General features: G+C 46.2%; 3 protein-coding genes across 4 annotated transcripts in view; 2 read left to right on the top strand and 1 right to left on the bottom strand.

Annotated features, from left to right (window-relative positions):
• Nucleotides 1-9,784, top strand: part of iyd (iodotyrosine deiodinase) — a 14,377-nt gene extending 4,593 nt beyond the window's left edge. Inside the window, exons 4-5 of the mRNA XM_036976430.1 lie at nt 280-436; nt 9,456-9,784. Coding sequence (XP_036832325.1) covers nt 280-436; nt 9,456-9,638 — 340 coding nt within the window. The 3' untranslated portion in view covers nt 9,639-9,784. The remainder of the gene's footprint in view (nt 1-279; nt 437-9,455) is intronic.
• A 2,621-nt stretch (nt 9,785-12,405) lies between these two features.
• sec63 (SEC63 homolog, protein translocation regulator) lies at nt 12,406-54,608 on the top strand. 2 transcript variants are annotated; one of them, XM_036976428.1, is made up of 20 exons: nt 12,406-12,714; nt 23,145-23,244; nt 23,872-23,986; nt 25,591-25,703; nt 28,144-28,205; nt 31,487-31,545; nt 31,702-31,752; nt 36,573-36,681; nt 36,918-37,012; nt 40,931-41,063; nt 43,574-43,666; nt 44,006-44,151; nt 44,838-44,985; nt 45,913-45,995; nt 47,237-47,314; nt 47,439-47,594; nt 48,283-48,444; nt 49,190-49,390; nt 49,707-49,811; nt 53,967-54,608. In XM_036976428.1, the coding sequence occupies exons 1-20, from the start codon at nt 12,591-12,593 to the stop codon at nt 54,102-54,104; spliced, it is 2,271 nt and encodes a 756-aa protein (XP_036832323.1). In that variant the 5' UTR covers nt 12,406-12,590; the 3' UTR covers nt 54,105-54,608. The 2 variants fall into 2 exon arrangements, with proteins under 2 accessions (XP_036832323.1, XP_036832322.1); XM_036976427.1 differs by having other exon boundaries at nt 12,407-12,714; nt 47,436-47,594.
• Nucleotides 49,865-51,394, bottom strand: LOC118964488 (uncharacterized PE-PGRS family protein PE_PGRS54-like). Its single transcript, XM_036976429.1, has 2 exons — nt 51,264-51,394; nt 49,865-51,144 (listed from the first exon to the last, which is right to left on the bottom strand). The coding sequence occupies exons 1-2, from the start codon at nt 51,274-51,276 to the stop codon at nt 49,880-49,882; spliced, it is 1,278 nt and encodes a 425-aa protein (XP_036832324.1). The 5' UTR covers nt 51,277-51,394; the 3' UTR covers nt 49,865-49,879.
• Nucleotides 54,609-72,089: the final 17,481 nt, after the last annotated feature.

Raw genomic sequence — 72,089 nt, 5'->3', positions numbered from 1 at the left:
CTCTCCTCCCTCTCTCCCCCTCCCCCCCTCCCCCATCTCTCCTCCCTCTCTCCCTCTCCCCCCCATCTCTCCTCCCTCTCTCCCTCTCCCCCCCATCTCTCCTACCTCTCTCCCATCTCTCCTCCCTCTCTCCCCCTCTCCCCCATCTCTCTCCCCCCTCCCCCCTTCCCCATCTCTCCTCCCTCTCTCCATCTCTCTCCCCCCTCCCCTCTCCCCCATCTCTCCTCCCTCTCTCCCTCCCCCCCTTCTCTCTCTCCCTCTCTCCTCCCTCTCTCCCAGGACTAACTGGGTGAAGCAGTATCTTGATGTGGCTCCCTACCTCGTGTTGATATTTAAACAGACGTACGGCATCGTCGCTGGAGGACAGAAGAGGACTCATTACTACAATGAGATCAGTGTGTCCATCTCCTGTGGCCTGCTATTGGCCGCGCTGCAGGTCAGAGCATTCACACGTCATTTACATTTGAGTTGTTTAGCAGACGCTCTTATCCAGAGCAACTTACAGCTAGTGCATTCATCTTAATAAAATAGCTAGGTGAGACAACCACACGAGCACTCATTCACCAAGTCACAACCCCCGTGGACCACTGGGGCGTACTCAGGGACGTGGACCACTGGGGCGTACTCAGGGACGTGGACCACTGGGGCGTACTCAGGGACGTGGACCGCTGGGGCGTACTCAGGGACGTGGACCGCTGGGGCGTACTCAGGGACGTGGACCGCTGGGGCGTACTCAGGGACGTGGACCACTGGGGCGTACTCAGGGACGTGGACCGCTGGGGTGTACTCAGGGACGTGGACCACTGGGACGTACTCAGGGACGTGGACCACTGGGGCGTACTCAGGGACGTGGACCGCTGGGGCGTACTCAGGGACGTGGACCGCTGGGGCGTACTCAGGGACGTGGACCGCTGGGGCGTACTCAGGGACGTGGACCACTGGGGCGTACTCAGGGACGTGGACCACTGGGGCGTACTCAGGGACGTGGACCGCTGGGGCGTACTCAGGGACGTGGACCGCTGGGGCGTACTCAGGGACGTGGACCGCTGGGGCGTACTCAGGGACGTGGATCGCTTGGGCGTACTCAGGGACGTGGACCACTGGGGCGTACTCAGGGACGTGGACCGCTGGGGCGTACTCAGGGACGTGGACCGCTTGGGCGTACTCAGGGACGTGGACCGCTGGGGTGTACTCAGGGACGTGGACCGCTGGGGCGTACTCAGGGACGTGGACCGCTGGGGCGTACTCAGGGACGTGGACCGCTGGGGCGTACTCAGGGACGTGGACCGCTGGGGCGTACTCAGGGACGTGGACCGCTGGGGCGTACTGATATGATTCTCTATTCTATCTGAAGATGGCGCCGACAGACACTGCAGCTCTGCCTCTAGCTCCTAAGCAACTTTGCAGTATTTTTTTGTTTTGTGTTATTTGAATGTTTTTTTGTGTTATAAAATACATCCGGAAAGAACTTCTGGATATCAGTGAGTGGTAACTCACCAGTATTACGACCAGAAATACGACTTTCCCGAATTGGATCCCTTGTTCGTACCCCCAAGGCAACTGAACTCATCCCAGTGGCTGCTCCAAGACGCCGTCAGTGGGGAAGAGGTATTCGGAGTGGACTTCTAGTCCGACTCAGGAGGCGTGCACACCATCCATCACCTCCGACTATAATTCCCGCTAATGTTCATTCCCTGGACAATAAAGTAGATGAGCTCAGGGCGAGGATATCCTTCCAGAGAGACATCAGGCACTGTAACATACTCTGTTTCACAGAATCATGACTCTCTCTGGATATACTGTCCCCGTCCATACAGCCAGCTGGGTTCTCAGTACATCGGGCAGACAGGAATAAAGAACTCTCTGGATATACTGTCCCCGTCCATACAGCCAGCTGGGTTCTCAGTACATCGGGCAGACAGGAATAAAGAACTTTCTGGATATACTGTCCCCGTCCATACAGCCAGCTGGGTTCTCAGTACATCAGGCAGACAGGAATAAAGAACTCTCTGGATATACTGTCCCCGTCCATACAGCCAGCTGGGTTCTCAGTACATCGGGCAGACAGGAATAAAGAACTCTCTGGATATACTGTCCCCATCCATACAGCCAGCTGGGTTCTCAGTACATCGGGCAGACAGGAATAAAGAACTCTCTGGATATACTGTCCCCGTCCATACAGCCAGCTGGGTTCTCAGTACATTGGGCAGACAGGAATAAAGAACTCTCCGGGAAGAAGAAAGGTGGAGGTGTATGTTTCATGATTAACTACTCATGGTGTGATTGTAATAACGTACAGGAACTCAAGTTATTTTGTTCACCTGACCTAGAATACCTCACAATCATATTACCGCCCCAGATAATTCTCTTCGGTTATAGTCACAACCGTGTATATTCCCCCTCAAGCCGATACCACGACGGCCTTCAAGGAACTACACTTGGCTTTGTGCTAACAGGAAACTACATATCCCGAGGCCACATTTATTGTAGCTGGGGATTTTAACAAAAACATTTTGGGAGGAAAACATTACCGAAGTTCTATCAACACATTGCCTGTTGTACTTGTGCTTCAAAAACTCTCGACCATTGTCCCTCTCCCTTTCGGGATGGCTACAAGGACCTCCCCTGCCCTCCCATCGGCAAATCAGATCACACCTCCCTTCTGCTCTACCCTTCCTATAGGCAGAAACTCAAACAGGAAGTACCCATGCTAAGATCTATTTAATGCTGGTCTGACAAATCGTAATCCATGCTTCAAGATAGTTTGATCACGCGGACTGTGATTTGTTCCCGGGTAGCCTCTGAGAATAACATTGACGTTTACACGGTGACTGAGTTCATCAGGAAGTGTATAGGGGATGTTTTTCCCACTATGACTATTAAAACCTACCCAAACCAAAAACCGTGAAAGCGCAAACCACGACAAGGTCACTGGAAATATGGTTGAGTACAAACTGTCCAGCTATGCCCTCCGTAAGTCAATCAAACAGGCAAAACATCAGTACAAAGTGGAGTCGGAATTCAACTGCTCAGACACGAGATGTATGTGGACAATGACAAATTACAAAGGGAAAACCAGCCACTGACGACTTGCTCCCAGACAAGCTAAACACCTTCTTCACCCGCTTTGAGGATAACACAGTGCTACCGACGCAGCCCTCGGCCAAGGACTGTGGTCCTCCGTGGTCGACGTGAGTAAGACATTTAAGCGTGTTAACCCACACAAGGCTGCCGGCTCAGACGGCATCCCTAGCCGCGTCCTCAGAGCATGTGCAGACCAGCTGGGTGGAGTGTTTACGGACATATTCAATTCAATCTCTCCCTATACCCGTCTGCTGTCCCCACTTGCTTCAAGATGTCCACCATTGTTCCTGTACCCAAGAAAGCAAAGGTAACTGACTATAGCCCCGTAGCACTCACTTCTGTCATCATGAAGTGCTTTGAGAGACTAGTCATGGATCATATCACCTCCACCTTACCTGTCACCCTTAACCCACTTCAATTTGCTTACTGCCTCAATAGATACACAGACGATGCAATCACCATCACACTACACAGTGCCCTATCCCATCTGGAGGAATACCTATGTAAGAATGCTGTTCATTGACTATAGACTATAGTTAGACTATAGCTCAGTGTTCAACAGCATAGTAACATCCAAGCCCATCATTAAGCTCGAGGCCCTGGGTCTGAACCCCGCCCTGTGCAACTGGGTTCTGGACTTCCTGACGGGCCGCCCCCAGGTGGTGAAGGTAGGAAACAACACCTCCACTACGCTGATTCTCAACACTGGAGCCCCACAAGGGTGGGTGCTCAGCCCCCTCCTGTACTCCCTGTTCACCCATGACTGAGTGGCCATGCACACCTCCAACTCAATCACCAAGCTTTCAGACAACACAACAGTAGTAGGCATGATTACCAACAATGACGAGACAGCCTACAAGGAGGAGCCCTGACCGAGTGGTGCCAGGAAAATAACCCCTCCCTCAACGTCAACAAAACGAAGGAGCTGATCGTGGACTTCAGGAGACAGAAGAGGAAGTATGCCCCCTATCCACATCAACTGTGCTGCAGGGGAGAAGGTGAAAAGCTTCAAGTTCCTGGGCGTACACATCGCTGACGATCTGAAACGGTCCACCCACATAGACAGTGTGGTGATGAAGGTGCAACAACAATCAGGAGGCTGAAGAAATACAGCTTGGCCCCTCAGAAACTTCTACAGATGCACCATCCTGTCGGGCTGTATCACCGCCTGGTACAGCAACTGCACCGCCTGCAACCTTAGTGCTTTCTAGAGGGTGGTGCGGTCTGCCCGAACGCATCACCGGGAGAAAACTATCTGCCCTCCAGGACACCTGCAGCACCCGATGTCACAGGAAGGCCAAAAAGATCATCACAGACAACAACCACCTGAGTCACTGCCTGTTCACACCGCTACCATCCAGAAGGCGAGGTCAGTACAGGTGCATCAAAGCTGGGACCGAGAGACTGATTAACACCTTCTATCTCAAGGCCATCAGACTGATAAATAGCCATCCCTAGCCGGCCTCCCCCCAGTACCCTGCCCTGAACTTAGTCACTGTCAATAGCCGGCTACCACCCGGTTACTCGACCCTGCACTTTAGAGGCTGCTGCCCTAATGTACCTACTGTCGACATGGAATCACTGGTCACTTTAATAATAGACCACTGGTCACTTTAATAATGTTAAACTGTTTTACTCATTTCATATGTACTGTATATAATGTATTCTAGTCAAGTCCATCCTATTCAACTATTGCTGTACATCTACTATTCTATCCTATGTATTCTATAGATATACTATATATTCCATCCACATCCGGTCTATAATGTCTATACATCCCATCATATATACAGGGCATTCAGAAAGTATTCAGACCCCCTCTTGACTTTTTCTACATTTTGTTACGTTACAGTCTTATTCTAAAAATGGATTCAATTGCCCCCCCCCCCCCCCATCAATCTACACACAATACCCCATAATGACATCACAATACCCCATAATGACTAAGCAAAAACAAGTTTAAAAAAATGTTTGCTAATTTATGCAAAATGTTTTTTAAATATCGCATTTACATAAATATTCAGACCCTTTACTCAGTACTTTGTTGAAGCACCTTTGGCAGCGATTACAACCTTGAGTCTTCTTGGGTATGATGCTACAAGCTTGGCACACCTGTATTTGGGGAGTTTATCCCATTCTTCTCTGCAGATCCTCTCAAGCTCTGTCAGTTTGAATGGGGAGTGTTGCTGCACAGCTATTTTCAGGTCTACAGCGATGTTCAATTGGGTTCAAATCTGGGCTCTGGCTGGCCTACTCAAGGACATTCGGAGACTTGTCCTGAAGCCACTCCTGTGTTGTCTTGGTTGTGTGCTTAGGGTCGTTGTCCTGTTGGAAGGTGAACCTTCGCCCCAGTCTGAGGTTCTGAGCGCTCTGGAGCAGGTTTTCACCAAGGATCTCTCTGTACTTTGCTCTGTTAATCTTTGCCTCGATCCTGACTAGTCTCCGAGTCCCTGCAGCTGAAAAACATCCCCACAGCATAATGCCAACACCATGCTTCACCGTAGGGATGGTTCCAGGTTTCCGCCAGATGTGACACTTGGAATTCAAGCCAAAGAGTTCAATCTTGGTTTCATCAGACCAGAGAATCTTGTTTCTTGTGGTCTGAGTCCTTTAGGTGCCTTTTGACAAACTCCAAATGGACTGTCATGTGCCTTTTACTGAGGAGTGGCTTCAGTCTGGCCACTCTACCATAAAGGCCAGATTGGTAGAGTGCTGCATAGATGGTTGTCCTTCTGGAAGGTTCTACCATCTCCACAGAGGAACTCTTTGTCAGTGCGACCATCGGGTTCTTGCTCAACTCCCTGACCAAGGCCCTTCTCCCCTGATTGCTCAATTTGGCCGGACTGCCAGCTCTAGGAAGAGTCATGGTGGTTCCAAACTTCTTCCATTTAAGAATGATGGAGGTCACTGTTCTTGTGGACCTTCAATGCTCGACACAATTCTGTCTCGAAGCTCTACGGACAATTCCTTCAACCTCATGGCTTGTTTTTTGCTCTGACATGCACTGTCAACTGTCGGACCTTCCATAGACAGGTGTGTGCCTTCCCAAAACATGTCCAATCAATTGAATTTACCACAGGTGGACTCCAATCAAGTTGTAGAAACATCTCAAGGATGATCAATGTAAACAGGATGCACCTGAGCTCAATTTCAAGTCTCATAGTAAAGGGTCTGAATACTTATGTAAATAAGGTACTTCTGTTTTTTATTTTTAATACATTTGCAACTATTTCTAAAAGCCTGTTTTCGTTTGTCATTATGGGGTATTGTGATGTCATTATGGGTATTGTGATGTCATTATGGGGTATTGTGATGTCATTATGGGGTATTGTGATGTCATTATGGGGTATTGTGATGTCATTATGGGGTATTGTGATGTCATTATGGGGTATTATGTGTAGATTGCTGAGATTTTTCTTTCTTTCTTTAATCCATTTTAGAGTAAGGCTGTAACGTAACAAAATGTGGAAAAAGTCAAGAGGTCTGAAAACTTTCTGAAGGCACTGTATGTATGTATATATATATATATATATATAATTATTATTTTATATACTCTGGACTACGACAGTCACTACGACAGTCATTGCTCGTCCTAATATTTATATATTTCTTATTTCTATTATTTTAGATTTGTGTGTATTGTTGTGAATATTACTCCACTGTTGGAGCTAGGAACACAAGCATTTAGGTAGGTATTACTGTTGGAGCTAGGAACACAAGCATTTAGTTAGAATTACTGTACTGTTGGAGCTAGGAACGCAAGCATTTAGGTAGGTATTACTGTTGGAGCTAGGAACACAAGCATTTAGGTAGGTATTACTGTTGGAGCTAGGAACACAAGCATTTAGTTAGATATTACTGTACTGTTGGAGCTAGGAACGCAAGCATTTAGGTAGGTATTACTGTTGGAGCTAGGAACACAAGCATTTAGTTAGATATTACTGTACTGTTGGAGCTAGGAACGCAAGCATTTAGGTAGGTATTACTGTTGGAGCTAGGAACACAAGCATTTAGTTAGATATTACTGTACTGTTGGAGCTAGGAACACAAGCATTTAGGTAGGTATTACTGTTGGAGCTAGGAACACAAGCATTTAGTTAGATATTACTGCACTGTTGGAGCTAGGAACACAAGCATTTCGCTAGGTATTACTGTTGGAGCTAGGAACACTAGCATTTAGCTAGGTATTACTGTTGGAGCTAGGAACACAAGCATTTAGCTAGGTATTACTGTTGGAGCTAGGAACACAAGCATTTAGTTAGATATTACTCCACTGTTGGAGCTAGGAACACAAGCATTTAGTTAGATATTACTGTACTGTTGGAGCTAGGAACACAAGCATTTAGGTAGGTATTACTGTTGGAGCTAGGAACACAAGCATTTAGTTAGATATTACTGCATTGTTGGAGCTAGGAACACAAGCATTTCGCTAGGTATTACTGTTGGAGCTAGGAACACTAGCATTTAGCTAGGTATTACTGTTGGAGCTAGGAACACAAGCATTTAGCTAGGTATTACTGTTGGAGCTAGGAACACAAGCATTTAGGTAGGTATTACTGTTGGAGCTAGGAACACAAGCATTTAGTTAGATATTACTGCACTGTTGGAGCTAGGAACACAAGCATTTAGTTAGATACTACTGCACTGTTGGAGCTAGGAACACAAGCATTTAGTTAGATATTACTGTACTGTTGGAGCTAGGAACGCAAGCATTTAGGTAGGTATTACTGTTGGAGCTAGGAACACAAGCATTTAGTTAGATATTACTGTACTGTTGGAGCTAGGAACACAAGCATTTAGGTAGGTATTACTGTTGGAGCTAGGAACACAAGCATTTAGTTAGATATTACTGCACTGTTGGAGCTAGGAACACAAGCATTTCGCTAGGTATTACTGTTGGAGCTAGGAACACTAGCATTTAGCTAGGTATTACTGTTGGAGCTAGGAACACAAGCATTTAGCTAGGTATTACTGTTGGAGCTAGGAACACAAGCATTTAGTTAGATATTACTCCACTGTTGGAGCTAGGAACACAAGCATTTAGTTAGATATTACTGTACTGTTGGAGCTAGGAACACAAGCATTTAGGTAGGTATTACTGTTGGAGCTAGGAACACAAGCATTTAGTTAGATATTACTGCACTGTTGGAGCTAGGAACACAAGCATTTCGCTAGGTATTACTGTTGGAGCTAGGAACACTAGCATTTAGCTAGGTATTACTGTTGGAGCTAGGAACACAAGCATTTAGCTAGGTATTACTGTTGGAGCTAGGAACACAAGCATTTAGGTAGGTATTACTGTTGGAGCTAGGAACACAAGCATTTAGTTAGATATTACTGCACTGTTGGAGCTAGGAACACAAGCATTTCGCTAGGTATTACTGTTGGAGCTAGGAACACTAGCATTTAGCTAGGTATTACTGTTGGAGCTAGGAACACAAGCATTTAGCTAGGTATTACTGTTGGAGCTAGGAACACAAGCATTTAGTTAGATATTACTCCACTGTTGGAGCTAGGAACACAAGCATTTAGTTAGATATTACTGTACTGTTGGAGCTAGGAACACAAGCATTTAGGTAGGTATTACTGTTGGAGCTAGGAACACAAGCATTTAGTTAGATATTACTGCACTGTTGGAGCTAGGAACACAAGCATTTCGCTAGGTATTACTGTTGGAGCTAGGAACACTAGCATTTAGCTAGGTATTACTGTTGGAGCTAGGAACACAAGCATTTAGCTAGGTATTACTGTTGGAGCTAGGAACACAAGCATTTAGGTAGGTATTACTGTTGGAGCTAGGAACACAAGCATTTAGCTAGGTATTACTGTTGGAGCTAGGAACACAAGCATTTAGCTAGGTATTACTGTTGGAGCTAGGAACACAAGCATTTAGCTAGGTATTACTGTTGGAGCTAGGAACACAAGCATTTAGGTAGGTATTACTGTTGGAGCTAGGAGCACAAGCATTTAGCTAGGTATTACTGTTGGAGCTAGGAACACAAGCATTTAGTTAGATATTACTGCACTGTTGGAGCTAGGAACACAAGCATTTCGCTAGGTATTACTGTTGGAGCTAGGAACACTAGCATTTAGCTACACCCTTAATAACATCTAAATATTTGATTTGAAATAAAATGTCTAACAAAGACAGAAGGATGTTACTTTACAGAACGTTGACGTAGAAATGTGTTGTGTAGAACAGACATTATTGTCTGTCAGATAGAACAGGGAATGGTGTCAGCTCTAGGCAACCATAAGAGCTTTTCAAAACCCTTAATAAACCTATGGATTCTGTATGTGTTTGATATTCTGACCGAACCCATGTCTCTCTGTGTTTGACTGACATGCAGTCTGTCCAATCCCCTTGTCAGAATGCAGGTCTGGTGACGGTGACGACGACGCCCCTCAACTGCGGCCCCCAGCTCAGGCTGCTCCTCGGTCGGCCAGCCAATGAGAAGCTGCTGATGCTACTTCCTGTTGGTTACCCCGCCCCCGACGCCACCGTGCCCGACCTCACCCGCAAGCCACTCGACGACATCATGGTACACCTGTGACATCATCATAAAGGGCCCGGCAGAGTGACATCCTAGATGTAGGGGTGCCTTCTGTCCTCGTCTCCTCCCAGTCATCTGCAATGATTTGTAAAGCAGCAACAGTCATTAAAATGTTTACTATTCTAATAAATGCAACAGTTGGACAATAAATGAAGATACTCCAAACTTTTAGATTTTTTTATAATTCATTAGATATCGAGTGAATTATAGCATAAAACATTTTACTGGCACGGACAAATAATGTTCAGGTTTTTAGTGGAAATTCAGGTATTCGATTTGTTGTTAAATTTCACTTTATTTTTTCTTAGAATGCACTAATATATACATATTCTAATGGTATCGGGTATTTTTTTAAACTTTTTTGTGTTAAAATGGAAGAAAATGGTAAAGAAAGAAAATGGTATTACCTCATTTGCATAAACACATGCTGTGTGTTTGCACATATTAATAAATTAACATAAAGGGGTGGGACAAGGCTGCACACACCAAACTAGTGCTCTGTCTAGGCCTACCTGTACTCACCTGTGCTCTAGACTGCCTCAGTAATGAATGTTGTCGCGTTCTAATTCAACATGTATGTCAATAGCAGAGGTGCATTCAGTTCGCATGAACATTTGCTACGTTGCAGAATGACACATTTTTCCATGACGTTCCTGTATGTTCTCGAACAGACTTTGAGGTAAGTGTGGTGGGTGTGGCTTGAAGCAATGAGTGACGTATTTAACCAACCCACAACAAAACCCCTCCCCGTTTTTCAACTGTTTTTTCAGTATAGCATCTTTTTAGTTGAATTGAACGTTCCAGAACATACCAAATGAATGTAGCCCTGGATACCTTTAGATAAAAAATAAACAGGTTTGACTCGGGATTATACCTCTACAGTGACCTCCACTAATATTGGCACCCTTGGTAAAAAAAAAAAAATGATCAAAACGGGCTGTGACATTGTTTTATTTGCTGTTCATCCTCTTGGTCTTTCATTCAAAATATTCACAAAAATTTGACCATTGGGGGAATATTTCTGAGCTCATATTCTATAAGAGGTTCAGGAACTCAGTAGAACATTTGAGGTGAAGGTACTCTGTTCCGGTGAGCTCCTCCCAAATCAATGTTCACAACTACACATTTGTTTTGATCACGTTACACACATATATTTTGGGATTCCTCCAACGCCATTTGCCCGTGTGGAGTGGAGAAGAAACTTTCTTGCAATAGCATTTCCGTCCACTTTCCTTCTCCTCGCCGCCTCTCCTCAATTACGATTTCATCCTTATTCATAAGCAGTCGAGGAGATGAGGGTGTAGAGGACGGAGGAGAGGAGGCAAGGAGAGGAGGGAGGCGGGGGCGAGGAGAGGACAGAGGAGTCAAGGAGAGAACGGAGGAGAGGAGTGAGGAGAGGACAGGAGAGGACAGATGAGAAGAGGAGAGGAAAAGAAGAGGAGGACAGAGGAGAGGAGGGAGGAAAGGAGAGGACGGATGAGAGGATGGAGGAAAGGAGAGGAGAGGACGGGGAGAAGACAGATGAGAGGAGGAGAGGACGAATGAGAGGAGAGGAGGAGGGGATGAGAGGAGAGGACAGAGGAGAGGAGGAGAGAAGAGGATGCGAGGAGAGGATGGAGGGGAGGAAGGAGGAGATGAGCAGGAGAGGAGGGAGGAGAGGATGGAGTTCTCCCATTATATGTACAGGGAAATAACATTGGTCCCAATCATTGGCCATCCCAATCATTGGCCACGCTTCCTCCCATAGTGATTTGAAACTAAAATGACTGGTATAAGAGATATGGTGGAAACTTCCTCTTGAGTGAAGCCCAGTGGTGTATATATACACTATAGTGGTTCTCAACCGTTTTTGGTTACTGTACCACCAACTACATTTTGCTCTGCCCGAGGTACCCCTGAAGTACCCCCGAAGTACCCCCGGAGGACCCCTGAAGTACCCCTGAAGTACTTTCTCATGTGCACTTAAGGCCGTTCCGTTCTGCCAGTCACATTCTGTTAAAGGTTCCCTAAGCACACACATCCCTGGGTCGCTCGTCTTTTCAGTTCGCTGCAGCTAGCGACTGGAACGATCTGCAACAAAACACTCAAACTGGACAGTTTTATTTCCATCTCTTCATTCAAAGACTCCATCATGGACACTCTTACTGACAGTTGTGGCTGCTTTGTGTGATGTATTGCTGTCTCTACCTTCTTTAATCCCTGATTATTCAATTGGTTTGATGAACATGATCCTGATAATTTGAATTAGAAGACAACAACGTATGAGAACCATTTAAAACGTCTGAAAATAAACACATATATATGTATATATTGTTCCTGACTTTACATTTGATTTAAGTCATTAGAATTGATGGGTTTATTCTAGACAGCATTGCCTATTATAAACAGTGGTTCAGTACAGCGCGAACCTAACGTAGCAGACATAAGAGAAACACGTTTTTTTTTCTAGAAGGTATACAGCTTTTGTCAAAAGGGACTTTTCGTAGCAGGTTTAGAAGTTACGCAACAGGTTAGGAGTATTAACGTAGCAGTTCGGGATAATTAGGTTAAGGTTAGGAAAAGGGTTAGGGTTAGGGAAAATGTACAAAACAAAATCTACTTTTGACTTTTAAACTTTGACAAAAGCTGTATCTCATCTAGTTTACCAAGTACAGTTCCAAGGCTGGAAGTAATATCAAATACTAAACAGTAGGTGGAAGCATAACAAAAGGGACAAGTTCCCGGAAGTTCCACAGACGAAGAAGAAGAAGAAGAAGAAGAACGGAAGCAGAGACTAACCAACTGCGCAGGCGTAAACCACGTACCCGATCTCTCGCAGCATCGCGCTGTTTTGGCCCTATGCTAGCTGTTGCCTGATCAGTGGTGTGTGTCAAGTCATACATACTGGGCTTTGATTGGGAAGGCATAGCGGTGGAGAAAGAAAAGGGGGCACCCTAGACACCCCGCGACGAAATGGCCGGGCAACAGTTTCAGTACGATGACAGCGGCAACACATTTTTCTACTTTCTAACGTCCTTTGTTGGACTCATCGTTATCCCAGCCACATATTACCTCTGGCCCCGAGATCAGAATGCTGGTAAGGCCCCGATGTATATACGACAAGATAGCATCACCTAGCTTAGCATGCTAAAGTTGGTTAGTTAGCTAAGTATGCTGTGTGTGTGTGTGTGATGGGTGAAGTTAGCTAGCCTGCTAACTAACAAATTCGATTAGCCAGTTCCGAGACGGACCACCACTAGTTACAGAGTTTTTCTTGCCAGCCAACTCTGTTGCCAGCTAGCTACATTCGCATGTAGTAGTTAACTAGCTGGCTGAAATACACATAACAACAAGTAGTTAACTGACGTTACCAACTCTGCACTGCTATGGGGGGGGGTGCTATGAAGCGTCATGCCCAATCTCTCTGCGTTGGTGTTTACATAACTAACAGCTAGCTACGAGTTAGCTAACCAATATGACTGGCTAACTTTTATTTTATTTATTTTTATTTATTTCATTGGATACTATATCAGTGCTAATAACACCTAACTGGCTAGTATTTCTCGTTCAGCTTAATGTTTGTCTGGTGACTTAGCCAGCTAGCTGCGTCAGTTAGCTATATAACAAATGGTCCCGTCCAGCTAGCTAACTTTAGCTAGCTAGTTAACGGGTTACTCTGAATTTTACGTCGTCTGGCAAAATACTCTTTGCGACGTTCATTACGTTACGTATGTTGCTGTTGACGTTAGCCGAAGTTCGTTACGTATGCTGCTGGTAACGTTAGCCGATGTTCGTTACGTGTGCTGCTGGTCACGTTAGCCGACGTTCGTTACGTGTGCCGCTGGTCACGTTAGCCGATGTTCGTTACGTGTGCTGCTGGTCACGTTAGCCGACGTTCGTTACGTGTGCCGCTGGTCACGTTAGCCGATGTTCGTTACGTGTGCCGCTGGTCACGTTAGCCGACGTTCGTTACGTATGCTGCTGGTCACGTTAGCCGACGTTCGTGGGTTGGTGGTAGCTAGCTACCTATAGCTATACTTGCTAGCTAACTAACTTGTATTTATTTAGTCACTTGATTGATAACTAAGTAAAGCATTGGAAGGTTTTTGATATGGCCGTGAGGTTGAATTCATAAAGAAACATGTTTACCCTAGTATTGTAGCTATCCCGTCACAGCTGTCTGTTATGCTAACTTTTACCCGTGAAGTAGCGGACTAAACTCCACGGTGAATGAAGTTTCTGAGGTATTTCATCAACGGTGTGGAGCCGAGACCGGGCTTTGTGGAATCTTTGCCTGCTGAAATGAATGCTTTTTTTTTCAATAAACGGTAATCAAACAACGCCCCCAAATGTTTCCTCGTTGAGATTCAATTGTCATATGCACATTTGCGGCGAGTTGCCATCTTAGAGCAACAGCAATGAGCTAACAGTCGGTGGTGGTATTTCATTCAAGTTTTTTTTTTTTTTAAGTATGGGTTTTAGAAAAAAAAGAATTGCATGCAACTACAGGTGACAACCATGGGTAAAGGTGGGCGTTTCATAGTTTAAAGAAAATGCTGTATTGACTTGGGCGATGTAGTTGGTACTTGACTCCACAAAGCCTGGTCTCAGCTCCATGCGATTGGTGACGTTTGTTATGAACTTCCTTCTCCGTGGATGTTAGTCTGCTACCCAGGAAAACAGTTTAGTCCCCCTGTATCCGTTTGACAACGTGGAAGTCGTATCAGATTATGTTAATCGATGGCTACACCTAATGTCAGAATTGAAAGTACCAGTGCAACATACAGACTGAGACTCCATGTACATCTAGATAGATGACCTGTATGTTTGTGCAAAGAAGAGTCTACCTCTAGCAGACTAGCCTAGGCAGCAGGGGCATAGGCCTGGGTGGACACAGGCCCACCAACTGGGGAGCCAGGTCCTGCCGGGCCCACCCAATCAGATTGAGAAAATAATGTATTATTATTATTATTACAAATGTTGTCCCATCCATATCCCTGCAGGCCCTCCCACTAACTAATTTCTGGCTATGCCTTTGCTAGGCTGCCAATATAGCTCCCAAAATAAACCATATTGCTAGATTTGATATAGACGCATGTAGGGCTGACCTCGAGATTTCTATAGTAAAAAAAAAAGAATGGTGTGCAAGACACCTGTCTGATTGGTTCCTGTCTGAGTGGACTGATCCATTGTGGAGGCTGTGGGGATGGCTCAGTCCATCACGCTAAGACACCTGTCTGATTGGTTCCTGTCTGAGTGGACTGATCCATTGTGGAGGCTGTGGGGATGGTACAGTCCATCACCACGCTAAGACACCTGTCTGATTGGTTCCTGTCTGAGTGGACTGATCCATTGTGGAGGCTGTGGGGATGGCTCAGTCCATCATTCTAAGACATGTGCTACCGATATTGTATATGATTAATGACACAATGGTGTAACACTGATAAAATGTATATACTTTTATAACAAATGCACTTTGTCCTGTGTTTGATAGCAGTCGCTGTCTGCAGTTCTGAAACAATCAGTCCACTGTTGAATTGGCAACTTTTCCTAGACCATGTTTCTATGTGTATAATAGTAATGTTAACCAGCGTATTGTGGTTGAGAACGATGTGGTGGAGTTAGGAGAGGAGAAAACAGCTGTTGCCTTAATTGTAAGGCGAGAAGAAACCACAACTTTTAATTAGGTCTATAATCAATAGCTGAACTGTTAAATGTGCCTGGCTTTATAACTCATATATCTACAGAAATAAGACAGTTCTCGCCTGTTCCAGTGTTTGTTCACTAGCCTGCTAATTCCATGAGCTCCAAGCCTCACGCAACAGCAACATGTCAGATAAATCATTTCACATTTTGCTATTTTTAATAGTGATGCACCGATATTACATTTTGGCTGATACCAATATCGCGATATTGTAAACATGTCGTTCGTGGCCGGTGTGTGCTTGTTTGCAGACCTTTCTTGTACAGCTTTGACAATGCTACTGATAGTAGTGGTGGCGCTTGGCTTGCACGTGCAAATGTAGAACACACAACATTATATAATGTATATAATGTGTTATTTGACTTTTAAAAGCTTATTTATTAATATTATTATTATTATTATATAAATAGTGTTATTTGACATATCTTTTAAGTGCGTCATGAAGCTAATAGCAGTGACGCTATTACTGTGTAACTCCTGTAGGGTAACATCTGAAGAATAGCGCACTTGGTAGTGTGTACCGGTGCTCGAACAGTCGGCGAAAGCCAACATCACCCACGACAGAGAAACGGTTGATTGTCAAGGGCAATGAATTCCATTATCTTGGCTTTAATGGATTTCGCCATTGGGTTGTCTCTCTAAAATGATCTTACTCCTTCAAATGACTGCTGGACTTGTTGACTGCTCGATCCACACAGCAGACATTGTGGGCGAGGTTAGGAATGCTGTGTTGAACGTATAGCGCAACATTTTACGGGGTGTCATTACGTCATGTACCTAATGTTATATGGGTAATCACGGTAGCTTTGACAATGGTTGTTAACATTGGTGTCGGGCCGATACCGATGTTGGCATTTTTTAGCTAATATCGTCCGATTCCAATATGTTCAGGGTTAGTATAGAACCACCATGTCATTATCATTAGTAGACTTAGTATAGAACCACCATGTCATTATCATTAGTAGACTTAGTATAGAACCACCATGTCATTATCATTAGTAGACTTAGTATAGAACCACCATGTCATTATCATTAGTAGTATAGAACCACCATGTCATTATCATTAGTAGACTTAGTATAGAACTACCATGTCATTATCATTAGTAGACTTAGTATAGAACCACCATGTCATTATCATTAGTAGACTTAGTATAGAACCACCATGTCATTATCATTAGTAGACTTAGTATAGAACCACCATGTCATTATCATTAGTAGACTCTGTATAGAACCACCATGTCATTATCATTAGTAGACTTAGTATAGAACCACCATGTCATTATCATTAGTAGACTTAGTATAGAACTACCATGGCATTATCATTAGTAGACTTAGTATAGAACCACCATGGCATTATCATTAGTAGACTTAGTATAGAACCACCATGTCATTATCATTAGTAGATTTAGTATAGAACCACCATGTCATTATCATTAGTAGACTTAGTATAGAACCACCATGTCATTATCATTAGTATACTTAGTATAGAACCACCATGTCATTATCATTAGTAGACTTAGTATAGAACCACCATGGCATTATCATTAGTAGACTTAGTATAGAACCACCATGTCATTATCATTAGTAGATTTAGTATAGAACCACCATGTCATTATCATTAGTAGACTTAGTATAGAACCACCATGTCATTATCATTAGTATACTTAGTATAGAACCACCATGTCATTATCATTAGTAGGGTTAGTATAGAACCACCATGTCAGTATCATTAGTAGGGTTAGTATAGAACCACCATGTCATTATCATTAGTAGACTTAGTATAGAACCACCATGTCAGTATCATTAGTAGGGTTAGTATAGAACCACCATGTCATTATCATTAGTAGACTTAATGTAGAACCACTATGTCATTATCATTAGGAGTATAGAACCACCATGTCATTATCATTAGTAGACTTAGTATAGAACCACCATGTCATTATCATTAGTAGACTTAGTATAGAACCACCATGTCATTATCATTAGTAGGGTTAGTATAGAACCACCATGTCATTATCATTAGTAGACTTAGTATAGAACCACCATGTCATTATCATTAGTAGACTCTGTATAGAACCACCATGTCATTATCATTAGTAGACTTAGTATAGAACCACCATGTCATTATCATTAGTAGACTTAGTATAGAACCACCATGTCATTATCATTAGTAGACTTAGTATAGAACCACCGTGTCATTATCATTAGTAGACTTAGTATAGAACCACCATGTCCTTATCATTAGTAGACTTAGTATAGAACCACCATGCCATTATCATTAGTAGTATAGAACCACCATGTCATTATCATTAGGAGTATAGAACCACCATGTCATTATCATTAGTAGACTTAGTATAGAACCACCATGTCATTATCATTAGTAGACTTAGTATAGAACCACCATGTCATTATCATTAGTAGTATAGAACCACCATGTCATTATCATTAGTAGTATAGAACCACCATGTCATTATCATTAGTAGTATAGAACCACCATGTCATTATCATTAGTAGTATAGAACCACCATGTCATTATCATTAGTAGACTTAGTATAGGACCACCATGTCATTATCATTAGTAGTATAGAACCACCATGTCATTATCATTAGTAGTATAGAACCACCATGTCATTATCATTAGGTGTATAGAACCACCATGTCATTATCATTAGTAGTATAGAACCACCATGTCATTATCATTAGTAGTATAGAACCACCATGTCATTATCATTAGTAGTATAGAACCACCATGTCATTATCATTAGTAGTATAGAACCACCATGTCATTATCATTAGTAGTATAGAACCACCATGTCATTATCATTAGTAGTATAGAACCACCATGTCATTATCATTAGTAGTATAGAACCACCATGTCATTATCATTAGTAGTATAGAACCACCATGTCATTATCATTAGTAGTATAGAACCACCATGTCATTATCATTAGTAGTATAGAACCACTGTCATTATCATTAGTAGACTTGGTATAACAGCCTTGTAGAACCATCATGGAGCTGTAGGCCTTAGAGCACATCCTGTTTAGTCTTAATACCGTGACTTAGAGGCCCAAATTTCAATACTTAGTCTAATATAAACTACTGTATCAATCATGTATTTGTTCATGTAATCACACAGCATATGAGTCATTCATGATTTGAAATGCAGTGAAGTGTTTTAGTTATAAAATAACAAAGCGACCCATTGAATGAGAGAGAGAGAGAGAGAGAGAGAGAGAGAGAGAGAGAGAGAGAGAGAGAGAGAGAGAGAGAGAGAGAGAGAGAGAGAGAGAGAGAGAGAGAGGAAAAAAAAAAAAACCTGGAGAAGAGTCCCCTAAGCAAGCTGGTCCTGGGGCTCTGTTCACACAAACACCCTACAGAGCCCCAGGACAGCAGCACAATTAGACCCAACCAAATCATGAGAAAACAAAAAGATAATTACTTGACACATTGGAAAGAATTAACAAAAAATACAGAGCAAACTAGAATGCTATTTGGCCCTACACAGCAGCAGAATACCTGACCACTGTGACTGACCCAAACTTAAGGAAAGCTTTGACTATGTACAGACTCAGTGAGCATAGCCTTGCTATTGAGCAAGGCCACCATAGGCAGACCTGACTCTCAAGAGAAGACAGGCTATGTGCTCACTGCCCACAAAATGAGGTGGAAACTGAGCTGCACTTCCTAACCTCCTGCCCAATGTATGACCATATTAGAGAGACATATTTCTCTCAGATTACACAGATCCACAAAGAATTCGAAAACAAATCCAATTTTGATCAACTCCCATATCTACTGGGTGAAATTCCACAGTGTGCCATCACAGCAGCAAGATGTGTGACCTGTTGCCACGAGAAAAGGGCAACCAGTGAAGAACAAACACCATTGTAAATACAACCCATATTTATGCTTATTTATTTTATCTTGTGTCCTTTAACCATTTGTACATTGTTAAAACACTGTAGAGACACACACACACAGAGACACACACAGAGACACACACAGAGACACACACAGAGACACACACAGAGACACACACAGAGACACACACAGAGACACACACAGAGACACACACAGAGACACACACAGAGACACACACAGAGACACACACAGAGACACAGAGAGCGAGAGAACGCGACAGAGAGACAGAGAGCGAGAGAGAGACAGAGAGCGCGACAGAGAGAGACAGAGAGCGCGGCAGAGAGCGAGAGAGACAGAGAGCGAGAGAGACACACAGAGAGCGAGACACACAGAGAGCGAGACACACAGAGAGCGAGACACACAGAGAGCGAGACACACAGAGAGCGAGACACACAGAGAGCGAGCGAGACACACAGAGAGCGAGCGAGACACACAGAGAGCGAGAGAGACACACAGAGAGCGAGCGAGACACACAGAGAGCGAGCGAGACACACAGAGAGCGAGAGAGACACACAGAGAGCGAGCGAGACACACAGAGAGCGAGCGAGACACACAGAGAGCGAGCGAGACACACAGAGAGCGAGCGAGACACACAGAGAGCGAGAGAGACACACAGAGAGCGAGACACACAGAGAGCGAGACACACAGAGAGCGAGAGAGACAGAGAGCGAGAGAGACAGAGAGCGAGAGAGACACACAGAGAGCAAAAGAGACACACAGAGAGCGAGAGAGACACACAGAGAGAGATACAGAGAGGCAGAGAGCGAGACACACAGAGCGAGACACACAGAGAGTGAGACACACAGAGAGTGAGACACACAGAGAGCGAGAGAGACAGAGAGCGAGAGACAGAGAGCGAGAGAGACAGAGAGCGGGAGAGACAGAGAGCGAGAGAGACACACAGAGAGCGAGGGAGACACACAGAGAGCGAGAGAGACACACAGAGAGCGAGAGAGACACACAGAGAGCGAGCGAGACACACAGAGAGCGAGCGAGACACACAGAGAGCGAGCGAGACACACAGAGAGCGAGCGAGACACACAGAGAGCGAGCGAGACACACAGAGAGCGAGCGAGACACACAGAGAGCGAGAGAGACACACAGAGAGCGAGAGAGACACACAGAGAGCGAGAGAGACACACAGAGAGCGAGAGAGACACACAGAGAGCGAGAGAGACACACAGAGAGCGAGAGAGACACACAGAGAGACACACAGAGAGCGAGACACACAGAGACAGAGAGCGAGAGAGACAGAGAGCGAGAGAGACAGAGAGCGAGAGAGACAGAGAGCGAGAGAGACAGAGAGCGAGAGAGACAGAGAGCGAGAGAGACAGAGAGAGCGATACAGAGAGAGAGAGACAGACAGAGAGAGCGAGAGAGAGACACACAGAGAGAGAGCCAGAGAGACACAGAGAGAGAGCCAGAGAGACACACAGACATAGAGAGGGAGAGACACACAGACATAGAGAGAGAGTGACACACACAGAGAGTGACACACACAGAGTGTGACACACACACACACAGAGAGAGAGAGACACACAGAGAGAGAGCGAGAGAGACACACAGAGAGCGAGAGAGACACACAGAGAGCGAGAGAGACACAGAGAGCGATACAGAGAGAGAGACACACAGAGAGAGAGCCAGAGAGACACAGAGAGAGAGCCAGAGAGACACACAGACATAGAGAGGGAGAGACACACAGACATAGAGAGAGAGTGACACACACAGAGAGTGACACACACAGAGTGTGACACACACACACACAGAGAGAGAGAGACACACAGAGAGAGAGAGCGAGAGAGACACACAGAGAGCGAGAGAGACACACAGAGAGCGAGAGAGACACAGAGAGCGATACAGAGAGAGAGACACACAGAGAGAGAGCCAGAGAGACACAGAGAGAGAGCCAGAGAGACACACAGACATAGAGAGGGAGAGACACACAGACATAGAGAGAGAGTGACACACACAGAGAGTGACACACACAGAGTGTGACACACACACACACAGAGAGAGAGAGACACACAGAGAGAGAGAGCGAGAGAGAGACACACAGAGAGAAACCGAGAGAGACACACAGAGAGCGAGAGACAGAGAGAGAGAGACACAGAGAGGCAGAGAGCGAGAGAGAGAGAGCCAGAGAGACACAGAGAGAGAGGGAGAGACACACAGACAGAGAGAGGGAGAGACACACAGACAGAGAGAGGGAGAGACACACAGACAGAGAGAGAGTGACACACACAGAGAGTGACACACACACACACACACAGAGAGAGAGAGACACAGAGAGAGAGAGAGACAGGGAGAGACACACAGACAGCGAGAGAGTCAAAAGTTAGGACACATCTACTCATTCCCAGGGGTTTTCTTTTCTTTTGACTATTTTCTACATTGTAGAAATAATAGTGAAGACTGAAATAACACATATGGAATCATGTAGGGAGGGGGGTACTGTCAGCTTTCTCTGGGGGAGGGGGGTACTGTCAGCTTTCTCTGGGGGAGGAGGGGGGTACTGTCAGCTTTCTCTGGGGGATGGGGGTACTGTCAGCTTTCTCTGGGGGATGGGGGTACTGTCAGCTTTCTCTGGGGGATGGGGGTACTGTCAGCTTTCTCTGGGGGAGGGGGGTACTGTCAGCTTTCTCTGGGAGGGGGGTTCTGTCAGCTTTCTCTGGGGGATGGGGGTACTGTCAGCTTTCTCTGGGGGAGGAGGGGGGTACTGTCAGCTTTCTCTGGGGGAGGAGGGGGGTACTGTCAGCTTTTTCTGGGGGAGGGGGGTACTGTCAGCTTTTTCTGGGGGAGGGGGGTACTGTCAGCTTTCTCTGGGGGAGGGGGGTACTGTCAGCTTTCTCTGGGAGGGGGGGGGTACTGTCAGCTTTCTCTGGGGGAGGGGGTACTGTCAGCTTTCTCTGGGGGAGGGGGGTACTGTCAGCTTTCTCTGGGGGAGGGGGGTACTGTCAGCTTTCTCTGGGGGAGGGGGGTACTGTCAGCTTTCTCTGGGGGAGGGGGGTACTGTCAGCTTTCTCTGGGGGAGGAGGGGGGTACTGTCAGCTTTTTCTGGGGGAGGGGGGTACTGTCAGCTTTTTCTGGGGGAGGGGGGTACTGTCAGCTTTTTCTGGGGGAGGAGGGGGTACTGTCAGCTTTCTCTGGGGGAGGGGGGTACTGTCAGCTTTCTCTGGGAGGGGGGGGTACTGTCAGCTTTCTCTGGGGGAGGGGGGTACTGTCAGCTTTCTCTGGGAGGGGGGTTCTGTCAGCTTTCTCTGGGGGAGGGGGGTACTGTCAGCTTTCTCTGGGGGAGGGGGGGTACTGTCAGCTTTCTCTGGGAGGGGGGGGTACTGTCAGCTTTCTCTGGGAGGGGGGGGTACTGTCAGCTTTCTCTGGGAGGGGGGGGTACTGTCAGCTTTCTCTGGGGGAGGGGGGTACTGTCAGCTTTCTCTGGGAGGGGGGGGTACTGTCAGCTTTCTCTGGGGGAGGGGGGTACTGTCAGCTTTCTCTGGGGGAGGGGGGTACTGTCAGCTTTCTCTGGGAGGGGGGGGGGGGGGGTACTGTCAGCTTTCTCTGGGGGAGGGGGGTACTGTCAGCTTTCTCTGGGGGAGGGGGGTACTGTCAGCTTTCTCTGGGAGGGGGGGGGTACTGTCAGCTTTCTCTGGGGGGGGGGGGGGGGGGGGGGGTACTGTTAGCTTTCTCTGGGGGAGGGGGGTACTGTCAGCTTTCCCTGAGGGAGGGGGGTACTATCAGCTTTCTCTGGGCGGAGGGGGGGGGGTGCTGTGCTATCAGCTTTCTCTGGGAGGTGGGGGGTACTGTCAGCTTTCTCTGAGGGAGGGGGTATTTTACTCTAAACAGTTGTATGTACACACATCCACATGTCCGTGACTCCCTGTCTAACGTGTGTGTCACCCCAGAACAGCTGCGTCTGAAGAGCCTGCGGAAGGTGCATGGACGGTGTCTGTGGTACTGCCTCCGCTTGATGAAGTCTCAGCAGAGCATCATACCCACACTGAAGTGAGTCACTTCCTTAATGAACCAGAACCTGGGTGTGTCTCTGTGTGTCTGTCTCTGTGTGTCTGTCTCTGTGTGTCTGTCTCTGTGTGTCTGTCTCTGTGTGTCTGTCTCTGTGTGTCTGTCTCTGTGTGTCTGTCTCTGTGTGTCTGTCTCTGTGTGTCTGTCTCTCTGTGTGTCTGTCTCTGTGTGTCTGTCTCTGTGTGTGTCTGTCTCTGTGTGTGTCTGTCTCTGTGTGTGTCTGTCTCTGTGTGTGTCTGTCTCTGTGTGTGTCTGTCTCTGTGTGTGTCTGTCTCTGTGTGTGTCTGTCTCTCTGTGTGTCTCTCTCTCTCTCTCTCTGTCTGTGTCTCTGTCTGTCTCTCTGTCTCTCTGTGTGTCTGTCTCTGTGTCTGTGTCTCTCTCTGTGTCTGTCTCTGTGTCTGTGTCTCTCTCTGTGTCTCTCTCTGTGTCTCTCTCTGTGTCTCTCTCTGTGTCTCTCTCTGTGTCTCTCTCTCTGTCTCTCTCTCTGTCTCTCTCTCTGTCTCTCTCTCTGTCTCTCTGTCTCTCTCTCTGTCTCTCTCTCTGTCTCTCTCTCTGTCTCTCTCTCTCTCTCTGTCTCTGTGTGAGATAACCTGTTGTTTGTTTGTGTAGGAAAGCAGCCCTATTGTTTGGCTGGGCTGTGTTTCTGCTGCTGGCCTACAAAGTGTCCAAGCTAGACCGAGAGTACCAGGAGTATAACCCTTATGAAGTCCTCGGCCTGGACCAGGTAACACACACACTACCTGACCAATACACACTACCTGACCAATACACACTACCTGACCAATACACACTACCTGACCCACACAGGCTTAACAGCCTCCACTCTTCTGGGAAGGCTTTCCACTAGATGTTGGAACATTGCTGCTATAACAGCCTCCACTCTTCAGGGAAGGCTTTCCACTAGATGTTGGAACATTGCTGCTATAACAACCTCCACTCTTCTGGGAAGGCTTTCCACTAGATGTTGGAACATTGCTGCTATAACAGCCTCCACTCTTCTGGGAAGGCTTTCCACTAGATGTTGGAACATTGCTGCTATAACAGCCACTCTTCTGGGAAGACTTTCCACTAGATGTTGGAACATTGCTGCTATAACAGCCTCCACTCTTCTGGGAAGGCTTTCCACTAGATGTAGGAACATTGATGCTATAACAGCCTCCACTCTTCTGGGAAGGCTTTCCACTAGATGTTGGAACATTGCTGCTATAACAGCCTCCACTCTTCTGGGAAGGCTTTCCACTAGATGTTGGAACATTGCTGCTATAACAGCCTCCACTCTTCTGGGAAGGCTTTCCACTAGATGTTGGAACATTGCTGCTATAACAGCCTCCACTCTTCTGGGAAGGCTTTCCACTAGATGTAGGAACATTGATGCTATAACAGCCTCCACTCTTCTGGGAAGGCTTTCCACTAGATGTTGGAACATTGCTGCTATAACAGCCTCCACTCTTCAGGGAAGGCTTTCCACTAGATGTTGGAACATTGCTGCTATAACAACCTCCACTCTTCTGGGAAGGCTTTCCACTAGATGTTGGAACATTGCTGCTATAACAGCCTCCACTCTTCTGGGAAGGCTTTCCACTAGATGTTGGAACATTGCTGCTATAACAGCCACTCTTCTGGGAAGACTTTCCACTAGATGTTGGAACATTGCTGCTATAACAGCCTCCACTCTTCTGGGAAGGCTTTCCACTAGATGTAGGAACATTGATGCTATAACAGCCTCCACTCTTCTGGGAAGGCTTTCCACTAGATGTTGGAACATTGCTGCTATAACAGCCTCCACTCTTCTGGGAAGGCTTTCCACTAGATGTTGGAACATTGCTGCTATAACAGCCTCCACTCTTCTGGGAAGGCTTTCCACTAGATGTAGGAACATTGCTGCTATAACAGCCTCCACTCTTCTGGGAAGGCTTTCCACTAGATGTTGGAACATTGCTGTGGGGACTTGCTTCCATTCAGTCACAACAGCATTAATGAGGTCGGACACTGATGTTGGGCGATTAGACCTTCAGGCTCACAGTCGGCATTCCATTTCATCCCAAAGGTGTTCGATGGGGTTGAGGTCAGGGCTTTGTGCAGGCCAGTCAAGTTCTTCCACACCGGTCTCAACAAACCATTTCTATGTGGACCTCGCTTTGTGCACAGGGGGCATTGTCATGCTGAAACAGGAAAGGGCCTTCCCCAAACTGTTGCCACAAAGTTAGAAGCACAGAATCTTCTAGAATGTCGTTGCACAAGCTGACACGCACGCGCAGACAGACGCACACAGATACATCGTCATTAAGAGAAATGATATGGATTGACCGTGTGTGTGTGTGTGTGTAGGGAGCGTCTGTATCAGAGATTAAGAAGCAGTACCGTCTGCTGTCGCTGAAGTTCCATCCTGATAAAGGAGGAGATGAAGACTTGTTCATGAGGATCGCCAAAGCACACTCCGCGTAAGTCTGTTTCTGTCTCTGTCTGTCTCTCTGTCTCTGTCTGTCTGTGTGTGTCTGTCTGTCTCTGTGTGTCTGTCTCTGTGTGTCTGTCTCTGTGTGTGTCTGTCTCTGTGTGTCTGTCTCTGTGTGTCTGTCTCTGTGTGTGTCTGTCTCTGTGTGTCTGTCTCTGTGTGTCTGTCTCTGTGTGTCTGTCTCTGTGTGTGTGTCTCGGTCTGTGTGTCTGTCTGTCTCGGTCTGTGTGTCTGTCTGTCTCGGTCTGTGTGTCTGTCTGTCTCGGTCTGTGTGTCTGTCTGTCTCGGTCTGTGTGTCTGTCTGTCTCGGTCTGTGTGTCTGTCTGTCTCGGTCTGTGTGTCTGTCTGTCTCGGTCTGTGTGTCTGTCTGTCTCGGTCTGTGTGTCTGTCTGTCTCGGTCTGTGTGTCTGTCTGTCTCGGTCTGTGTGTCTGTCTCGGTCTGTCTGTCTGTCTCGGTCTGTGTGTCTGTCTCGGTCTGTCTGTCTGTCTCGGTCTGTCTGTCTGTCTCGGTCTGTCTGTCTGTCTCTGTCTGTCTGTCTCGGTCTGTCTGTCTGTCTCGGTCTGTCGGTCTGTCGGTCTGTCTGTCTGTCTCGGTCTGTCTGTCTGTCTGTCTGTGTGTCTGTCTCTGTCTGTGTGTCTGTCTCTGTCTGTGTGTCTGTCTCTGTCTGTGTGTCTGTCTCTGTCTCTGTGTCTCTCTCTGTCTCTGTGTCTCTCTCTGTCTGTGTGTCTCAGTCTGTGTGTCTGTCTGTATCTCTGTCTGTCTGTCTCTGTCTGTGTGAACTAGATTATATAGTAATGTTAATATGAATCACTGGGTGTTTCTCATATTTGCGTACTACCGTGCTGCGTACTACCGTGCTGCGTACTACCGTGCTGCGTACTACCGTGCTGCGTACTGCCGTGCTGCGCTCTCATGGTCCGAGTGCGTTATCTTCACGACGTTCTTGTGAGGACGAGAGAGACGAGTGTGGAGAACACAAACCTTCCATTAGAGCAGCACTCCCCCTACTGTATTACCTCACGCTGAGCAGCACTCCCCCTACTGTATTACCTCACACTCCCCCTACTGTATTACCTCAGCACTCCCCCTACTGTATTACCTCACGCTGAGCAGCACTCCCCCTACTGTATTACCTCACGCTGAGCAGCACTCCCCCTACTGTATTCCCTCACGCTGAGCAGCACTCCCCCTACTGCATTACCTCACACTGAGCAGCACTCCCCCTACTGTATTACCTCAGCACTCCCCCTACTGTATTACCTCAGCACTCCCCCTACTGTATTACCTCAGCACTCCCCCTACTGTATTACCTCAGCACTCCCCCTACTGTATTACCTCACGCTGCTCCTCCCCCTACTGTATTACCTCAGCACTCCCCCTACTGTATTACCTCAGCACTCCCCCTACTGTATTACCTCAGCACTCCCCCTACTGTATTACCTCAGCACTCCCCCTACTGTATTACCTCACGCTGCTCCTCCCCCTACTGTATTACCTCAGCACTCCCCCTACTGTATTATCTCAGCACTCCCCCTACTGTATTACCTCAGCACTCCCCCTACTGTATTACCTCAGCACTCCCCCTACTGTATTACCTCAGCACTCCCCCTACTGTATTACCTCAGCACTCCCCCTACTGTATTACCTCACGCTGCTCCTCCCCCTACTGTATTACCTCACGCTGCTCCTCCCCCTACTGTATTACCTCACGCTGCTCCTCCCCCTACCGTATTACCTCACGCTGCTCCTCCCCCTACTGTATTACCTCACGCTGCTCCTCCCCCTACTGTATTACCTCACGCTGCTCCTCCCCCTACTGTATTACCTCAGCACTCCCCCTACCGTATTACCTCACACTGAGCAGCACTCCCTCTACTGTATTACCTCACGCTGAACAACAAATGACTTAACACTAATGTTTTTTCAAGTTAGATTTGTTGTTGCGAGCGAACAATTCTTCGTAGCTAACCGTACAAGTAGCTAGCCAGTTAGCCCTATTGACTTACTATGGGCTTGCTATCTCCTCTAAGTAGGCAGGTAAACATGCCCATAATGATCACAGCGTCTATTTATTAACGTATCAAGATATCAAATATTGTAGTCCGGCAACATATGAGATGTGAAAAGGCAACGTTTCATTCCCGAGTCCGTTTGCTCCGGCTTCAGCTCAAATAAAATGGCTGCCATTATGATTTCAAGGACATCTGCATCACATTTCTTTCCATGCTTTCTGTTGACGCTTTCATTGACGCATGTCCAATCGTAGTATGCATTTCAGAAGGGCCCTCTATGCTCCGCCTTTGATTTGGGCCCGTGCTCCGACCCTCCCGTGCTCCAGTTTGCGTGCTCGGAGGTAGTATGCGTTTTGAGAAACACTCAATGTGTTTGCTTCATCTCGTAACTTTCTTCCTTCCGCCCCCTCCCCCAGGCTGACCAATGACGAGTCAAGACAGAACTGGGAGACCTACGGAAACCCAGATGGGCCAAAAGGTACCGGTTCAACTCCTCAACGTTTTAATCATTTCATCGATGCTACTTCCGAAGTGTGTCTCCTTCCTCCAAAAGTTAAAAAGTTAAAAGCACTTGTTTCTTACCCTTTATTGATCTGACAGGAAATGAGTGATGTAAGACACTGCTTTTAGACTAGTGGACACCTCCGAGGAAAGGAGCTTGCGGAGCGTCACGCCCCTCTGGACTCTAATTCAGGTCCGCGGGTGGTTTTGACTAATACGAATAGAAATTATACTTAAAACATTTTTTTTAAAAGTTTTTTTCCAAAACTGTGAAGAAATTTAAATGGACCTACGTATTTAGTCTCTTCGCTGTGTCCAGCTTGATAAGTAATTGGTAAGTCTCTTCGCTGTGTCCAGCTTGATAAGTCATTGGTAAGTCTCTTCGCTGTGTTCAGCTTGATAAGTCATTGGTAAGTCTCTTCGCTGTGTCCAGCTTGATAAGTCATTGATAGTCTCTTCGCTGTGTCCAGCTTGATAAGTCATTGGTAAGTCTCTTCGCTGTGTCCAGCTTGATAAGTCATTGGTAAGTCTCTTCGCTGTGTCCAGCTTGATAAGTCATTGGTAAGTCTCTTCGCTGTGTCCAGCTTGATAAGTCATTGGTAAGTCTCTTCGCTGTGTCCAGCTTGATAAGTCATTGGTAAGTCTCTTCGCTGTGTCCAGCTTGATAAGTCATTGGTAAGTCTCTTCGCTGTGTCCAGCTTGATAAGTCATTGGTAAGTCTCTTCGCTGTGTCCAGCTTGATAAGTCATTGGTAAGTCTCTTCGCTGTGTCCAGCTTGATAAGTCATTGGTAAGTCTCTTCGCTGTGTCCAGCTTGATAAGTCATTGGTAAGTCTCTTCGCTGTGTCCAGCTTGATAAGTCATTGGTAAGTCTCTTCGCTGTGTCCAGCTTGATAAGTCATTGGTAAGTCTCTTCGCTGTGTCCAGCTTGATAAGTCATTGGTAAGTCTCTTCGCTGTGTCCAGCTTGATAAGTCATTGGTAAGTCTCTTCGCTGTGTCCAGCTTGATAAGTCATTGGTAAGTCTCTTCGCTGTGGCCAGCTTGATAAGTCATTGGTAAGTCTCTTCGCTGTGTCCAGCTTGATAAGTCATTGATAGTCTCTTCACTGTGTCCAGCTTGATAAGTCATTGGTAAGTCTCTTCGCTGTGGCCAGCTTGATAAGTCATTGGTAAGTCTCTTCGCTGTGTCCAGCTTGATAAGTAATTGATAGTCTCTTCGCTGTGGCCAGCTTGATAAGTCATTGGTAAGTCTCTTCGCTGTGTCCAGCTTGATAAGTCATTGGTAAGTCTCTTCGCTGTGTCCAGCTTGATAAGTCATTGATAGTCTCTTCGCTGTGTCCAGCTTGATAAGTCATTGGTAAGTCTCTTCGCTGTGTCCAGCTTGATAAGTCATTGGTAAGTATCTTCGCTGTGTCCAGCTTGATAAGTAATTGATAGTCTCTTCGCTGTGTCCAGCTTGATAAGTCATTGGTAAGTCTCTTCGCTGTGTCCAGCTTGATAAGTAATTGATAGTCTCTTCGCTGTGTCCAGCTTGATAAGTCATTGATAGTCTCTTCACTGTGTCCAGCTTGATAAGTCATTGGTAAGTCTCTTCGCTGTGGCCAGCTTGATAAGTCATTGGTAAGTCTCTTCGCTGTGTCCAGCTTGATAAGTAATTGATAGTCTCTTCGCTGTGGCCAGCTTGATAAGTCATTGGTAAGTCTCTTCGCTGTGTCCAGCTTGATAAGTCATTGGTAAGTCTCTTCGCTGTGTCCAGCTTGATAAGTCATTGATAGTCTCTTCGCTGTGTCCAGCTTGATAAGTCATTGGTAAGTCTCTTCGCTGTGTCCAGCTTGATAAGTCATTGGTAAGTATCTTCGCTGTGTCCAGCTTGATAAGTAATTGATAGTCTCTTCGCTGTGTCCAGCTTGATAAGTCATTGGTAAGTCTCTTCGCTGTGGCCAGCTTGATAAGTCATTGGTAAGTCTCTTCGCTGTGTCCAGCTTGATAAGTCATTGATAGTCTCTTCACTGTGTCCAGCTTGATAAGTCATTGGTAAGTCTCTTCGCTGTGGCCAGCTTGATAAGTCATTGGTAAGTCTCTTCGCTGTGTCCAGCTTGATAAGTAATTGATAGTCTCTTCGCTGTGGCCAGCTTGATAAGTCATTGGTAAGTCTCTTCGCTGTGTCCAGCTTGATAAGTCATTGGTAAGTCTCTTCGCTGTGTCCAGCTTGATAAGTCATTGATAGTCTCTTCGCTGTGTCCAGCTTGATAAGTCATTGGTAAGTCTCTTCGCTGTGTCCAGCTTGATAAGTCATTGGTAAGTATCTTCGCTGTGTCCAGCTTGATAAGTAATTGATAGTCTCTTCGCTGTGTCCAGCTTGATAAGTCATTGGTAAGTCTCTTCGCTGTGTCCAGCTTGATAAGTAATTGATAGTCTCTTCGCTGTGTCCAGCTTGATAAGTCATTGATAGTCTCTTCGCTGTGTCCAGCTTGATAAGTCATTGATAGTCTCTTCGCTGTGTCCAGCTTGATAACAGTCATCTGAATGAAAGTTAGACAGTCAGGGAGCATCAAAAACTCCAAAAGCGATGGATAAAGGTGTAGCGGTATTTAGAAATGTTTTGCTAATTTTTACGGCGAGGAAATCATTTTGTGACCCTCCGGACCTCGTTGAAGACCGAATGTGCCTCCCCCCTCCGGACCTCGTTGAAGACCGAATGTGCCCCCCCTCTGGACCTCGTTGAAGACCGAATGTGCACCCCCCCTCTGGACCTCGTTGAAGACCGAATGTGCCCCCCCTCTGGACCTCGTTGAAGACCGAATGTGCACCCCCCCTCTGGACCTCGTTGAAGACCGAATGTGCACCCCCCCTCTGGACCTCGTTGAAGACCGAATGTGCACCCCCCCTCTGGACCTCGTTGAAGACCGAATGTGCCCCCCCTCCGGACCTCGTTGAAGACCGAATGTGCCCCCCCTCTGGACCTCGTTGAAGACCGAATGTGCACCCCCCCTCTGGACCTCGTTGAAGACCGAATGTGCCCCCCCCTCTGGACCTCGTTGAAGACCGAATGTGCACCCCCCCTCTGGACCTCGTTGAAGACCGAATGTGCCCCCCCCTCTGGACCTCGTTGAAGACCGAATGTGCACCCCCCCTCTGGACCTCGTTGAAGACCGAATGAGTAGTTTGAGACCCCTGATCTATTTCCATTCCATAAAAACCATTGATGTTTCATGTCTCTTCCTTTCTCCTCTTCCTCCTCCTCTTCCTCCCCCTCCAGCCACTAGTTTTGGCATCGCTCTGCCTGCGTGGATCGTAGACTCCAAGAACTCCATGCTGGTATGTATTCTTCCTGTTAGGTTTGATCCACCTGTTGTTTATACATTACTGAGTTAACAGATCTGTCTCTCGCTCTCTCTCTCTCTCTCTCCTCTCTCTATCTCTCTGCCTATATCTCTCTGTCTCTCTCTCTGTCTCTGTCTCTCATGTCTCTAGGTATTGCTGGTTTATGGTCTAGCCTTCATGGTCATCCTGCCGGTTGTTGTGGTAAGAGTCCTCTGTTACCATAGAAACACAAACAGATCTACTGAGTTGCTTGGGCAATACACCGGTATACTGGTATATTTCAAAATACTGATGTTATGATTTTCAATATCGTCTCGTGGGGGGGGGTGCTACTATAATAAATATAAGCTGTGTCGAAGGATCTCCAGCTGTGCAGCTGGTTTGCTAGCTAAGTGGCTAGATGCCAAGATCAGGGCTGCAGTACAAACACAATATTTCTCTACCCCCTCGGCCCGTGCGCCAGCCACTTTGCCTCGGGGGGGAGCGGGGAATCCAGTCGAAACCGGATGCAGTTTGTTTGCCATCCTAAGTGGAAGTCCCAATTCGCTGACGTTGGACCCCTCATTTTAGCTTGAGGGAGCGAGGGAACGTCTTTGGTCACTTGCGAGGTTGATATGACCCACAATTCAATGCAATCTGTAGTCACAGGTCAGAAAAAAGTATGAAGCTAGCTGGCTAAAATCAGATAAATGGCTTAAATAAATATATATATACATACATACATACTGTATTGTTTTTATTTTATTTTTTTATTTCACCTTTATTTAACCAGGTAGACTCGTTGAGAACACCTTTATTTAACCAGGTAGGCCAGTTGAGAACACCTTTATTTAACCAGGTAGGCCAGTTGAGAACACCTTTATTTAACCAGGTAGGCCAGTTGAGAACACCTTTATTTAACCAGGTAGGCCAGTTGAGAACACCTTTATTTAACCAGGTAGGCCAGTTGAGAACACCTTTATTTAACCAGGTAGGCTAGTTGAGAACACCTTTATTTAACCAGGTAGACTCGTTGAGAACACCTTTATTTAACCAGGTAGGCCAGTTGAGAACACCTTTATTTAACCAGGTAGGCTAGTTGAGAACACCTTTATTTAACCAGGTAGGCTAGTTGAGAACACCTTTATTTAACCAGGTAGACTCGTTGAGAACACCTTTATTTAACCAGGTAGGCCAGTTGAGAACACCTTTATTTAACCAGGTAGGCCAGTTGAGAACACCTTTATTTAACCAGGTAGGCCAGTTGAGAACACCTTTATTTAACCAGGTAGGCCAGTTGAGAACACCTTTATTTAACCAGGTAGGCCAGTTGAGAACACCTTTATTTAACCAGGTAGGCCAGTTGAGAACACCTTTATTTAACCAGGTAGGCTAGTTGAGAACACCTTTATTTAACCAGGTAGGCCAGTTGAGAACACCTTTATTTAACCAGGTAGGCCAGTTGAGAACACCTTTATTTAACCAGGTAGGCCAGTTGAGAACACCTTTATTTAACCAGGTAGGCTAGTTGAGAACACCTTTATTTAACCAGGTAGGCCAGTTGAGAACACCTTTATTTAACCAGGTAGGCCAGTTGAGAACACCTTTATTTAACCAGGTAGGCCAGTTGAGAACACCTTTATTTAACCAGGTAGGCCAGTTGAGAACAAGTTGTCATTTTAAAATTGCGACCTGGCCAAGATAAAGCAAAGCAGTTCGACAGATACAACGACACAGAGTTACACATGGAGTAAAACAAACATACAGTCAATAATACAGTATAAACAAGTCTATATACGATGTGAGCAAATGAGGTGAGATAAGGGAGGTAAAGGCAAAAAGGCCATGGTGGCAAAGTAGATACAATATAGCAAGTAAAACACTGGAATGGTAGATTTGCAATGGGAGAATGTGCAAAGTAGAAATAAAAATAATGGGGTGCAAAGGAGCAAAATAAATAAATAAATTAAATACAGTAGGGAAAGAGGTAGTTGTTTGGGCTAAATTATAGGTGGGCTATGTACAGGTGCAGTAATCTGTGAGCTGCTCTGACAGTTGGTGCTTAAAGCTAGTGAGGGAGATAAGTGTTTCCAGTTTCAGAGATTTTTGTAGTTCGTTCCAGTCATTGGCAGCAGAGAACTGGAAGGAGAGGCGGCCAAAGAAAGAATTGGTTTTGGGGGTGACTAGAGAGATATACCTGCTGGAGCGTGTGCTATAGGTGGGAGATGCAATGGTGACCAGCGAGCTGAGATAAGGGGGGACTTTACCTAGCAGGGTCTTGTAGATGACATGGAGCTAGTGGGTTTGGCGACGAGTATGAAGCGAGGGCCAGCCAACGAGAGCGTACAGGTCGCAATGGTGGGTAGTATATGGGGCTTTGGTGACAAAACGGATTGCACTGTGATAGACTGCATCCAATTTGTTGAGTAGGGTATTGGAGGCTATTTTGTAAATTACATCGCCAATCGAGGATTGGTAGGATGGTCAGGATGGTAGGATGGTCAGTTTTACAAGGGTATGTTTGGCAGCATGAGTGAAGGATGCTTTGTTGCGAAATAGGAAGCCAATTCTAGATTTAACTTTGGATTGGAGATGTTTGATATGGGTCTGGAAGGAGAGTTTACAGTCTAACCAGACACCTAAGTATTTGTAGTTGTCCACATATTCTAAGTCATATATATACATATACATCATAATACATACTGTATACATACATACATACATACATACATACACACACATACTGTATACATACATACATACATACACACACATACTGTATACATACATACATACATACATACATAAAACGTTGCTAGATTCATAAACATATTTTTTTGCAATTCTGAAATGTATTGGAATAAATGACCAAATTATAAAACTAGCTAGCCAGTAATGGGTAACTGTAGCTAGCTACCTGACAGGAGTGCTGGCTAGATACGTTAGCTTACTAGTTACATTAATACTGTAGCTAGCTACCTGACAGGAGTGGTGGCTAGATACTTTAGCTTACTAGTTACATTAATACTGTAGCTAGCTACCTGACAGGAGTGGTGGCTAGATACGTTAGCTTACTAGTTACATTAATACTGTAGCTAGCTACCTGACAGGAGTGGTGGCTAGATACGTTAGCTTACTAGTTACATTAATACTGTAGCTAGCTACCTGACAGGAGTGGTGGCTAGATACGTTAGCTTACTAGGTACATTAATACCGTAGCTAGCTACCTGACAGGAGTGGTGGCTAGATACGTTAGCTTACTAGTTACATTAATACTGTAGCTAGCTACCTGACAGGAGTGGTGGCTAGATACGTTAGCTTACTAGTTACATTAATAGCTTTAGGTTGGTTGTTTTTAATCTCAACTTCAGATTTCCACCAAGGACGTTGCCTCTCCAAACATCACTCTCCCTCGCTTGGGCAAGGGACATTTTAAGGTACACTTGGATGTGACGATGTAAACATCATCCAAGGGCTGAGGGGTGTTAGGGCCGAGGGGTGTTAGGGCCGAGGGGTGTCAGGGCCGAGGGGTGTCAGGGCCGAGGGGTGTCAGGGCCGAGGGGTGTCAGGGCCGAGGGGTGTCAGGGCCGAGGGGTGTCAGGGCCGAGGGGTGTCTACTTTGAGTTTGAAACGCAGCCCATGGTTCTTGATTACAGCAGAGATGTTCAACCCCCATTCCTGGATCAAAATCCCTGCTGCCAACTTGTTTTGTGCGTCTCCCCAAAAAAGAAAGCTTGGTGCTAAAGGAGCTCCTTAAACTTGACCCCAAAAAAACATCTGTGTCAGATGGATTAGACCCTTTCTTCTTTAACAGCCACAGTGTCTGATTTCAAAGAGGATTTACAGCGAAAGCACCACAAACGATTGTTAGGTCACCACCAAGCCACAGAAACACACAGCCATTTTTCCAGCCAAAGAGAGGAGTCACAAAAAGCAGAAATAGAGAGAAAATGAATCACTAACCTTTGATGATCTTCATCAGATGACACTCATAGGACTTCATGTTACACAATACATGTATGTTTTGTTTGATAAAGTTCATATTTATATAAAACAAATCTGAGTTTACATTATGCGTTGTTCAGTAGTTCTAAAGCATGTGGTGATTTTGCAGAGAGCCACATCAATTTACAGAAATACTCGTAATAAACATTGATAAAGATACAACTATTATACATGGAACTTTAGATAAACTTCTCCTTAACCTCTCTGCGCACCGATCCCATACGGTCACATACGATGATCGTTACATAAATAGTCATATTAAACATTCATGAAAATACAAGTGTCTTACATGTATCGAAAGCCTAGAATCTTGCTCATCCAACTGAGTTGTCAGATTTAAAAAAGGATTTACTGCGAAAGAATATGATGCGATTATCTGAGCATAGAGCCCCATAAAAAAAAAAAACTATTTCAACCAGCACAGGCATAACAAAATCACATACTGCATTAAAATAAATCGTTTGCCTTTGACGATCTTCGTCTGTTTGCAATCCCAATGCTCATTGTTACACAATGAATGATCTTTTGTTTGATAAAATCCGTTTTTATAGCCTAACACGAAACAACATTTTGTGAACCGCTTGTGTCGTGAATTCCGTCTCATTCCATTTTCGACGACACATTCCAGGTAAATAACCCACACAGAACGTGACTTCTCCAGTCATGTTTGGTTTCACTGCAATCAACTGGTTTGTTTGTAACACAACCAAACCTAATGGGCCATTTCGCGGGACGTATTGACTGAAAGAAACTGATTTTTGAAGACAACAAGTAATGACATCACTGTGCACCAATGATATGACCTCTGATTCGTTGATTGACTGTATTTTAACGGAAATTGTATGAAAATCTGAGTACCTCCCAACAACTAAACCAATGGGACGGAACCGGTATGAACTACTGGAAACCTCCCAAACCTTGTCTCTGCTCTTCCCTCTATAGTTCCCTCAATCTTTCTTCAACTCCCTGCTCTTCTCCTCCTCAGGGTACATGGTGGTATCAGTTACAAACCTTGTCTCTGCTCTTCTCCCCCTCAGGGTACGTGGTGGTATCGGTCTATACGTTACAGTGGCGACCAGATTCTAATCAACACGACACAACTCTTCATGCACTTCATGTACAAGACGCCCAACATGAACATGAAACGTGAGTTAACGAACCTGACCGCAGTTTTAAAGTGGTACTTCACCCAAATTGATAGAAATGACACATTTTGTTTCCTTGCCATGTAATCCGTCTATGGACCACGTATGACAGCAACCCATGCTTTGGCTTAGGTTGCCTGGCCGCTGTTTCCAAAATGCTAACTTTCTAGCATTTTGTGGCACAACTCGAATTAGTCAATGGTACTGATATTAGTATTGTTCACTCTTCATGTGTAGGGTTAGCCATGGTGTTGACGGCTGCGTTTGAGTTTGACCCTCGCAGCAACAAAGAGGCCACCATACGACCCACGGACAACATCCAAGTACCACAGGTAAAATAGTGACTGTCGTTCTGTCTGCCTGCCTGTCGTTCTGTCTGCCTGCCTGTCGTTCTGTCTGCCTGCCTGTCGTTCTGTCTGCCTGCCTGTCGTTCTGTCTGCCTGCCTGTCGTTCTGTCTGCCTGCCTGTCGTTCTGTCTGCCTGCCTGTCGTTCTGTCTGCCTGCCTGTCGTTCTGTCTGCCTGCCTGTCGTTCTGTCTGCCTGCCTGTCGTTCTGTCTGCCTGCCTGTCGTTCTGTCTGCCTGCCTGTCGTTCTGTCTGCCTGCCTGTCGTTCTGTCTGCCTGCCTGTCGTTCTGTCTGCCTGCCTGTCGTTCTGTCTGCCTGCCTGTCGTTCTGTCTGCCTGCCTGCCTGTCGTTCTGTCTGCCTGCCTGCCTGTCGTTCTGTCTGTCTGCCTGCCTGTCGTTCTGTCTGCCTGCCTGTCGTTCTGTCTGCCTGCCTGTCGTTCTGTCTGCCTGCCTGTCGTTCTGTCTGCCTGCCTGCCTGTCGTTCTGTCTGCCTGCCTGCCTGTCGTTCTGTCTGCCTGCCTGCCTGTCGTTCTGTCTGCCTGCCTGCCTGTCGTTCTGTCTGCCTGCCTGCCTGTCGTTCTGTCTGCCTCCCTGCCTGTCGTTCCGTCTGCCTCCCTGCCTGTCGTTCCGTCTGCCTCCCTGCCTGTCGTTCCGTCTGCCTCCCTGCCTGTCGTTCCGTCTGCCTCCCTGCCTGTCGTTCCGTCTGCCTCCCTGCCTGTCGTTCCGTCTGCCTCCCTGCCTGTCGTTCCGTCTGCCTCCCTGCCTGTCGTTCCGTCTGCCTGCCTGTCGTTCCGTCTGCCTGCCTGCCTGCCTGTCGTTCCGCCTGCCTGCCTGCCTGCCTGTCGTTCCGCCTGCCTGCCTGTCGTTCCGCCTGCCTGTCGTTCCGCCTGCCTGCCTGTCGTTCCGCCTGCCTGACTGTCGTTCCGCCTGCCTGCCTGTCGTTCCGCCTGCCTGCCTGTCGTTCTGCCTGCCTGTCGTTCCGCCTGCCTGCCTGCCTGTCGTTCCGCCTGCCTGCCTGTCGTTCTGCCTGCCTGTCGTTCCGCCTGCCTGCCTGCCTGTCGTTCCGCCTGCCTGTCGTTCCGCCTGCCTGCCTGCCTGTCGTTCTGTCTCAGGGATGCAAATTAGTCACCTTTCGTTGAAATTCACAGTTGAATCCAAAATACAGTGCCTTGCGAAAGTATTCGGCCCCCTTGAACTTTGCGACCTTTTGCCACATTTCAGGCTTCAAACATAAAGATATAAAACTGTATTTTTTTGTGAAGAATCAACAACAAGTGGGACACAATCATGAAGTGGAATGACATTTATTGGATATTTCAAACTTTTTTAACAAATCAAAAACTGAAAAATTGGGCGTGCAAAATTATTCAGCCCCCTTAAGTTAATACTTTGTAGCACCACCTTTTGCTGCGATTACAGCTGTAAGTCGCTTGGGGTATGTCTCTATCAGTTTTGCACATCGAGAGACTGACATTTTTTCCCATTCCTCCTTGCAAAACAGCTCGAGCTCAGTGAGGTTGGATGGAGAGCATTTGTGAACAGCAGTTTTCAGTTCTTTCCACAGATTCTCGATTGGATTCAGGTCTGGACTTTGACTTGGCCATTCTAACACCTGGATATGTTTATTTTTGAACCATTCCATTGTAGATTTTGCTTTATGTTTTGGATCATTGTCTTGTTGGAAGACAAATCTCCGTCCCAGTCTCAGGTCTTTTGCAGACTCCATCAGGTTTTCTTCCAGAATGGTCCTGTATTTGGCTCCATCCATCTTCCCATCAATTTTAACTATCTTCCCTGTCCCTGCTGAAGAAAAGCAGGCCCAAACCATGATGCTGCCACCACCATGTTTAACAATGCGGATGGTGTGTTCAGCTGTGTTGCTTTTACGCCAAACATAACGTTTTGCATTGTTGCCAAAAAGTTCAATTTTGGTTTCATCTGACCAAAGCACCTTCTTCCACATGTTTGGTGTGTCTCCCAGGTGGCTTGTGGCAAACTTTAAACAACACTTTTTATGGATATCTTTAAGAAATGGCTTTCTTCTTGTCACTCTTCCATAAAGGCCAGATTTGTGCAATATACAACTGATTGTTGTCCTATGGACAGAGTCTCCCACCTGAGCTGTAGATCTCTGCAGTTAATCCGGAGTGGTCATGGGCCTCTTGGCTGCATCTCTGATCAGTCTTCTCCTTGTATGAGCTGAAAGTTTAGAGGGACGGTCAGGTCTTGGTAGATTTGCAGTGGTCTGATACTCCTTCCATTTCAATATTATCGCTTGCACAGTGCTCCTTGGGATGTTTAAAGCTTGGGAAATCTTTTTGTATCCAAATCCGGCTTTAAACTTCTTCACAACAGTATCTCGGACCTGCCTGGTGTGTTCCTTGTTCTTCATGATGCTCTCTGCGCTTTTAACGGACCTCTGAGACTATCACAGTGCAGGTGCATTTATACGGAGACTTGATTACACACAGGTGGATTGTATTTATCATCATTAGTCATTTAGGTCAACATTGGATCATTCAGAGATCCTCACTGAACTTCTGGAGAGAGTTTGCTGCACTGAAAGTAAAGGGGCGGAATAATTTTGCACGGCCAATTTTTCAGTTTTTGATTTGTTAAAAAAGTTTGAAATATCCAATAAATGTCGTTCCACTTCATGATTGTGTCCCACTTGTTGTTGATTCTTCACAAAAAAATACAGTTTTATATCTTTATGTTTGAAGCCTGAAATGTGGCAAAAGGTTGCAAAGTTCAAGGGGGCCGAATACTTTCGCAAGGCACTGTAAGTGACCTACGTGATTAGTGTAGATCCGATGAGATACGTTTTTTTTGGGGGGGAGGGGCTTTGGATCAGACTACTGATTGTTATTGGGGGGGGGGGGCTTTGGATCGGCTGTTCTATTATACAGGCTGTTATGGCAACAAGCGTTCTATTATAAAGGCTGTCATGTTAACAAGCGTTCTATTATACAGGCTGTCATGGCAACAAGCGTTCTATTATAAAGGCTGTCATGGTAACAAGCGTTCTATTATAAAGGCTGTCATGGTAACAAGCGTTCTGTTATACAGGCTGTCATGGCAACAAGTGTTCTATTATAAAGGCTGTCATGGTAACAAGTGTTCTATTATAAAGGCTGTCATGGTAACTGTAATATTAGTGGATTGTTTTTTTAAGACTTGAGTGTCATTTGCAGTAAAGTCTAGTCAACAAATAACATTGGATTTCTTTGTTTTTTTAGCTGTGAATTAGGTTCCCATGAACCACTTTATTTGACACACAGAGACTGATCATATAGGTCATATTGTGTTGTTTAATTAGCTAAAACCTGCATTCTCTCTGCAGGGATTTATTCCATGTTTCAGGTCAACAACAAAGACTGTCACCTTTTTGGTCCCTCACCAGTTTGCATCCCTGCTGTCGACCTGTCTGTCTACGTGTCGGTCTCTCTCTCTCTGCCTCTGTGTGGGTCTCTCTCTCTGCCTCTGTGTGGGTCTCTCTCTCTGCCTCTGTGTGTGGGTCTCTCTCTCCCTCTCTCTCTGCCTCTGTGTGTGGGTCTCTCTCTCTGCCTCTGTGGGTCTCTCTCTCTCTCTCTCTCTCTCTCTCTCTCTCTCTGCCTCTGTGTGTGGGTCTCTCTCTCCCTCTCTCTCTGCCTCTGTGTGTGGGTCTCTCTCTCCCTCTCTCTCTGCCTCTGTGTGTGGGTCTCTCTCTCCCTCTCTCTCTGCCTCTGTGTGTGGGTCTCTCCCTCCCTCTCTCTCTGCCTCTGTGTGTGGGTCTCTCTCTCTCTCTCGGCCTTTGTGTGTGGGTCTCTCTCTCTCTGCCTCTGTGTGTGGGTCTCTCTCTCTCTCTCGGCCTCTGTGTGTGGGTCTCTTCTCGGTGTGTTAAACCTCTCCCTGTCTCTCTCTAGCTGATCCGTGAGTTGGGGAACATCAACGTGAAGAAGAAGGAGCCTCCATTCTGCTACCCATACAGTCTTAAGGCCCGGGTACTGGTGTTGGCTCACCTGGCACGCATGGAGGTCTCAGACGACATCGAAGAGGGTACGACACACCGCGCACACAGGGCTGCTACGGTTACCGTATTACCGCCACACCGGCGGTCACGAGTCATGAAGGCAGTCAAATTTCACTTGACCGTTTAGTCACGGTAATTAGGCTTCTCTAAGCTCTGATGCTGCTGATGGTCATTAGTTGTCTACCAAACTGGCTAACTGCCTGGTACTCAGCACTCTATTGTCCCTCTAATCACTCTGACATCAATGCAAATGTGATGGAAAATCAATTAAAACACTTCATGAGAGCACATGAGCTCATGTTGCACAACATTTATATAGGTTGATTAAACAGAGTGATGGCCTCTATTAAAAAGAGGAGGTTCCCATCAGCTTTCTATAGGCTAGGCCTGCTATATTTATTAATCAGCTTTCCTAACATTCAGCACATTGCTTCTCTTTACAACAGGAGTATAGCCTACTTGGCGTGCCTGATAATGAACCACGGGAAAAGCGTCCTCCATTCGCTATTTTTATTTATTGAACCTATATTTAATTAGGTTAAGTAAAAACAAATTCTTATTTACAATGAAGGCAAATGCGGTGAAAACATGCATACACACACACACACACACACACACACACACACACACATACAGAGAACAAGTGAGACAACACAGGCTACATAAAGAGAGACCTAACATGACAACGACATGGCAGCAGCACAGAACATGGTAGCAACACAACATGGTAGCAACACAACATGGTAGCAACACATAACATGGTACAAACATTATTGGTCCAGACAACAGCACAAAGTCAAGAAGGTAGAGACAACAATACATCACACAAAGCAGCCAGAACTGTCAGTAACAGTCCATGATTGAGTCTTTGAATGAAGAGATGGAGATAAAACTGTCCAGTTTGAGTGTTTGTTGCAGCTCGTTCCAGTCGCTAGCTGCAGCGAACTGAAAAGAGGAGCGACCCAGGGATGTGTGTGCTTTGGGGACCTTTAAACAGAATGTGACTGGCAGAACGGGTGTTGTATGTGGAGGATGAGGGCTGCAGTAGATATCTCAGATAGGGGGGAGTGAGGCCTAAGAGGGTTTTATAAATAAGCATCAACCAGTGTGTCTTGCGACGGGTATACAGAGATGACCAGTTTACAGAGGATTATAGAGTGCAGTGATGTGTCCTATAAGGAGCATTGGTGGCAAATCTGATGGCCGAATGGTAAAGAACATCTAGCCGCTCGAGAGCACCCTTACCTGCCAATCTATAAATTATGTCTCCGTAATCTAACATGGATAGAATGGTCATCTGAATCAGGGTTAGTTTGGCAGCTGGGGTGAAAGAGGAGCGATTACGATAGAGGAAACCAAGTCTAGATTTAAACTTAGCCTGCAGCTTTGATATGTGCTGAGAGAAGGACAGCGCTCCGTCTAGCCATATTCCCAAGTCCTTGTATGAGGTGACTACCTCAACCTCTAAACCCTCAGAGGAAGTAATAACTCCTGTGGGAAGAGGGGCATTCTTCTTACCAAACCACATGACCTTTGTTTTGGAGGTGTTCAGAACAAGGTTAAGGGTAAAGAAAGCTTGTTGGACACTAAGAAAGCTTTGTTGTAGAGAGTTTAACACAATCCGGGCAGGGGCCAGCTGAGTGTAAGACTGTAAATGGATGAGAGAGCTTCCTACTGCCTGAGCTATGTTGTTGATGTAAATTGAGAAGAGCGTAGGGACTAGGATCGAGCCTTGGGGTACTCCCTTGGTGACAGGCAGTGGCTGAGACAGCAGATGTTCTGACTTTATACACTGCACTCTTTGAGAGAGGTAGTTAGCAAACCAGGCCAAAGAACGCTCAGAGACACCAACACTCCTTAGCCGGCCCACAAGAATGGAAAGGTCTACTGTATCAAAAGCTTTGGCCAAGTCAATAAAAATAGCAGCACAATATTGCTTAGAATCTAGGTCAATGGTGACATCACTGAGGACCTTTAAGGTTGCAGTGACAGATCCTTAACCTGAGCAGAAAACAGGTTACATAGCTGAATACTATAGACATCAAGAAAGCCAGTCAGCTGAATATATATGGAATAATAGAAATAGGCCTATAACAGTTAGGATCAGCTTGGTCTCCCCCTTTTGAATAAAGGACAAACCGTGGCTGCCTTCCAAGCAATGGGAACCTCCCCAGAGAGGAGAGACAGGTTAAACAGGTCAGAGATGGGCTTGGTGATGATAAGGGCAGAAACCTTAAAGAAGAAAGGGTCTAAACCATCTGACACAGATGTTTTTTGGGGGTCAAGTTTAAGGAGCTCCTTTAGCACCCCCGCCCACCCGCTCTGTGGCCCGCCCGCTCTGTGGCCCGCTCTGTGGCCCGCCCGCCCGCCCGCTCTGTGGCCCGCCCGCTCGCTCTGTGGCCCGCCCGCTCTGTGGCCCGCTCTGTGGCCCGCCCGCCCGCCCGCTCTGTGGCCCGCCCGCCCGCGGCCCGCCCGCTCGCTCTGTAGCCCGCCCGCTCGCTCTGTGTCTCACTCTCTCTCTCTCTATGTGTTACAGACCAGAGGTTTGTGGTGAGGAAGAGTCCAGCTCTGCTCCAGGAGATGGTCAACGTGGGCTGTCAACTCACCATGATGGCCAACAGCAGAGGAGGTGTACACACACACACACACACACACACACACACACACACACACACACACACACACACACACACACACACACACCATGATGGCCAACAGCAGACTGACACACACACACACACACACACACTGTCAACTCACCATGGTGGCCAACAGCTGACACACACACACACACACACACACACACACTGTCAACTCACCATGGTGGCCAACAGCAGACACACACACACACACACACACACACACACACACACACACACACACTGTCAACTCACCATGATGGCCAACAGCAGACTGACACAGACACTTGACCAAACTGACACAGATGCATGCTGGCCTGTGTGTGCAGGGTTCCATGCCCCCAGGCTGGTGTCGATAGAGAACTGTATGAAGCTGACCCAGATGATCGTCCAGGGTCTGCAGGAGTCCAAGTCTCCTCTACTGCAGCTTCCTCACTTTGAAGAGGAGCACCTCCGCTACTGTGTCTCCAAGAAGGTACCGTCACCCAGACAACGTTTGGCTCTGTGTACAAGGCCTCTTTCTCAATTACATCCTCTCTTCTCACCTTCTCAAAACCCATTGGAGGAAAAAGTCTGAGGGGAGGGACCTTGGATCTAGTCGTCCAATAGAGTTGAGAAGGATGCAAGGAGATAGGTTGTGAGGAATTGCAGTAGGACCAATTGAGATGGAGCCATAACATAGTAATTATCTGTCCCCTCCTCCCTATACCCTCCAGTATAAGGTGTGTTACTATGGTTACCAGTATTAGGTGGTAACCAGTACAAGGTGTATTATGGTATGGTAACTAGTAACCTCTCCCCGGTACAAGGTGTATTATGGTATGGTAACTATAGTAACCTTTCCCCAGTACAAGGTGTATTATGGTATGGTAACTATAGTAACCTCTCCCCGGTACAAGGTGTATTATGGTATGGTAACTATAGTAACCTCTCCCCGGTACAAGGTGTATTATGGTATGGTAACTATAGTAACCTCTCCCCGGTACAAGGTGTATTATGGTATGGTAACTAGTAACCTCTCCCCGGTACAAGGTGTATTATGGTATGGTAACTATAGTAACCTCTCCCCGGTACAAGGTGTATTATGGTATGGTAACTATAGTAACCTCTCCCCGGTACAAGGTGTATTATGGTATGGTAACTATAGTAACCTCTCCCCAGTACAAGGTGCGTAGCCTGCAGGACCTGGTCAGCCTGAAGGACTCGGACCGTCGGAGCATGCTCCGTTTCCTTGGCGAGGAGAAGTATGACGAGGTTATGGCTGTACTCGCCAGCTTCCCGTCCATCACCATGGATACCAAGCTGCAGGGTGAGGTCACGCCCCTTCTCTGAAGTTTGTGTTTGTATTCACTCAATTTTAGTTCCTGCAGGCTGTCCCGACAGATACTGGCATGAAACAGTATCTAACTGGCTGTCCCAACAGACACTGGCATGAAACCACATCTAACTGTCTGTCTCAACAGATACTGGCATGAAACCATATCTAACTTGCTGTCTCAACAGATACTGGCATGAAACAGTATCTAACTGGCTGTCTCAACAGATACTGGCATGAAACAGTATCTAACTGGCTGTCTCAACAGATACTGGCATGAAACCATATCTAACTGGCTGTCTCAACAGATACTGGGATGAAACAGTATCTAACTGGCTGTCCCAACAGATACTGGCATGAAACCACATCTAACTGGCTGTCTCAACAGATACTGGCATGAAACCATATCTAACTTGCTGTCTCAACAGATACTGGCATGAAACAGTATCTAACTGGCTGTCTCAACAGATACTGGCATGAAACAGTATCTAACTGGCTGTCTCAACAGATACTGGCATGAAACCATATCTAACTTGCTGTCTCAACAGATACTGGCATGAAACAGTATCTAACTGGCTGTCCCAACAGATACTGGCATGAAACCATATCTAACTTGCTGTCTCAACAGATACTGGCATGAAACCATATCTAACTGGCTGTCCCAACAGACACTGGCATGAAACCGTATCTAACAGTGTAGAAGGTCCTTACATGACAATAAACAAATGTTAGAAGAGAATAAGGTATTTTGTTTAATTGATAAGATATTTGTTTTTCTCAGGGGAAAACCTGTCTTCTGTTGTCTCTCCAGTCCTGGACTGTTACTACTGTCATCTCTAACCTGTTGTCTTCTGTTGTCTCTCCAGTCCTGGACTGTTACTACTGTCATCTCTAACCTGTTATCTTCTGTTGTCTCTCCAGTCCTGGATGATGAAGACAGCAATAACATCACAGCTGGATCCATCGTCACGGTTACGGTCACCCTGACCAGGAAGAGGATGGCGGTAAGGGTTGGTCGGAGGGAGAGAGGGAGGGTTGGTCGGAGGGAGAGAGGGAGGGAGGGAGGGAGGGTTGGTCAGAGGGAGGGAGGGTCGGTCGGAGGGAGAGAGGGAGGGAGGGTCGGTCGGAGGGAGAGAGGGAGGGAGGGAGGGTTGGTCGGAGGGAGAGAGGGAGGGAGGGTCGGTCGGAGGGAGAGAGGGAGGGAGGGAGGGTTGGTCAGAGGGAGGGAGGGTTGGTCGGAGGGAGAGAGGGAGGGAGGGTCGGTCGGAGGGAGGGTCGGTCGGAGGGAGGGAGGGTCGGTCGGAGGGAGAGAGGGAGGGAGGGTCGGTCGGAGGGAGAGAGGGAGGGTCGGTCGGAGGGAGGGAGGGAGGGAGGGAGGGAGGGAGGGTCGGTCGGAGGGAGAGAGGGAGGGTCGGTCGGAGGGAGGGAGGGAGGGTCGGTCGGGCGGAGGGTCGGTCGGGCGGAGGGTCGGTCGGGCGGAGGGTCGGTCGGGCGGAGGGTCGGTCGGACGGAGGGAGGGAGGGTTGGTCGGGCGGAGGGAGGGAGGGTTGGTCGGGCGGAGGGAGGAAGGGTTGGTCGGGCGGACGGAGGGAGGGTTGGTTGGTCGGGCGGAGGGAGGGAGGGTTGGTCGGGCGGAGGGAGGGAGTGTTGGTCAGGCGGTGGGAGGGAGTGTTGGTCGGACGGACGGAGGGAGGGTTGGTCGGACGGACGGAGGGAGGGTTGGTCGAGCGGACAGAGGGAGGGTTGGTCGGTCGGAGGGAGGGTTGGTCGGACGGAGGGAGGGAGGGAGGGAGGGAGGGAGGGAGGGTTGGTCGGGCGGAGGGAGGGAGGGAGGGTTGGTCGGGCGGAGGGAAGGATGGTTGGAGGGGTAGAGAAAGGGTTGGAGGAGTAGAGGAAGGGGTAGAGGGAGGGAATTAATCTGTTATTCGATGTGTTTGAATGGTCTAATAGCAATAAAGCCACATTTTTAAATGTTTAACAAATATTAGTATTTTTTATACTTCAAGGGGTCTTAAAATTCCTAATCAAATAGGTAAAAGAAGTGTGTGACCTAAAAACAATCCTATAGTTTCATAAACTCCCTCGGCTTAGAGTGTAGAGGGCTTCACATAGCAAATGAGTCGCACCTATGTATTCAATATGTCACTTTAGTTACTGAGTGTGGTGTGTGTCTCTCTCTCTCTGTCTCGTGTGTCTCTCTCTCTCTGTCTCGTGTGTGTGTGTGTCTCTGTCTCTGTGTGTGTAGGAGGTGTTTGAAAAGGAGCAGAATGTGACACCGTGTCTCGGAGTCGGAGAGGAAGCCAGTACAGAGGATGCTGTCGCGGTACACACCGTCTGAACACACACACACACCTGACGACACACACACACACACCTGACGACACACACACACATTTGACAACGCAACGACGGATAACACATAACTTGTGCCTGTTTGTGTGCAGCAGGGAGACGTCAGTAAAACCAAAGCCAAGGTGTGGCAGAACAAGACCAAAGCAGCCAAGAAAACCAAGCAGTCAAAGAAGAAGAAACTCACCAAGAAGAAGCCCCTCCCACTGCCAGCAGCCAAGGCCAAACAGGCCAATGGGAGCGCGTCAGGAAGTGTAAGCAGCCAATCAGAGAGTTAATCCAAGTGGATTGTTTTGTTTTAATTAAGTCATCTTAACTTCTTTCACTGCCAGTACCAGACCTGGATTCAAATACTATTTAGACTATTTCAGTTACTTTGAAAAAAACATTTCCTAGTAGTTTGGAATTATGAACGAAGTGGTTCGAGCCCTGAATGCCGATTTGGCTTACAGCCGTTGTATATCAGAACTCATTCCACGTGTGACAAAGTATTTATTCTCAGTCTGTGAATCCCGTTGGTTACCAGTTTACAATAGCAGAAGGTTCTCGAGGGTCTGTACCACATGGCCAATATAGTCCACGGATAAAGGCTGTGTCCAGGCACTCTGCGGTGCGTAATGCGCAAGAACAACTCTCAGCTGTGGTATTTTGTCCGTATACCACACCCCCTCGGGCGTATATTTAAAAAGTGTTTTTTTTTCTCAAACACAGGTATTTAAATACTCATTATGCATTTTAACCGAGGTCTGTTTGGTCGTTGGGTTATTTTAAATATGTAAAAAAATATGTATACAAAAAATACTAGTATTAAACAAAATACTACTAAAATACTATCAACTAGTAGTTGATTCGGCCACATTATTTGCATATGCATTTAAACCCAGGTCTGGTGGAAAACTAACCAATCCGTGTTGAGCTTTATGGATGCCTGTTTGTGTTTAGGAGGTGGTTGCCGTGGCGAAGGAAGATGAGGAGGACAGGTCAGACAAAGGCAGCGAATCGGAGGAGGGCGAGGGTAACAAAGATTCTCCGAGCGAGAGAGATGAGGAGAGTGACAAACAGAGCGACACGGAGCAGGATGAGATCGCCGGGGACGACGAGGAGGTCAGAAACCCGTGTGTGTGTGTGTGAAACTCCCCGAGCACATGGGTAACTCCAGTCCTGGGAGGTGTCACACCTTAGCCCCAGGTCCAGCTAACACACCTGACTCCAATAATCAACTAATCCTGATGTAGAATGTGATTAGTTTAATCAGGTGTGTTTGCTAGCGATGGGGGTGTGAACCACTCCGGCCCCAGAGGACTGCAGTTACCCATCTCTGAAGTCGAACGTCACCGATTCACGCTGTCGGAGTAGAGGATGTGTACACTTTAGGAGAAAAGACCTGTGTGTGTATAGATCAGGGCTCCTCCAACCGTTCCTGGGCGCAGTATCTCTCCAGGAACAGGGTTGGAGTTAAAACCTACAGGAGGGTCTCTCTCCAGGAACAGGGTTGGAGTTAACCTACAGGAGGGTATCTCTCCAGGAACAGGGTTGGAGTTAAAACCTACAGGAGGGTCTCTCTCCAGGAACAGAGTTGGAGTTGAAACCTACAGGAGGGTCTCTCTCCAGGAACAGGGTTGGAGTTAAAACCTACAGGAGGGTCTCTCTCCAGGAACAGAGTTGGAGTTGAAACCTACAGGAGGGTCTCTCTCCAGGAACAAGGTTGGAGTTAACCTACAGGAGGGTATCTCTCCAGGAACAGGGTTGGAGTTAAAACCTACAGGAGGGTCTGTCTCCAGGAACAAGGTTGGAGATCAGTGGTATAGACTATGTATAACCCCCCCCTCCATCTCTCTCCCCCCCCCAGGAGTGGGAGGCTCTGCAGCAGAGTGTCCAGCGAAGGGAGAGGGCGCTGTTGGAGACCAAGTCTAAGGTGACCCACCCCGTCTACAGCCTGTACTACCCAGAGGAGAAACATGAGTGGTGGTGGCTCTACATCGCTGACCGCAAGGACCAGACTCTAGTCTCCATGCCATACCACGTCTGCACACTCAAAGACACAGAGGAGGTGAGAGAGAGGGTGTGTGTGTGTGTGTGTGTGTTGCCTATGTGTAGTATGACGCTCAACAGTTTCCCGTGTGTGTATCAAGAATGATCCACCACCCAAAGGACATCCAGCCAACTGGACACAACTGTGGGAATCATTGGAGTCAACATGTGGACCAGCAGCCCTGTGGAAACGCTTTCTACACCTTGTAGAGTCCATGCCCCTGACAGATTGAGGCTGTTCTGAGGGGGGGGGGGGGGGGGGGGGGAGTGGCCACTTGAATATTAGGAAGGTGTTCTTAATGTTTTGTATACTCGGTGTGTTCTCACTCTGACAGGTGGAGCTGAAGTTCCCAGCTCCCTCTAAAACAGGGAACTACCAGTACTCTGTTATCCTCCGCTCAGACTCTTACCTGGGTCTGGACCAGATCAGACCCCTCAAGGTGAGACCTTACAACTCACGTGTGTCTGTGTGTGTGTGTGTGTGTGTCTGTGTCTGTGTCTGTGTGTATTAGAAACTAAAATGTTTTAAGTGAGAATAGGCATTGGTCTGAAGCTGAAAGGGAATTAACATGAGCACCACAATGCCTGTTTTACCCATGTTCACCACAATGCCTGTTTTACCCATGTTCACCACAATGCCTGTTTTACCCATGTTCACCACAATGCCTGTTTTACCCATGTTCACCACAATGCCTGTTTTACCCATGTTCACCACAATGCCTGTTTTACCCATGTTCACCACAATGCCTGTTTTACCCATGTTCACCACAATGCCTGTTTTACCCATGAGCACCACAATGCCTGTTTTACCCATGTTCACCACAATGCCTGTTTTACCCATGTTCACCACAATGCCTGTTTTACCCATGTTCACCACAATGCCTGTTTTACCCATGTTCACCACAATGCCTGTTTTACCCATGTTCACCACAATGCCTGTTTTACCCATGTTCACCACAATGCCTGTTTTACCCATGTTCACCACAATGCCTGTTTTACCCATGTTCACCACAATGCCTGTTTTACCCATGAGCACCACAATGCCTGTTTTACCCATGTTCACCACAATGCCTGTTTTACCCATGTTCACCACAATGCCTGTTTTACCCATGTTCACCACAATGCCTGTTTTACCCATGTTCACCACAATGCCTGTTTTACCCATGAGCACCACAATGCCTGTTTTACCCATGTTCACCACAATGCCTGTTTTACCCATGTTCACCACAATGCCTGTTTTACCCATGTTCACCACAATGCCTGTTTTACCCATGTTCACCACAATGCCTGTTTTACCCATGTTCACCACAATGCCTGTTTTACCCATGAGCACCACAATGCCTGTTCCACCCATGTTCACCACAATGCCTGTTTTACCCATGTTCACCACAATGCCTGTTTTACCCATGTTCACCACAATGCCTGTTTTACCCATGTTCACCACAATGCCTGTTCTACCCATGTTCACCACAATGCCTGTTTTACCCATGTTCACCACAATGCCTGTTCTACCCATGTTCACCACAATGCCTGTTTTACCCATGTTCACCACAATGCCTGTTTTACCCATGTTCACCACAATGCCTGTTCTACCCATGTTCACCACAATGCCTGTTTTACCCATGTTCACCACAATGCCTGTTTTACCCATGAGCACCACAATGCCTGTTTTACCCATGTTCACCACAATGCCTGTTCTACCCATGTTCACCACAATGCCTGTTTTACCCATGTTCACCACAATGCCTGTTCCACCCATGTTCACCACAATGCCTGTTTTACCCATGTTCACCACAATGCCTGTTCCACCCATGTTCTCTACCCATGTTTCACAGCACCACAATGCCTGTTCCACCCATGTTCTCTGCCCATGTTTCACAGCACCACAATGCCTGTTCCACCCATGTTCTCTACCAAGGTTTCACAGCACCATAATGCCAGTTCCACCCATGTTCACCACAATGCCTGTTCCACCCATGTTCTCTACCCATGTTTCACAGCACCACAATGCCTGTTCCACCCATGTTCTCTACCCATGTTTCACAGCACCACAATGCCTGTTCCACCCATGTTCTCTACCCATGTTTCACAGCACCACAATGCCTGTTCCACCCATGTTCTCTACCCATGTTTCACAGCACCATAATGCCTGTTCCACCCATGTTCACCACAATGCCTGTTCCACCCATGTTCTCTACCAAGGTTTCACAGCACCACAATGCCTGTTCCACCCATGTTCTCTACCCATGTTTCACAGCACCATAATGCCTGTTCCACCCATGTTCACCACAATGCCTGTTCCACCCATGTTCTCTACCAAGGTTTCACAGCACCACAATGCCTGTTCCACCCATGTTCACCACAATGCCTGTTCCACCCATGTTCTCTACCAAGGTTTCACAGCACCACAATGCCTGTTCCACCCATGTTCTCTACCCATGTTTCACAGCACCATAATGCCTGTTCCACCCATGTTCACCACAATGCCTGTTCCACCCATGTTCTCTACCCATGTTTCACAGCACCACAATGCCTGTTCCACCCATGTTCACCACAATGCCTGTTCCACCCATGTTCTCTACCAAGGTTTCACAGCACCACAATGCCTGTTCCACCCATGTTCTCTACCCATGTTTCACAGCACCACAATGCCTGTTCCACCCATGTTCTCTACCAAGGTTTCACAGCACCACAATGCCTGTTCCACCCATGTTCTCTACCCAGGTTTCACAGCACCACAATGCCTGTTCCACCCATGTTCTCTACCAAGGTTTCACAGCACCACAATGCCTGTTCCACCCATGTTCTCTACCCAGGTTTCACAGCACCACAATGCCTGTTCCACCCATGTTCTCTACCCATGTTTCACAGCACCACAATGCCTGTTCCACCCATGTTCTCTACCCATGTTTCACAGCACCACAATGCCTGTTCCACCCATGTTCTCTACCCATGTTTCACAGCACCACAATGCCTGTTCCACCCATGTTCTCTACCCATGTTTCACAGCACCACAATGCCTGTTCCACCCACAGCACACAGCTTTGACCTACTGCAGGATTTATGTTGATATTGTACTTCAGTCTAAGTGGAGATGTAGTTTGAAGTACAATAGGATTCAGACCAGCAGCTCATTTCTGTCTGCAGTCTCCGACTGTGTGTTTTAACTATATATATTTTAACTGTGTGTATTGTAACTGTGTGTTGTAACTACAGTGGGGCAAAAAAGTATTTAGTCAGCCACCAATTGTGCAAGTTCTCCCACTTAAAAAGATGAGAGAGGCCTGTAATTTTCATCATAGGTACACTTCAACTATGACAGACAAAATGAGAAAAATCAGAAAATCACATCGTAGGATTTTTAATGAATTTATTTGCAAATTATGGTGGAAAATAAGTATTTGGTCACCTACAAACAAGCAAGATTTCTGGCTCTCACAGACCTGTAACTTCTTCTTTAAGAGGCTTCTCTGTCCGCCACTCGTTACCTGTATTAATGGCACCTGTTTGAACTTGTTATCAGTATAAAAGACACCTGTCCACAACCTCAAACAGTCACACTCCGAACTCCACTATGGCCAAGACCAAAGAGCTGTCAAAGGACAGCAGAAACCAAATTGTAGACCTGCACCAGGCTGGGAAGACTGAATCTGCAATAGGTAAGCAGCTTGGTTTGAAGAAATCAACTGTGGGAGCAATTATTAGGAAATGGAAGACATACAAGACCACTGATAATCTCCCTCAATCTGGGGCTCCACGCAAGATCTCATCCCGTGGGGTCAAAATGATCACAAGAACGGTGAGCAAAAATCCCAGAACCACATGGGGGGACCTAGTGAATGACCTGCAGAGAGCTGGGACCAAAGTAACAAAGCCTACCATCAGTAACACACTACGCCGCCAGGGACTCAAATCCTACTGTGAAGCATGGGGGTGGAAACATCATGCTTTGGGGCTGTTTTTCTGCAAAGGGACCAGGACGATTGATCCATGTAAGGAAAGAATGAATGGGGCCATGTATCGTGAGATTTTGAGTGAAAACCTCCTTCCATCATCAAGGGCATTGAAGATGAAACGTGGCTGGGTCTTTCAGCATGACAATGATCCCAAACACACCGCCCGGGCAACGAAGGAGTGGCTTCGTAAGAAGCATTTCAAGGTCCTGGAGTGGCCTAGCCAGTCTCCAGATCTCAACCCCATAGAAAATCTTTGGAGGGAGTTGAAAGTCCGTGTTGCCCAGCAACAGCCCTAAAACATCACTGCTCTAGAGGAGATCTGCATGGAGGAATGGGCCAAAATACCAGCAACAGTGTGTGAAAACCTTGTGAAGACTTACAGAAAACGTTTGACCTCTGTCATTGCCAACAAAGGGTATATAACAAAGTATTGAGATAAACTTTTGTTATTGACCAAATACTTATTTTCCACCATCATTTGCAAATAAATTCATTAAAAATTACAGGCCTCTCTCATCTTTTTAAGTGGGAGAACTTGCACAATTGGTGGCTGACTAAATACTTTTTTGCCCCACTATATATATTTTAACTGTGTGTGTTGTAACTATATATTGTAACTGTGTGTTTTAACTGTGCCAGCTGGAGGTGCACGAGGCCAAGGCGGTGTTGGATAACCACCCCCAGTGGGACATCCCAGAAACGGAGGAGGAAGACGAGGAACAGGAGGACAGTGACGGGATCGAGGAGAGCGAAGAGGAGGATGAAGACAACGACTAAACACACACACACACACACAACCACCCCAGGGCAGTTTGTACACACACACAACCACCCCAGGGCAGTTTGTAAACACACAACCACCCCAGGGCAGTTTGTACACACACACCCATACTGACATGGACTGTGGACCTCCCTATGGCCCCGCCCCTCACATCCTTTTCTACAGAGACCTAGACTGAGTCATGTCCTGACTCTAATGTTCACTTTCACAGGACAACTGTCAATATATATATCCAGCCCTGTGTGTCTGTGTCTGTCTGAATGAGTGTGTGTGTCTGTGTGTTTGATTAAGAGAGAGAGAGTGTGTGTCTGTGTATTTGATTAAGAGAGAGAGAGTGTCTTTGTGAATATGCGGGAGAGAGTGTGTGTGTGTGTGTGTGTGTGTGTTCCTCTTTCACACTGTGGTCTAGAGGACTTGTTACCGAGGCTCTGTGTTTTCCCCAGGGTTGTGTAAACAACTTCCCTTATCAAAATAAATATCAGAAATGGACTCAATTGAAATCATGACATTTTTGTATTTGTTCATAATTGCAAACTCCCTTCCCCAGAGTATGGACAGTAGTGTAACAGGTTTCACGTAGAAATGTCAGTGTATAGATCTGTAATACTCATTGAAAGCAAGTCTGATATGTGGTAGAAACGTACGTATGATATTTCTATGCTTTCGGGATTTAAGTTTCATTTTTATTTTGTCTACTTACTTTTGGTGTTTTGTACGCTGGCTTTAAACAGCTAAATATGTATTTGTGGTTATTGAGAAGATATTGCACAGCGGTTTTGGGACGGTACAATTAGTCTACACAATAGATGGCTTGTTTTGTCACAAACTGAAATTTAAAGTGGGGGGGGGGCGAGGGACCGGACGACCGGGGGGGGGCGGACCGGACGACCGGGGGAGGCGACGGGGCGACAGTACTAGGGAATTGAGAAAGACGATTTCTCTGGTGACTGACTGGCAGGCTGCCCTTATAATGAACCACAGGGTGACTGACTGGCAAGCTGTTCTTATAATGCACCACAGGGTGACTGACTGGCAGGCTGCTCTTATAATGAACCACAGGGTGACTGACTGGCAGGCTGCTCTTATAATGCACCACAGGGTGACTGACTGGCAGGCTGCTCTTATAATGAACCACAGGGTGACTGAGTGGCAGGCTGACTGGCAGGCTGCTCTTATAATGCACCACAGGGTGACTGACTGGCAGGCTGACTGGCAGGCTGCTCTTATAATGCACCACAGGGTGACTGAGTGGTTTTACATCTCTTTAAACTGTCACCCCTCTGGTTTGAGGCTGAATCCCCAGTTAAACTGTACAGGTTAAACTAACTGCCGAGTCAGTTTTATTTGTGGTTAAAGGGAAGCACAAGTTTTTAGTCACCAAGGTAACAACACAGTGTGATCAAAGACTTAGTAACTTAGTTGTAGTCATCATCTGGTTACCTATAACTACAGGTTTTTGGGGGTTATTACATACTTATCTAATTTCCAGATATCTTGTAAACTACCCACAATGCTCTATTTCTCAACGTCGTATGGAGGATCTACTCTGTGCTACTGAGTTTGTATGCTAGCTCAAACTGGCTAACGTTAGCCACTAGCCATGCGTGTTAATGCATTCGAGATCAAGTGTTGGCGGTGGTGAGCTACAATCCACCAATCACAGGGCTCAAAACTAAAGAGGAAATCACACCTCTAATTTTGTGTTGTACCTGGTTCGTTCTCCGTGTGAAGTCGAGCCGCGTGAGTTTTGTATCTTTTACCAGCTTGACTTAATGCTAGCGCGTTAGCTGACGGACATCAGGAATCTTATCGATCTGGGATTTCCCCGATTTTAATATTCTACCTTCTCTAGGATAACTTCCCGAAGATGAGTCATTTTCAAGGAGGAGGGGGAGAGGGAGGGAGGGATGCAAGCTTGAGGGGGAATGAGAGAGGACACATTCAGCCAATCAGCGGTCAGAATTAATCAGATTTATGTTTTTTGAACAATCTAACTAGCCGTTCAACAACTGTCGTTCTAGTTTATTTGTATTATTTTGTAAACGAACACAGGGCTCAACTGCTTAGCTCTGTGGTCCGAAAGTATCATGTATTTTGTAGTTCTGTTGGGGAGAAAAATAACATCTGGTGGCGAACATCAAGACTTATCGATAATTGTTATTATTATTTATATTCGAGTGCAATGCTACCTGTAACTGGGAGGGAAGGTTCAATTCAGACTGCTTTCGTTACGACGCGCAGTCCCTCGTCGCGACGCGCAGTCGCGACGCGCAGTCCCTCGTCACGGCGCGCAGTCCCTCGTCACGGCGCGCAGTCCCTCGTCACGACGCGCAGTCCCTCGTCACGACGCGCAGTCCCTCGTCACGGCGCGCAGTCCCTCGTCCCGGCGCGCAGTCCCTCGTTACGACGCGCAGTCCCTCGTTACGACGCGCAGTCCCTCGTCACGGCGTGCGCGGTGATAGTCTGTACTGTGAGTATTTATCTCTCTGCAATAGAATGTTCAGTCTAACCGACCGCTGTGCTCAGTGGAAACTGACTGCTGGATCTTCAGTGTAGTGCACTACTTTAGACCAGAGCCCTATGGCACCCTATTCCCTGTATAGTGCACTACTTTAGACCAGAGCCCTATGGCACCCTATTCCCTGTATAGTGCACTACTTTAGACCAGAGCCCTGTGGAACCCTATTCCCTGTATAGTGCACTACTTTAGACCAGAGCCCTATGGCACCCTATTCCCTGTATAGTGCACTACTTTAGACCAGAGCCCTATGGCACCCTATTCCCTGTATAGTGCACTACTTTAGACCAGAGCCCTATGGCACCCTATTCCCTGTAAAGTGCACAAGATGGCTCCTAGATGCTGATCCCCCCCCCCCCCCCCCCCCCCCCCCCCCCCCCCCTCCCCAATGTCTGAGGTTAGGATTGGAGAAGGGGCTCCTAGATGCTGATCCCCCCCCCCTCCCCAATGTCTGAGGTTAGGATTGGAGAAGGGGCTCCTAGATGCTGATTTCCCCCCCTCCCCAATGTCTGAGGTTAGGATTGGAGAAGGGGCTCCTAGATGCTGATTCCCCCCCCCATGGCTGAGGTTAGGATTGGAGAGGAGGAAACTGATCCTAGATCTGTACATAAGGGCGCCGCTGACCATCAGGAACCAATAGGTACCAAACACAATAACTATCGGCCACTTTGGTTTACAAAACGGTCATTGTAAATGGAAAAACTATATATATATATATATTATTTGTATTTTAATAATTTAAAAAATAAAATAACTTTTAAATTAGATGATTCCGTCTGTTATCAAGGGGGTTAATTTTCCTTCTCACATACACAGGACTGTATACACGTACACACACAGGACTGTATACACGCACATACACAGGACTGTAGGAAATCGTTGAGGGGGGGTGTGTGTGTGTGGGGGGGGGGGGGTTTAAACATACGCGCGTTGACTTGATGCTCCAGGGCATTTCTTACAGAATACACTTCCTTTTTTCGCAGAACCATAAAGTAGCCTCATAGAACACATTCCTTTTGTGTCTTTAATGGAACCCCAGATATGATGTATTCATGAGCATTATCTGATGAAGGGACTGGGAGACTAGTCAGGATCGAGGGAAAGATGAACGGAGCAAAGTACAGAGATCCTTTATGAAAACCTGCTCCAGAGCACTCAGGGCCTCAGACTGGGGCGAAGGTTCATCTTCCAACAGGACAACGACCCTAAGAACACAACCAAGACAACGCATGAGTGGCTTCGGGACAAGTCTCTGAATGTCCTTGAGTGGTCCAGCCAGAACCCGGACTTGAACCCAATCTAACATCTCTGGAGAGACCTGAAAATGTCTGTGAAGCAATGCTCCCCATCCAACTTGACAGAGCTTGAGAGGATCTGCAGAGGAGAATGGGAGAAACTCCCCAAATACAGCATCATACCCGGGGCAGCAGGTAGCCTTTTGGTTAGAGCTTTGGACTAGGAACCGAAAGGTTGCAAGTTCAAATCCCCATGCTGACAATGTACACATTTTTAATTCTTCCCCTGAACAAGGCAGTTAACCCACTGTTCCTAGGCCGTCATTGAAAATAAGAATTTGTTCTTAACTGACTTGCCTCATTAAATAATGGTAAAAAAAAAACTCTGGTGTAATCGCTGCCAAAGGTGCTTCAACAAAGTACTGAGTAAAGGGTCTGAATGTGATATTTCTGTTTATTTTTGACAAATTAGCGAAAATGTCTAAAAAACAGTTTTTGCTTGGTTGTTATGGGGTATTGTGTGTAGATTGATGAGGGGGGGGGGGACTATATTGTAGTATCTGGGATCTACATCTGTTTATATTAGTTACTGTGCTGTTACTAAGCAGTAATGCATTACGGCAGTGTTACGTTACTACACCTAATAGGAAATGCACATGCGCACTGTGGTGCCGGGAACTGTAGCGCACGAGGGGTTTTGACTAAACGAAAACTAACTGTACTCCCGTCTCCTGCCTGGTCATTTCTCCACAACACAAATATTACAATGGCGACGAGGTGATTAAACTACATAAACGGACATTGCTTGAAGGGAAGAATGTTGCGTGAGTAATGAAACTCAAAATAATTATGTAATTCGTCAGTTATTTTTTATTTTCTTTCGCCAGTAGAGAAGGCTAAGCACTGCTAGTACAGTATTCAGGAGCTGCCAAGTAGCAAGACTATTGCAGTCCAGAATAGCGACACTGCCCTCTGGTGGTTAATTAAAGAAACTGTCATTGAACCCATTGAAATTAGGCGATCTCAGTGGAGAAATTTTGTCAAGGGGAAAAAAACGGAAGAAGGGACGTAACACGGTGTGTACATTAATACAAATGAGTGCAGTGAATGAAGTAATTGCAGAAACTTCTGAAGTGAGGAAGTAGATGAATATTCAGAAAATTAAAAGGAACCTGAACAATTAACTGTGAAAATGGCAACCATTGGTCGAGTACCAGAGTTTGAGGCTACAAAAGAGGATTTTGATTCCTATTTGGAGCGTTTTGAGCGTTGGCTGGCTGCAAATGAAATCAAAGATGGAAAGAAAGCAGACGATTTCTCAGTGTTTTGGGTCCAACTGAGTATGGATTGCTGAAAGGTCTCATTGAACCAATGAAAGCAGTGGAGTTGAACTATGCAGAACTGACTGAAACTCTTTCAAGGTATTTCAAGCCGAAGCCAATTCTCATTGCAGAACGTTTCAGATATTACCAACGTCACCAGAGTCAAGGGGAAACCGTGGCTGACTACATCCTTGCTTTGAAAAGGCTGGCAAGTACATGTGAGTTTGCACGATTTCTTGATGATGCTCTCCGAGACAAGTTTGTATGTGGTCTCACAGGTGAAGCATATCACAGAAGGCTCCTGTCAGAGAAGGACCTGACCTTTAAGAAAGCCTGTGATATAGCACTTGGACTCGAGCTTGCCCACAGGGATACTATTGAGCTATCGGGACATGCAGAACGTCAGAAAGGTGTTCACAAGGTCAGTGATGCACGTGGTGAAAAAAAGCTCACAAAAGTCACACTTTTTTCAGTCCCGTCCTCAAGGTTACACAAGAACAAAGCAGCCCACATCTCAAAGGTCTAAGCCAAGTTGCTACAGATGTGGGGGAGATAATCATCAGCACAGTGGATGTCGATTCCAGAATGAAAAGTGCCACAATTGTGGAACGGTTGGACATTTACAGAGAGTGTGTAAAGCCTCGAAACGCACAGCAAGAGCGCACAAAGTGTGTCAGACGCTGCGCACAAGACGATGAAGGTACAACTGAAACAGTAGTGGAACTGTTCACAGTGTACACAGCTCAACAACTAAAAGATGGAATCTATCTCAACATGGAGTTAGCGGGAAAACAGGTTAAAATGCAGCTGGACACCGGAGCGTCTGTATCTCTGGTTCCAGAGAGACTCTACAAAGGAAAACTGAAAGAGTGTCCTCTTCAGCCCGCGTCCATCCGCCTTTCTTCATACACTGGTGACACTATTCCTGTGTTAGGGCAGATCCAGGTACCAGTCCGGTATGAGGGGAAGGAGTGGACGCTACCGGTTGTCATTGTTAAAGGAGAAAAATCAGCCTTGCTAGGCAGAAACTGGCTACAAAAGATCAAGTTGAACTGGGGAGAAATCTTCAGTCTGAGAAATGACAAACCAGTGAGTCAGGCTACACTCACTAACATGCTGGAGACGCACAAAGAACTTTTCAAAGATGGCTACGGTGAAATACAAGACTTCACAGCAAAAGTCAGAGTGCAAGAAGGAACCAAGCCTATCTTTCACAAACCACGTCCAGTTCCCTATGCTCTTAAGGAAGCAGTAGAGAAGGAACTGGACCGCCTACAGAAGAATAACATGATCACGAAAGTAGCGAGGAGCGACTGGGCCGCTCCGATTGTTGTAGTCCCAAAGAAAGACAAGACCGTCAGAATGTGCGGTGACTACAAGGTCACAGTAAATCGCTGCATACTACCAGAGGAATATCCACTACCAAACGCTGAAGATCTGTTTGCCACTCTAGCTGGTGGGAAGGTTTTCAGTAAGCTGGACATGGCATTCGCTTATTAGCAACTGAAGCTGGATCTGGAGTCAGAACAGTATCTGACCATCAATACACACAAGGGGCTATTCAGATTCAATCGCTTGGCCTACGGAATCTCGACAGCTCCAGCGATATTCCAACACACAATGGATCAGATCTTGGACGGTATAGACAATGTTGTGTGCTTCATGGACGACATCCTCGTGTCAGCACCAACCATTGGAGAGCACCTTGTAGTGCTGGACAAAGTGATGTCACGACTGGAGAAATACGGAGTGAGAATGAAACGCAACAAGTGTGAGTTCCTCCAGGACTCAGTGGAGTATCTCGGATACAAGATTGATGCACAAGGCCTGCACCCAACCAACAGCAAGGTGGAAGCAATCGTAAACGCACCAGCACCCACAAATATCTCAGAGCTGAGGTCATTTTTGGGGCTCCTGAACTATTACGGAAAGTTTGTGGCAAACTTGTCCACATTGTTGCATCCGCTTCACCAACTGCTGCAGGCCGATACAAAGTGGTCCCCACAATGCGAAGAAGAATTCAAGACTTGCAAACAGCGTCTGCTAAAGAGCAAGTGGCCCACTATAACACAGAGATGAAGCTGAGACTCGCGTGTGATGCATCTCCATACGGAGTAGGAGCCGTCATCTCACATGTTCTACCGTCAGGTGAAGAACACCCTATTGCATTTGCATCACGGACTCTGTCACCAAGTGAGAAAAATTATGCTCAAATTGAGAAGGAAGCCCTGAGCATAATATTCGGAGTGAAGAAGTTTCACAAATACCTCTACGGAAGGAAGTTCCAACTGCTGACAGATCACAAGCCTCTGTTGGCCATCCTTGGACCGAAATCAGCTATACCAACCCTTGCTGCACTTCGAATGCAACGTTGGGCTCTGATATTGTTAGCCTACGACTACGAGATTGAGTACAGACGATACAGTGATCACGCAAATGCCGATGCACTATCAAGACTACCATGCAATAGTGACTCCGACAGTGAAGATGATAGAGCAGTCTTCCAGATCTCTCTCATTGATTAACTGCCCATATCTGCTTCTGACATAGCAGAGGAAACAAGGAAAGACCCAGTGCTTTCCAAAGTCTTGGACTTAACATTAGGCGGTTGGCCAACCTTCGTAAATGACGATAACCATCCGGCATCAAACGAAGCAGCGGAGAGAGCCGTGCAAACCTTTAAGTAGGCCTGGACTAGACTCGAGGTTCAGTCTGTGCCCATCCACCAAAGGCTTCCCCGGTTCCTGTTTACTTACCGTAACACCCCACACACAGTAACGGAATGTACACCAGCTGAACTGTTTCTGAAACGCCAACCACGTACCCACCCGCCTGACATTGTTGAATCCAGACTTGTCAAGCACTGTGGCAAAGCACCAGCTACAGCAGAAGAAAGCTCATGACAGACACTCAAAGACTGTCAGAGAATTCAAAGAGGAAGAGAGGGTGATGGTACGTGATTTCAGACACCCCAAGCGCCTGTGGAACTCAGGTGTGATCTTGCAACGCAGAGGACCTTTGACTTACCAAGTCCAAATTGGTCAACGTTCATGTGGATCATCTGCTACGGTCCAACGCCCCAGCAGAGACATGCCAAGAGAACAAGAACAATAACAACCCCCAGGACTATTCTCCTGACTGTGGACATACGGGAGAGACAGAGCCTGACCTTCCACCCGAACCTGGCCCACCACAGGAAGCCCAGGAGGAGCGGAGATATCCTATTCGACAGCGAAGGGCACCTCAAAAGCTTGACCTGTGAGTTGAGCTGGTTAAGGAGGTAACGGACAGTAAAACAAACACTTTAATATGTCCTAGATAAAAGGACATTACCTGGGTTAGTTATTAGGACACAAACTCCATCTTCGGGGCAGAATAATCCCCTGGATTTGTGCTGGGCTCTGAAAAGTCTGCTTCAACCCAGTAGTTGAAAAATGTTTAAGAATGCATTGTTCAGATATTGCATTACGTAGTTACCTAACATATTTACCTTGTTCTCTGGGAGTTAAACACTATGGGGGAGGAGTGTAGTATCTGGGATCTACATCTGTTTATATTAGTTACTGTGCTGTTACTAAGCAGTAATGCATTACGGCAGTGTTACGTTACTACACCTAAAAGGAAATGCACATGCGCACTGTGGTGCCGGGAACTGTAGCGCACGAGGGGTTTTGACTAAACGAAAACTAACTGTACTCCCGTCTCCTGCCTGGTCATTTCTCCACAACACAAATATTACATATATAATACACTTTAGAATAAGGCTGTAACGTAACAAAATGTAGAAATAGTCACAGGGACTGAATACTTTAATGTTGAGTTGTTTATTGTTGTTGTTTTTTAAACTTTAAAAAAAAAAAATACTGTTTCTAACACTTGTAAGATTCTACCTCGTATGACTTCAGATCGTGTTGCTTCTGTCTGTCGCCAGATTGTTTCAACATTTAAACAATAAAGCATTTGATTCTTCCGTTCTCTTGACGTTGGATTATCTTACTTCCAGTATTTAAGTAAATATCTTCTTCAGTATAAGAGGAGATAATATTGTCCAACCCATCGGTTATCTCACCCACCCTCATATGCCATGTCTTGACATATGCAGATAAACAGATAAGTACATTTTATATTGTAAAACTTTTCACAGCCAGCTTTCTAGCTGTCCCACAAGGCCCTCTCTCCTCTCTTCCTTCTCCCTCCTCTTTCCCTCTCTTCCCTCTCTCTCCTCTTTCCTTCTCTCCTCTTTCCCTCTCCCTCTCTCTCCCTCCTCTCTTTCCCTCTCTCTCCCTCCTCTCTTTCCCTCTCTCCCCCTCCTCTCTTTCCCTCTCTCCTCTCTTTCCCTCTCTCCTCTCTCTCCCTCTCTCCTCTCTCTCCCTCTCTCCTCTCTCCCTCTCCCTCTTCTTTCCCTCTCTCCTCTCTCTCTCCCTCTCTCCTCTCTCTCCGTCTCCCTCTTCTTTCCCTCTCCCTCTTCTTTCCCTCTCCCTCTCTCTCCCTCCTCTCTTTCCCTCTCTCTCCCTCCTCTCTTTCCCTCTCTCTCCTCTTTCCCTCTCCCTCTCTCCTCTCTCTCTCCCTCTCACCTCTCTCCCTCCTCTCTTTCCCACTCCCTCTTCCCTCTCTCCTTTCAAGCCAGCATGACAACTCCATAATGAGTTGGCAAGAGAGCAGTAACAGTCTGTTACCCAGGCTAACAGACAGGCACACAGGCTAACAGACGGACACCTAGGTTAACAGAGGGGCACCCAGGCTAACAGACTGACACCCAGGCTAACAGACGGGCACCCAGGCTAACAGACGGACACCCAGGCTAACAGACTGGCACCCAGGCTAACAGACGGACACCCAGGCTAACAGACGGGCACCCAGGCTAACAGACTGGCACCCAGGCTAACAGACTGACACCCAGGCTAACAAACTGGCATCCAGACAAGTAACTCCTCTTTAAGAAATGTAACAGGTGAGCGATATACTGCTCTCTGCTGGACAGAAGAGTGAACTGCAGTGTAATCATCATAGTGGCCACTAGAGGGTGATGGTACTCCATCAACACAAATCAATATCTAAACTCAGCAAAAAAATAAATGTCCCTTTTTCAGGACAATGTCTTTCAAAAAGAATTCGAAAAAATCCAAATAACTTCACAGATCTTCACTGTAAAAGGTTTAAACACTGTTTCCCATGCTTGTTCAATGAACCATAAACAATTAATGAACATGCACCTGTGGAACGGTCATTAAGACACTAACAGCTTACAGACGGTAGGCAATTAAGGTCACAGTTATGAAAATTAAATTAAATGAATGGAGGTTTTTTTCAGTCTGATAGTCTTTAATAAATAAACGTTTTGACCGTCTAGACCAAGTTAATCTGCTCACGTTGTGTGTTCAATTATTTGTGATGTTTGTTACAATGAATGTAAACAATAATTCCTATTCATATTGAATAGTCAGATGCGTGTTGCTTTATTTTTCTGTATTTCTTTGTATTTCTTTTTTTTTACTCATTTATTTTATCTCCAGCATCAGGAAGTGACAGTTTGCGCTGTTCTGTGAAGGGAGTAGTAACACAGCGTTGTACCAGATCTTCAGTTTCTTGGCAATTTCTCGCATGGAACAGCCTTCATTTCTCAGAACAAAAATAGACTGACGAGTTTCAGAAGAAAGCTCTTTGTTTCTGGTCATTTTGAGCCTGTAATCGAACCCACAAATGCTGATGCTCCAGATACTCAACTAGTCTAAAGACGGACAGTTTTATTCCTTCTTTAATCAGAACGACAGTTTTCAGCTGTGCTGACATAATTGCAGAAGGGTTTTCTAATGATCAATTAGACTTTTAAAATGATAAAGTTGGATTAGCTAACACAACGTGCCATTGGAACACAGGAGTAATGGTTGCTAATAATGAGCCTTGGTACTCCTATATTCCATTAAAAAACAGCTGTTTCCAGCTACAATAGTCATTTACAACATTAACAATGTCTACACTGTATTTCTGATCAATTTGATGTTATTTTAATGGACAAAAAAAATGTGCTTTTCTTTCAAAAACAAGGACCTTTCTAAGTGACCCCAAACTTTTGAACGGTAGTGTGTATGTATATATATATATATATTGTGTCTATATAGTATATCGTATGTGTATATATATATATATATATATTGTGTCTATATAGTATATCGTATGTGTATATATATATATATATATTGTGTCGATATAGTATATCGTATGTGTATATATATATATATATATATTGTGTCGATATAGTATATCGTATGTGTATATATATATATATATATATTGTGTCGATATAGTATATCGTGTGTGTAGAGATACAGTGGGGAGAACAAGTATTATATACACTGCCGATTTTGCAGGTTTTCCTACTTACAAAGCATGTAGAGGTCTGTAATATTTATCATAGGTACACTTCAACTGTGAGAGACGGAATCTAAAACAAAAATCCAGAAAATCACTGTATGATTTTTAAGTAATTAATTTGCATTTTATTGCATGACATAAGTATTTGATCACCTACCAACCAGTAAGAATTCCGGCTCTCACAGACCTGTTAGTTAGTTAGACAACCGTCCACACACTCAATCAAACAGACTCCAACCTCTCCACAATGGCCAAGACCAGAGAGCTGTGTAAGGACATCAGGGATAAAATTGTAGACCTGCACAAGGCTGGGATGGGCTACAGGACAAGTTCAAGATGACGGTCAATCACGCTCGGTCTGGGGCTCCATGCAAGATTTCACCTCGTGGGGCATCAATAATCATGAGGAAGGTGAGGGATCAGCCCAGAACTACACGGTAGGACCTGGTCAATGACCTGAAGAGAGCTGGGACCACAGTCTCAAAGAAAACCATTAGTAACACACTACGCCGTCATGGATTAAAATCCTGCTGCGCACGCAAGGTCCCCCTGCTCAAGCCAGCGCATGTCCAGGCCCGTCTGAAGTTTGCCAATGACCATCTGGATGATCCAGAGGAGGAATGGGAGAAGGTCATGTGGTCTGATGATACAAAAATAGAGCTTTTTGGTCTAATCTCCACTCGCTGTGTTTGGAGGAAGAAGAAAGATGAGTATTGCTGCTTTTCTGATGTATCAAATACTTATGTCATGCAATAAAATGCAAATTAATTACTTAAAATATATACAATGTGATTTTCTGGATTTTTGTTTTAGATTCCATCTCTCACAGTTGAAGTGTACCTATGATAAAAATTACAGACCTCTACATGCTTTGTAAGTAGGAAAATCGGCAGTGTATCAAATACTTGTTCTTCCCACTGTATATATATTGTGTCTCTATAGTATATAGTGTGTGTATATATATATATATTGTGTCTCTATAGTATATAGTATGTGTATATATATATTGTGTCTCTATAGTATATAGTATGTATAAATATAATGTATTACAGAGCCTTCCCATAAATCCACTCAGGTTTGTTCAACTGGGATCTTCTGACTGTGATTAGAGTGATGTTGTGCCGTGATGCCAGCAGATTACAGATGGCCTTTGCCGGTCGCTCATCATCTCCATTGATCAGTGAGTCGACGGTTTGAAGAGTCTCACTGGAAATGGTACACAGTGTAAACATGTGCAGCATTCAGAAAAGACCAGCAGGCGATTTATTTCAGCATTATTTTAGCATTATTAAGCCTGCTTTACCTGTTCATTTTCCTGGGCTTTGGCGTTCGGCGTTATCCCCGGCGAATAGCACTGACCGTGAGCCTAATCCCCAAGTGTAACAGTATTTTACCGACGCAGTTAATTATTCACGGCTCCTTTCTGTTCTCTGTGCTGGAGTTCTTTAAAGAATACAAAAGAAGCCTCCCACCCTTGATGAGCTATCAGCAGGACAGTAGACTCTTACCGAGTCCAAATGTTGTCTAACCACGTCTGGATGGATTCACAACAACTTACTATGGGAATAAATATCACTGAATGACACAGCATGGGGACAGGATCAAACAATCAGATTTTTATTTGGAAATGTTAGGATTGTTTTTGTGCTCTTCGCTATCACAATATTAACAACTCTCTAATGCATTCATGAATTAAATCCCTTTAGCCGGCATGTCATGGTTCATTTGATTAAGGTGCTCATGGGCCTAATTTATATAATGAATATTAATTTGGAGGCTAGAAATGATTAAACATTAAAGCATTAGATGTCTCACTAAAGGCACCAGTCATACAGAAGTTGTACTTAAATCCAAACTGGTTCTCTAGTAAATTAGTAAGAATGTCTCGCCCCGTGTTCAAGAAATACCCCTTTTCCTTCTATTCAGATTACAACCTCTCACTTTCGGTTATTTGAAAGCGAAATAATCTCAGAAATATCATTCTTTTTTAAAACAACACATTTCAGTTTAATCCACCTGAAAAAAACTGAACAAATAATACCACAAATGTGGTGGTTAAACTCAAATATACTTAGAAAATATGTTTTTCTATTTCGATAAAGTGTTTAACCAAGGTATAAGTTCAGTGAATGATATCTTAAATAGGACTGGTGGAGTGTTGTCACACATGCAGCTAACACAGACATATGGAAATGTCTGCTCTGCCCAAAACATTTTTAATTCTGCCATGGAAATGTTCCTGTTACCGATTCATTTACGGTTTCTATGCCTTTAGTTTTCCATGGGGACCAATTCATCTGTGAATTGTGAAGAGCTGTCTAAGGATTGTTCCAGAAGGTTGTGTGTCTAGGGAGGGATATTGGTTGTTTCCAGAAGGTTGTGTGTCTGGGGAGGGTTATTGGTTGTTTCCAGAAGGTTGTGTGTCTAGGGAGGGATATTGGTTGTTTCCAGAAGGTTGTGTGTCTAGGTAGGGTTATTGGTTGTTTCCAGAAGGTTGTGTGTCTAGGGAGGGATATTGGTTGTTTCCAGAAGGTTGTGTGTCTAGGGAGGGATATTGGTTGTTTCCAGAAGGTTGTGTGTCTAGGGAGGGATATTGGTTGTTTCCAGAAGGTTGTGTGTCTAGGGAGGGATATTGGTTGTTTCCAGAAGGTTGTGTGTCTAGGGAGGGATATTGGTTGTTTCCAGAAGGTTGTGTTTCTAGGGAGGGATATTGGTTGTTTCCAGAAGTTTGTGTGTCTAGGGAGGGTTATTGGTTGTTGTTGAATCCGTTGTTATAGTGTTCTAAACTATGAAGTTGTTGATGTTCTCAGCTCCTCTGAAAACAAACACGTAAAAAAAGATTCTGGGGATTCTTGGCCGTGCTGCTGCTCCAGTTTCAACTGTTCTGCCTGCGGCTATGGAACCCTGACCTGTTCACCGGACGTGCTACCTGTCCCAGACCTGCTACCTGTCCCAGACCTGCTACCTGTCCCAGACCTGCTACCTGTCCCAGACCTGCTACCTGTCCCAGACCTGCTACCTGTCCCAGACCTGCTACCTGTCCCATACCTGCTGTTTTCAACTCTCTAGAGACAGCAGGAGTGGTAGAGATACTCTGAATGATTGGCTATGAAAAGCCAACTGACATTTACTCCTGAGGTGCTGACCTGTTGCACCCTCGACAACCACTGTGATTATTATTATTTGACCCTGCTAGTCATTTATGAACATTTGAACATCTTGGCCATGTTCTGTTGTAATCTCAACCTGGCACAGCCAGAAGAGGACTGGCCACTCCACATAGCCTTGTTCCTCTCTAGGTTTCTTCCTAGGTTTTGGCCTTTCTAGGGAGTTTTTCCTAGCCACCGTGCTTCTACACCTGTATTACTTGCTGTTTGGGGTTTTAGGCTGGGTTTCTGTACAGCACTTTGAGATATCAGCTGATGTAAGAAGGGCTGTATAAATAAATGTGATTGATTGATTGATTGATTGATTGATTGATTGATTGATTAGCATGATAATCTTCAGTATGTTCCCATTGTTCCTCTTTAGTGAATGTATCTGTTTGTTTCAAGTTAAAGCCCTGGATAGAGAGTTGATGAAATTCCAAGTCTGGAAGGTTAAAACCTCAGGTTTTTTTAATTTGTCACATGTATTTTTATAAGATTTTATTTTATGTTTTTTTTTATCAACAATACAAAACATACACATATAAACGATGACATCATACCTACAGTGCCTTGCGAAAGTATTCGGCCCCCTTGAACTTTGCGACCTTTTGCCACATTTCAGACTTCAAACATAAAGATATAAAACTGTATTTTTTTGTGAAGAATCAACAACAAGTGGGACACAATCATGAAGTGGAATGACATTTATTGGATATTTCAAACTTTTTTAACAAATCAAAAACTGAAAAATTGGGCGTGCAAAATTATTCAGCCCCCTTAAGTTAATACTTTGTAGCGCCACCTTTTGCTGCGATTACAGCTGTAAGTCGCTTGGGGTCTCTATCAGTTTTGCACATCGAGAGACAGAATTTTTTTCCCATTCCTCCTTGCAAAACAGCTCGAGCTCAGTGAGGTTGGATGGAGAGCATTTGTGAACAGCAGTTTTCAGTTCTTTCCACAGATTCTCGATTGGATTCAGGTCTGGACTTTGACTTGGCCATTCTAACACCTGGATATGTTTATTTTTGAACCATTCCATTGTAGATTTTGCTTTATGTTTTGGATCATTGTCTTGTTGGAAGACAAATCTCCGTCCCAGTCTCAGGTCTTTTGCAGACTCCATCAGGTTTTCTTCCAGAATGGTCCTGTATTTGGCTCCATCCATCTTCCCATCAATTTTAACCATCTTGGATGGTGTTTTCAGCTGTGTTGCTTTTACGCCAAACATAACGTTTTGCATTGTTGCCAAAAAGTTCCATTTTGGTTTCATCTGACCAGAGCACCTTCTTCCACATGTTTGGTGTGTCTCCCAGGTGGCTTGTGGCAAACTTTAAACTACACTTTTTATGGATATCTTTAAGAAATGGCTTTCTTCTTGCCACTCTTCCATAAAGGCCAGATTTGTGCAATATACGACTGATTGTTGTCCTATGGACAGTCTCCCACCTCAGCTGTAGATCTCTGCAGTTCATCCAGAGTGATCATGGGCCTCTTGGCTGCATCTCTGATCAGTCTTCTCCTTGTATGAGCTGAAAGTTTAGAGGGACGGCCAGGTCTTGGTAGATTTGCAGTGGTCTGATACTCCTTCTATTTCAATATTATCACTTGCACAGTGCTCCTTGGGATGTTTAAAGCTTGGGAAATCTTTTTGTATCCAAATCCGGCTTTAAACTTCTTCACAACAGTATCTCGGACCTGCCTGGTGTGTTCCTTGTTCTTTATGATGCTCTCTGCGCTTTTAACGGACCTCTGAGACTATCACAGTGCAGATTCATTTATACGGAGACTTGATTACACACAGGTGGATTGTATATATCATCATTAGTCATTTAGGTCAACATTGGATCATTCAGAGATCATCACTGAACTTCTGGAAAGAGTTTGCTGCACTGAAAGTAAAGGGGCTGAATAATTTTGCACGCCCAATTTTTCAGTTTTTGATTTGTTAAAAAAGTTTGAAATATCCAATAAATGTCGTTCCACTTCATGATTGTGTCCCACTTGTTGTTGATTCTTCACAAAAAAATACAGTTTTATATCTTTATGTTTGAAGCCTGAAATGTGGCAAAAGGTCGCAAAGTTCAAGGGGGCCGAATACTTTCGCAAGGCACTGTATATCCCTCCTGCCCAGACCCACTATCCCCATCCCTCCTGCCCAGACCCACTATCATCATCCCTCCTGCCCAGACCCACTATCAGACCCACTATCCCCACCCCTCCTGCCCAGACCCACTATCCCCACCCCTCCTGCCCAGACCCACTATCCCCATCCCTCCTGCCCAGACCCACTATCCCCATCCCTCCTGCCCAGACCCACTATCCCCATCCCTTCTGCCCAGACCCACTGTCAGACCCACTATCAGACCCACTATCCCCACCCCTCCTGCCCAGACCCACTATCCCCACCCCTCCTGCCCAGACCCACTATCCCCACCCCTCCTGCCCAGACCCACTGTCCCCATCCCTCCTGCCCAGACCCACTGTCCCCACCCCTATCTACATCAACTACATCCCTCCTGGCCAGACCCACTATCCCCATCCCTCTTGCCCAGACCCACTATCCCCATCCCTCTTGCCCAGACCCACTGTCCCCATCCCTCTTGCCCAGACCCACTGTCCCCATCCCTCTTGCCCAGACCCACTTTCCCCATCCCTCTTGCCCAGACCCACTGTCCCCATCCCTCTTGCCCAGACCCACTATCCCCATCCCTCCTGCCCAGACCCACTATCAGACCCACTATCCCCATCCCTCCTGCCCAGACCAACTATCAGACCCACTATCCCCATCCCTCTTGCCCAGACCCACTATCCCCATTCCTCCTGCCCAGACCACCTATCAGACCCACTATCCCCACCCCTCCTGCCCAGACCCACTATCAGACCCACTATCCCCATCCCTCCTGCCCAGACCCACTATCAGACCCACTATCCCCATCCCTTCTGCCCCGACCCACTATCAGACCCACTATCCCCATCCCTCCTGCCCAGACCCACTATCCCAATCCCTCCTGCCCAGACCACCTATCAGACCCACTATCCCCACCCCTCCTGCCCAGACCCACTATCAGACCCACTATCCCCATCCCTCCTGCCCAGACCCACTATCCCCATCTCTCCTGCCCAGACCCACTATCCCCACCCCTCCTGCCCAGACCCACTATCCCCACCCCTCCTGCCCAGACCCACTATCCCGATCCCTATCTACATCATCTCCATCCCTCCTGCCCAGACCACCTATCAGACCCATTATCCCCACCCCTCCTGCCCAGACCCACTATCCCCATCCCTCCTGCCCAGACCCACTATCCCCATCCCTCCTGCCCAGACCCACTATCCCCATCCCTCCTGCCCAGACCCACTATCCCCATCACTCCTGCCCAGACCC

This window comes from Oncorhynchus mykiss, chromosome 4 (genome assembly GCF_013265735.2).
Source record: "Oncorhynchus mykiss isolate Arlee chromosome 4, USDA_OmykA_1.1, whole genome shotgun sequence".
Lineage (NCBI taxonomy): Eukaryota > Metazoa > Chordata > Actinopteri > Salmoniformes > Salmonidae > Oncorhynchus > Oncorhynchus mykiss.
The sequence above is the reverse complement of the archived record's forward strand: the minus strand, read 5'-3'. Positions and strand labels throughout refer to the sequence as shown.

Coding starts and splice junctions, on each gene's coding strand:
- sec63 (XM_036976427.1), top strand. CDS start 12,591: ATGGCCGGGCAACAGTTTCAGTACGATGACAGCGGCAACACATTTTTC. Junction 31,546..31,701: donor ACTCCAAGAACTCCATGCTG/GTATGTATTCTT, acceptor TCATGTCTCTAG/GTATTGCTGGTTTATGGTCT. Junction 31,753..36,572: donor TCATCCTGCCGGTTGTTGTG/GTAAGAGTCCTC, acceptor TCTCCCCCTCAG/GGTACGTGGTGGTATCGGTC.